This window comes from Xenopus tropicalis, chromosome 7 (genome assembly GCF_000004195.4).
Source record: "Xenopus tropicalis strain Nigerian chromosome 7, UCB_Xtro_10.0, whole genome shotgun sequence".
Taxonomy (NCBI): domain Eukaryota; kingdom Metazoa; phylum Chordata; class Amphibia; order Anura; family Pipidae; genus Xenopus; species Xenopus tropicalis.
In genome coordinates, this window is record NC_030683.2 from 47,465,847 (window position 1) to 47,531,221 (window position 65,375).

General features: G+C 39.6%; 2 protein-coding genes across 8 annotated transcripts; one reads left to right on the forward strand and one right to left on the reverse strand.

Moving 5' to 3' along the window:
- Positions 1–10,041: 10,041 nt before the first annotated feature.
- Positions 10,042–41,348, reverse strand: sgpl1 (sphingosine-1-phosphate lyase 1). The gene is made up of 14 exons (XM_002943494.5): positions 40,984–41,348; positions 37,807–38,005; positions 35,943–36,010; positions 30,896–31,043; positions 26,219–26,298; positions 24,915–25,043; positions 19,305–19,393; positions 18,577–18,685; positions 18,149–18,247; positions 17,387–17,533; positions 16,519–16,757; positions 16,176–16,322; positions 11,395–11,515; positions 10,042–10,806 (listed from the first exon to the last, which is right to left on the reverse strand). The coding sequence occupies exons 1-14, from the start codon at positions 40,993–40,995 to the stop codon at positions 10,672–10,674; spliced, it is 1,722 nt and encodes a 573-aa protein (XP_002943540.3). The 5' UTR covers positions 40,996–41,348; the 3' UTR covers positions 10,042–10,671.
- A 76-nt stretch (positions 41,349–41,424) lies between these two features.
- LOC733728 (uncharacterized) lies at positions 41,425–59,567 on the forward strand. Of its 7 annotated transcripts, XM_031905131.1 has the most exons (9): positions 41,454–41,536; positions 45,012–45,091; positions 52,680–52,733; positions 52,959–53,007; positions 53,152–53,199; positions 54,115–54,235; positions 57,330–57,479; positions 58,867–58,928; positions 59,112–59,567. In XM_031905131.1, the coding sequence occupies exons 3-9, from the start codon at positions 52,707–52,709 to the stop codon at positions 59,117–59,119; spliced, it is 465 nt and encodes a 154-aa protein (XP_031760991.1). In that variant the 5' UTR covers positions 41,454–41,536; positions 45,012–45,091; positions 52,680–52,706; the 3' UTR covers positions 59,120–59,567. The 7 variants fall into 7 exon arrangements, with proteins under 7 accessions (XP_031760993.1, XP_031760991.1, XP_031760992.1 ...); XM_031905132.1 differs by lacking the exons at positions 41,454–41,536; positions 45,012–45,091 and adding an exon at positions 46,593–46,614; XM_031905130.1 differs by lacking the exons at positions 41,454–41,536; positions 45,012–45,091 and adding an exon at positions 47,330–47,486.
- Positions 59,568–65,375: the final 5,808 nt, after the last annotated feature.

Genomic DNA, 65,375 nt, shown 5'->3' on the forward strand with positions numbered 1-65,375 from the left:
GCGATTTAAATCTGCCCATGTATGGGCACCTTTAACTTTGTGATCTCCAGTCAACACTGTGCAGGTATTTGAAGTGTTATTCAGAATGCTCTGGACCTGGGGTTTTCCATTTAAGGCATCTATATCTTAAGTCTAATAAGAAATAATTTAACTATTATATTAAACCAATAGGACGGTCTTGCCTCCAAAATTAATAAGAATTAATTATATCTTGGTTGGGATCAAGTACAAAGTACTGTTTTATTATTACTGTTCTATTATTACATTTAAAAAGTAAATCAATACTAAAAATTTTAATAATTTGATTAAAACTGGAGTCTATGGAAAATGCCTTCCTGTAATTCAGAGTTTTTGGATAATGTCTTTTTAGCTAAAGGATCCCATACCTTTACTACTGGGTAACCTTCAAGACCTTAAACTCATTCTACTTTTATCATGAGTTTTATCTGGGTGCATTGGTTAAAGTCAATTTTTAGTAACTCTGGCACTTTTTTGGGGTTTGTGTTTTTTGGGAAAGCCAAGAGGCTTGTTATATTACCATATACACTTTCAATACTACACTATGCACATTTTGTGTGCTTTTATTGTAGTTTCACTACTTTTATCATCAGTAGTCTTCACTTGCAATCATACATATTCAGATCTGGACTAGGATACAAAATAGGCCCTGGCATTTTAAGTACACAGAGGTCCAAGCAGTCCCACAACAGCCCAATAATGACTAATGAATGACTAATGAATAATGTTTATTGCAGCCCCTCTGGCATTTGCCAGAACCCACAGACCCCTGTAGATATTCATATATAGTAGAGCAGTTTGGTATCTATCATTTGGGCATGTATGGCAAGCTGAAAAATTCCATCAGCCATATAAAACTGTATGGAGTAACAGCAGAAAAGTGGCCATACAGTATCTGTCATTTTGATTGGTGTACCATACTGCATTTATCAATATTTTTTGGCACTAATTATTAGAATCATAAAGGATATTGGTAGTGTAAAAATTGGGCCTCATGCTTTAATTACAGAAAACAGCATAGACTTTGGAGCTTCTGCAACAGACTTTTTTTCCTTTGTTGTTTTAATTTTCCAAATTCATTATCCGTGATAAATGGGATCTGACTATAATATGAAGAAACCATAAGGGGATTTTAGACTTATCGGAAAATCCCTTTCTAGTAGGCCCGAACTGTCAGTGCAGAACGTATGGGGTTTAGTCATCCTTCACCTCTGGAGGCAGGACAGAAGAATAAGGCTCTTAACCCCTCCTCCCTGGTATATAAGCTGGCTCCGCCTCAACTGCCCAGTTCGTTGTAAAGCTCAGGTAGGTGGAGGCAGCAGAATAGAAGGAGAAGTCAGAGACAAAGTTGGAAAGGATAGCGAGAAAGAGTGAAACCCAACTGCATACTGAAAACAATCAACGCACCAGAGGTCACCCCTTTAGATTAGAGGAAAGGAGCTTCCATTTGAAGCAGCGTAGGTGGTTTTTCACGGTGAGGGCAGTGAGGTTGTTGAATGCCCTTCCTAGTGATGTGGTAATGGCAGATTCTGTTAATGCCTTTAAGAGGGGCCTGGATGAGTTCTTGATCAATCAGAATATCCAAGGCTATTGTGATACTAATATCTACAGTTAGTACTAGTGGTTGTATTTATAGTTTATGTATGTGAGTGTATAGATTGGTAGGTGTGGGTTAGGTGTGCTGGGTTTACTTGGATGGGTTGAACTTGATGGACACTGGTCTTTTTTCAACCCTATGTAACTATGTAACTATGTACTGCACTGACAGCTCGGGCCTACTAGAAAGGGATTTTCCAGTAAGTCTAAAATCCCCTTTTCTCTAGTCGGCCCTCCTGTCAGTGCAGAACGTATGGGGACGTCCAAAAGCTGTCCATCTGTAGGGTGGGAACAGAACGTACATAGTAAACGTCTGGTACTATGCGACAGCTGCTTGCAGAACCTTCCGACCAAAAATTGCTGGTGCGGAAGCAAAAATGTAACTTGAAAAACTTGGTGAATGTATGAACTGAGGACCAGGTGGCAGCTTTGCAGATCTGCTCTGGAGTGGCCAAGTTGTGGAGAGCCCAGGAAGTGCTCTGAGCCCGTGTGGAATGTGCTCGTACGGAAAAAGGCCTCTGTTTGTGCTTCTGGTCATAGGCTTCGTTGATTGCGGAGACAAGCCATCTGGCTACAGTCCTTTTCGATACAGGTAGGCCCTTCCTGGCCGTGGAAAAGGAGACTAGGAGAGAATCAGACCGCCTGTAGCTGGCAGACCTCTTCAGGTAAAGTCTGATGGCTCGAACGACGTCCAAGGTGTGGAGTGATTTTTCTTTGTCGTTCGTAGGTTTCGGGCAAAAGGAGGGGAGGATAACCTCCTGATTGATGTGGTAGTCTGAAACGAACTTTGGCAGGAATCCAGGGGGGGGGTTCGTAGGACCACCTTGTCCTGGTGCATAGTAAGCCATGGGCTTTTGGAGGAAAAGGCAGCGATTTCGGATACTCTCTTCGCTGAGGTGATGGCGATGAGGAATGCCACCTTGAAGGATAACCACCTGAGGCTGCATGAGTGGAGAGGCTCAAAGGGTGGTTTTTGCAGGGCCGAAAGGACCAAAGTGAGGTCCCATGGCGGTGCGGGGTTCCTGTAAGGGGGCCTGACTCGGAGTACGCCCTGGAAAAACTGTCTGACGGCTGGGTCCTCAGCCCATCTCACCTGGTGAAGAGCGGCAAGCGCAGAGCAGTGCCTCTTCAGAGTGTTAAGGCTGAGGCCCTTCGAGAACCCCTTGGATAGGAAATCGACTATTTCCTGGACCGCTGCCCTCATCCAATCGAGGCCTGCGGATTCACCCCAGTTGATAAAAGCTCTCCAAGTCTTGTAATAAGACCTTGCTGTGGAGGGTTTCCTGGCCTGTAGCAGCAGGCCTATCGCCTCCCGGGAGAATCCTCTCTGTTCCCACAGCCTGGTTTCAAGAGCCAGGCCGTTAAATGGAGCATCCCTAGGTTGGGGTGCCTGGCTGGGCCCTGCGTGAGTAGATCCGGTCGTAATGGTAGACGCCATGGTCTGGCGATTGACATGTCTAGGAGGTCCGTGTACCAAACCCTGTTCGACCAGTCCGGGGCGATAAGGATGGTGGTGGTTCCCTTGTACTTGATCTTCCGGATCACTCGTGGCAGGATTGACAGTGGTGGAATGGCATAAACTCTGTGAAAATTCCATGGAATTACCAGAGCGTCCATGAAGGCTGCTCCAGGATCTCTGCACCTGGCACAGTAGGTCAGTACCTTGTGGTTGTGTCTGGATGCCAACATGTCGATGTCTGGGGGGCCCCACCTAGCTACCAGTTGGTTGAATATGGCCGGGTTGAGGGACCACTCGGCTGGGTCGATGGACTGACGGCTGAGGTAGTCGGCCTCCCAGTTTTGGACGCCTGGGATGTATACCGCCGAGATTGCGGGTACATGCTGCTCCGCTCAAGCGATTATCCGCGACACCTCTGCTATTGCTCCGCTGCTCCGAGTTCCCCCCTGCTTGTTTATGTATGCGACGGCCGTCGCATTGTCGGATTGGATCTGAACTGGCTGGGAGTGCAGAAGATGGGTCCAAGCCTAGAGGGCTACGGTAATGGCGCGGATCTCGAGGATGTTGATTGGTAGCCTCGACTCTTCCGGAGACCAACGGCCCTGTATTGTGTTTTCTCTGAGGATTGCTCCCCAGCCGTACAGGCTGGCGTCTGTTGTCACTACCTGCCAGTGGGGGTGGGACCAACTGCAGCCCCGTTCCAAATAGTGCCGGACTGTCCACCAGAGTAGGCTCTCTCGTGTCTGTGGTGATATTGAGATGGGCTGTGAGAGCCGTTGATGATCCCCATTCCAAAGTCGGAGAAATTTGTTCTGTAGCGGCCGCAGATGGAACCTTGCGTAGGGTACCGCTTCCAGGGCGGCTACCATGAGGCCCAGTAGCCTGAGGCAGTCCTCGGCTGAGGTGGGTCCCGGATGTAGGAAGTGGTGAGTGGCGTTGATCAGCCTCCACACCTTCTGTTCTGGGAGAGAGACCATTTGAGTCTGTGAATTGAAGTTCAGGCCCAGGAATTGTATCTCCTGGGACGGGGTGAAGTTGCTCTTTTGCCGGTTGATGAGCCAGCCGTGCTGGGCGGGGACCTTCAGACAGGTTTTCGTGTCCCGCGTGGCCTGTGTGGTCGAGGGGCTAATATGAGTAGGTCGTCAAGGTACGGTATTATTTGTACGTGTAGTGTTCTGAGGTAGGCTATGACTGGGGCAAGGACTGGTGAATACCTTCTGGGAAGTTGTGTGGATCGGGATGTGAAGATATGCGTCCTGGAGGTCCACAGACCTCTGGTTCCATGGCCGCTATCACTGTCCTCAGGGATTCCATTCTGAATTTCTGTTTGTGAACTAGCGGGTTCAGCGATTTTAGGTTCAGAACGGGTCGGAAGGTCCCATCCTTCTTCCTGACCAAGAAGAGATTGGAGTAGTAACCTCTGAATCTCTGCGAGCTGGGTACTGGTGTAATGACCCTTGTGCGCAGGAGGGATGTGACCGCAAGCCCTAGAGCCTGGGCCTTGCGGGGGTCCCGCGGCCTGGAGGATGGTACGAATCTCGATCGGGGGAGATGAGGGGAGAATGGGATCCTGTAACCCCGTTGGATGATGTTGAGTACCCAAGGATCCGAGACGTGGGTGTCCCTAACGTGGCAAAATTGTAGAAGTTGTCCTCCAACTGCGAGGGAGTCATGCAGAATTTTGTTATGCGCAGCTGTTTTTTTGGCGCCTCTGGATTGTTGTCGCCATGCCGGCCTGCCGGTCTTCTAGCCGGAATCGGAGGCATTGGTGCGAAAGGAAGGTTGACGGGAGTGAAAGGACCTGTTCTGGGAGGGCCATGGCCTTCTGGTGAACTGTCGTCCAGGTTGGTCAAGTCTGGGCTTCTTACCCTGGGGTAGGAAGGTACTCTTGCCGCCGGTGACATCCGCAATTATTTGCTTGAGGTCTGGGCCGCAGAGTGATTCGCCTGTAAATTTGAGGGCAATCAGTCTGTACTTTGAGGCGTTATCTTCGGTCCAGTGGCGTAGCCAGAGTGCCCGTCGGGATACTACGGCGCTGGCTGCTGACTTAGCGGCCAGTCTGGCTATGTCCATGGCCGCATCCGATAAGAATGTCAGAGTGGTGCTGAGCCGGCCAAGCTCGGATGTGAGCTGTTGAGTTGAAGTAGGTGGGCTGCGGGCTAGTTCCTGCGCCCAGTGTCTGGCGGTACGGGCTAAGCCGATTGATGCGTATGGAGGCTGACTGGACAAAAGCCTTCTTTAGAGTGGACTCGAGTCTCTTATCCATCGGGTCCTTGAAAGCAGCTTCCTCTGCTGGTAGTGTGGTGTTTCTGGATAATCTTGCTACCGATGAATCGACCTTTGGGGCCTTGTCCCAGAGTTTGCGGTATTCATCAGGGACTGGATAGGTGTTATAAAAGCTTTGAGTGAGGGGTAGGCGTCTCTCGGGCTGATTCCATTCGGTCTCCACTATATGAGAGAGGGACTTGGAAATTGGGAAGGTACGAGCCTTTTTTTGCTGTACCCCTAGGACCCGGTCTGCCTTTGATACCATCACAGATTCGTCCTTGATCTCCAAGGTATGCATCATTTCCCTAAGTAGGCGTTTGGCCGCCTCAGGTTTTGCCGAGGTGTGATCGCCCTCACTCTCGTCTGAGGAGTTGGGGTGAGAGGAATTGGAATCCTCCTGATCTGACAGGTATAGTGAGTCCTGATCTGAATCAGGAATCTGGCCCTCCTCTGAGTCAGAGGAAAGTGGGGCAGTGTGGCGTGGGGTTCTGCATTTCTTTGGCTGAGAAGTATTCTCCTGGGAAGACTGGATAGTCTGTTTAACAAAATCCAGGAAGCTGCCAAGCTGTGGGGGAAATTGTGAAGTTGAAGGGAGAGCCTCTGTATGAGGTTCTGTGATATGCTGAAACTGGGCTCCCTCACTGGAAGGGGTGGCAGGGAGAGGTGCAGCAGGTACAATGGAGACAGGCTGAGGAGATAGCATAGGGGCCTCAGGGGACTGTGGTCTGCAATCAGAGCAGATATCCACTTCAAGCCTTCTGAGGCTGTGTTTGAACTTTTTACACTTGAGCTGCTTGTCAGCCTTTTTGTGCTGGTTGGTACAGTGGGCTGTAGATCATCCACTAATTGGTGTAGTGGCTGTGAGTCAGACATGGTTGAGCTTAAGGAGGGTGCTCCCGAGCACAATAGTCACAGTAAGTCTGAAGAGGGGTAATGTTCCCCTTGTAAAACGGTTCTTACCTGTGCTGCTCTTGTTTGTCAGATGCTTTGTGTTCTGCTGAATATATGAGCGCTATATTGTATGGGCAGGCAGAGTAAATGGCTGAGAGATTAGCTTATCAGCTTTATTTGCTGCTGTTTTACTGATCAGCGGGGAGCTGTGCAAGTGCCTGCACTTCTCTCCCTCGTGGCGCTGTGTAGTAGTGCAAGATGGCGGCTCCCGGACGCGTCACGTGGGCGCAACCAAGGTTTTTCCTGTCTGCGGCGGTTCCCGGTTTTAGTGTGCACTCGGCCTGCAAGAGGACGTGCCACGCTCGAATAGTGGAGAGGGCAGCGCTCCGTGGAGGAGGGAGCCCCTGTGCTTCTAGGGAGGTAGAGACCTGGCATCTAGCCTTTTGTGCGCTTGAGCAGCCCGCTCCCTTCCTGAAGAAGGGGGAGGGGCAGCAGGAGCCAGTATACGGGGCACAGTCTGCTGCTAGCCGTCAGGGGATCCCAATGATATCAGTAAGGGACTCGTCTCCAACTAGGCAGGGGAGACAGAGACCGCTGTAGTGGTACAGGCATCACGTCAGTAGGCTGAGCTGGGCTAAAAACCTACTATGTAGGCAACTGCACTTCTCCACTTGTGGCGACCCAGGCAGGCAAGGAGGGAGTGTGAGCCCAGTGCTGGGAGGCAGGCAGCATACCTCCAAAATAAATAAAAATTTTAAGTAAATAAGGAAAAAAATGTGCTGATGATAGGAACTGTCCTTCACCTCCAGCAGGACAAAAGAAACTGGGCAGTCGAGGCGGAGCCAGCCTATATACCAGGGAGGAGGGGTTAAGAGCCTTATTCTTCTGTCCTGCCTCCAGAGGTGAAGGATGACTAAACCCCATACGTTCTGCACTGACAGGAGGGCCGACTAGAGAAATTAAAAATATTCCACACATTTAAGAGCACTACACATTTGCAAACACCATGCAAACAAACATTTTGGAAAATAACATTTTATTGCAAAATCAGAGTACAATAAAATTATCAGGCAACGCAAGGCACTTGACATTTACTTGTGATATGGTCTTCGAATTCTTAAGTATTGCATTGCCTTTTAACAGAATTATGGCATCAAATAAAAAGTAAAAATTATCCCTGGCATGTATTATATTTACTGTAGAATGTTGATTTTTCTTTTCATAAAAACAAAAGACTGCACTGTCTAAAAATACATTTAAATGGTTTACTGGTAGCCATGTTTTCCAAGTGTGCCTAACATCAAAGGCAAAATACTTTCCTGTTACAGATTTACACCAAACGTCACATATAATAAAACAGAAAAAAAAAGTTTTATATAAAAGAGTCTGTATTCCTTCTACAACCAGCATACGTGGCAGTTACTGAGCACCTTCTGTTGCTATGGTGTAGTCCTGATTCCTGTGAATGTTTTGATTCATTGTTGAGTTGTTATCCATTGCAATAAATGCACCAGATGTTTTGGTTTAGTGGTTAGAGATTCTAACAATCAATTTTAGCATTGTTTGTCCCATTTAAACTAACAATGACTATAAGCTAATAAGACAAATGTACTACTTGAACAGAAACAGCCCAGTGCATAGTGCAGGTAGCTCTACATTTCGGGAACATATGCTAAATGTAATAGAAAAAGCAAGGAAAATAAAATAGTATCTCTGCACAAACTCACCCCTTCCAATGTGCCTCCACAATTTACATGGAAAAAAGCTGAAGATGGGTGCAGGCCATTAACATGTCCTTTTTTCCCATTAAATATAAAAACATGTGTGGCTACTTTGAAGCAAACCTGATGCATTTCTGGAAGAACCCTTAATAATTGGCAGCCTAGGATTAAGGGTTCTTCCCGAAATTCGTCAGGCTGTTTGCTTCACAGTAGCCACACAAGGAGTGTTTTTCTTTTTCTACAATATGCCAAATATAGCAAGGGGGCCACTTGGACAAATGGCATAATTAAGTGGCAAAAAATTGTAATGTAATTAGTCAGGGTAATTACTCTTCTAAGCACTTCTGCAATTGATTAATTTTTTTTCCAGTTTTCAGAGCTATTTCAAAACTAAACAGCAGGTGGAGCTGTTACAAAATTCATTATATTTGCTGGTAAAAATAGCTCTGAAACTGATAAAAATAACAAATGGAAAAAGTGCTTAAAAAGCAACCTGATCAATTTTACAAACACATTTTTTAAAAGGTTTACTTATCCTTAAATTTCAATTTAGACAAAAGACAAGTCGTCTTCTAGCAGAAATAGTTTCAGTTCATCCCATGGAAGTTATTTTCATACACTTGGGGGATATTTATCATGATGTGTAAAAAGTCAAGTGAAGCATTACTGGTGATGATTTCAACAGTTAGAAAACCAAAGCAAAGCATCCGATTGGCTGCTATAACCAACATCACTAGTTATGTTTTACTTCACTTTTTACACAGCATGATAAATATACCCCTGTATCTAAATAGAATAGTCAACTGTAGACTACTGGTTTTGGGAATGCTTCACTCAATTTAAAAAAAAAAATAATAATTACCACTACAGGCCACATAAATGATTTGCCTCCCAGCAAAACAGTTGAAAATGAATACAGACATACACTTTATGACCCAGCCACTTATGACTTAAAGGAGAAGGACAGGTAAAAACTATGTAAGCTTTATCAGAAAGGTCTATGTAAATACAGTCATTAGCACTCACAGAAACGCTGCACTGAGTCCTCTATCAAAAGATTTGTTGTCTGTTTTCCTGTGCCAGAGACACGCAGCACTCTCCTCTCTCCTGTTCCCTCCTCCCTCAAGAATGCTAAGAACTCCCTCCCCCCCTTAGGAAAGTGGGTCTGAGCCAATCAGCAAAAAGCTTTCTCATAGTCTAACTAACTGAGGATGTACAGGGGTCTTGGTGTAGGAGTGAGGCATTATGGTAACTTTCTTTACAGAGTGCAGTGGGTTTTTTTCCTATGAGGCTTCTGATCATTTGAATGGGAGAAATATGGGGAGACTTAAGGGCGCTATTGAGAGAACTGAAGGTATGCCTGCAGTTTAAGATGAACTCTTTATTAGCCTTTCCTTCTCCTTTAAAGCATAGTATTTGGACAGTGGCCCCACTTTTGAAATTACAGCAGGCAGTTGCACCATCTAGTGACTGTATCTGCAATTTGTAATTCTTTTAGTTCTCTAAAATTGGTTTTATAATTTATGGTTTTGTTTTCTTCTTGCCACAATAAAAAATTCCTCGGTATTTGTTTCAAAACATGTGAGAGTATTAAACAGCAATAAAAGGTTAGCTAAACAGATTAAAAACAACAATGTCCAATAAAACTGCAACATATTTCCAACAACACTTAGTTCTGATATTTGTTCCATGTATGAAATTAGATATTTACCTGTTAGGGTTCGTTCTCATGGGCGATTCTCCCTTTGTTTTCCTGAGGTGGAACACACTTGTTTTAAACCACAGGGAAGCACAGGGCAAAATGAAATTCATTCTTCCTAATGTGCTTGTCCTCACACAGGTGAGTGGCGGATGCAGGTGGAACACAGGATGTGGTATTCCACCTGCGTTAGGCATTTACATGTGTGAGAACAGGGCTTCTCTGGGGTGAAAAGCAGGTGTGTTCCACCACAGGAAAGGCAAAATAAACGTAAGGACGAGCCATACACTGGCTAAGACCATAACTATTCATTTATGCTGCCTTTTGAAGCAAATCAGTTGATGGGGTGGGGGTCTTGCCTTTGTTACCGATAAATTGTTTAATTATGGTTTAGCATAATTTTTGTTTAATTTGTATAAGAATGTTTACAGCAGAGAGAACAAGACATGTAATGGCAGTACCTGCTAAATTCAATGTGGCATGAACCAAACACTGCATTTTTTAAGCACAAAGGTATAACTGGGTACAACATAATGCTATAAAAGTGTAGTTTATTTTGCTTGATTTGGTATCTATACTAAAAAAAAAAAAAAAAAGGTAAAAAATATTTAATTCTCTGAGTGTTAAAGACAAACAAGTATAACAACCGCAGATCCCTGAAGTTGTGCCACTATTTACTAAACAGTCTTCCCTTTCTCTTACTTAAACCATAATGCGACTCTTCATAATAGTGGAAATAGCAGCAAAGAAAACAAAAGTAGCAGAACATCTATAGAATCTGTAATTTATAACCATTCAAATTAATTTCAAGATTGAGGTTCTAGGGTGCAAAGATAAAACCGTTACAAGAAAATGATAAGGTGTCTAGGACAGAAGTACCTGATTATGGGACAAACAACCTGTTTAACTCTAAGATGTATGCCTTAATTAGCCCCACAGAAATGGAACAACCTATGAGTCCTGTGCCGTAGTGGAGCTTTTTGATAGTACCACCCCAACTTAAATAATTACATTAATTATTATTCTGCTGAACCATTTATGTGTTTGGCACTGCATCGGTTTTCTGTGCTGTACAAGCAGTCCAGGAAAGCTTGAGAGATTTCTGTCACCATGGACCGGTCAGGAATAGTTTGGGCCATACCATAAATTGCACCCTGAGAAGGAAAAAAAATGTCAGATCTATAAAAACTAGAGTTTGTTTTACATACATGAAAAGGTATATTTGGTATGTATTTAATGAATAAAAGTAATAGAATAAACTGAACTGGCATTTGCTGTTCCTAAGAATAAACCCTTTCTGAAATTCAAATTTTCTCTGTTTTGTTGATCAGGAAGATGCTCCTTGTCTACTATTTTAGTAAAATACAGTACTCTGAAATGTTACCATCAGAATATTAAAAAAAAATCATATTATATATATATATATATATATATATATATATATAGAGCACAATAAGATTAAATCATTACACTGCTTACAAATCAACAAATTTTTGTGGGCAACTCAGAATACTGCTATAAAATAATCTGACAGATTAGGATTGATAAACATTATATCAAGTCACAGTTCCTCTCTATTTTGCTCACAAACTATTGACATATAACTAACTCTACACAGCTGTTCCTCACAACAGTTGAAAAACATAGTATTAAGCTTTATCAGCAAATATTCATAGCAAATGATGTGCTGAATAATTTGCCATCATAAGAGAAAAAGACTACACAGAAAAAAGTATTATTACCAGTCCAGTTGTTTTGGCTCCTGGGTCTTGCATGATAACTTCAACCGATTCTTTGACGTCTTTTACAAACTGTTGTGCAACTCCAGATTTCGTATGCAATAGTGTAAGGCATATATGAATACTGTTATAGTAAGAAAAAAGGTAAGTAGGTTAAACTTTTAATATGTCAGACACATATATTTTACAGATATAAATACTCCAGGAACAGCCTGTTCGAAATCCCTAAGATAAGAGGAATTACCAGCAGAATATATTTAACGGAATATATTTTTGGGGCAAAGGCACAGTTAAAACATGACAAACACTGCCCTTTATTAAGTGACAGATCAGCTCAAAAAGTCAATACAGCAGATGCTACACAGGGCTGCTTCTCCATAGGCAGAGAACCCCCCTTTGCGGCATCAACCGCCTACCTTGCCTGCACCCAGAATCATTGTGTCGGCTTGGATGCAGGCACACAGGGCAGATATTGGCTCTAAATGCAAACTCTCACACTGTTTTTAGGTCTTGGCTGATTCTCGGCCTGCATTTTTCCTTCAGGCAGAGATTCAGCCCTGTATGGCATCAACCTAAAGGTTTTTATTTATCCAGGTCATGATATACAGCATTTAATAGAGATAACTCAAAATCAACAAAGTTGCTTTAGATTTTTCTCTATACTAGATACTAACCTAAACTAGCTATTTATACATACAAGAACAGTGCTATCTTGGGGTTAACTTCAACATTACATCTTCATGTAGAAAGCATACTCCCTAAATCACTGGTAAAGTTACAGCTTTAAAGGAGATATATACCATACATTTTTACAATGCACTAAACCATGTCAAATAATGTAAAATAGAAGGAAGTGCTTTTATTTTAATACCTTTGGGTTCAAATATGTTCATAACTGCTTGAAAACTGTGTTCTACCCAGACCTTATGCCAGCTTCCGGTTTAGACTCTTCAGTATAGGGCTCAGAGCCCCAGCCCTCATAGACTTCTATGACACCCTCACCTACTTAAAGTGCAGCACAAGCAGAGAGACACAGAAGGAGGGAGGGGTTTTCCCTGGTGCTGCTGAGTAAAGCCTGTCAGTCAGTGCTGTGACCACTTCCTGTGGGAGACTGAAGGACACTCCCATGTCTCATTTGGCTCTAACTTCTGATCAGTGAGGTTATGTATGCAGCTCTCATATAATGGCAGTTTTAGGAGGTAAAATGCTTTCAAAACATCTTTCTTTCTGCATCATTTCACATTTTGAGGGAGGATGAATATTATAACTGAATATGAACTTTATATAAAATGTCTTCTTTAATGTCCAAGGTCCCTAGTGATAATCCAGTGTGCTTAGTCCATCATAAATAAGGAGTTAGGAAAAACAGACTATAATTAATTCAGAAGTACCAAAAGTTTATATCACTAAAACCAGAGAAATCTCAATTCGCACATAATAAAGGACTGCTTCATATTCTGATTTAGAAAGGAAAAATCACAATTTCTCTAGTAAGAAGGGGCTAGTAGTAGTTTATTCTTCTCTATAAAGAATATCAAGCAACCTTTTCAGTAATGTGATATGAACCTTTGTCATTTATAGGATTTATGTATGTACTGTTCATCATGGACTACTAGTTTTTCAATGCACTTGTACCGTGTGTGTACTGTCATTAGGAACCATGGACATTACAGGAAATGTTACAAATGGCTGATAAAATCCATGACCACTTGTTCCGTGTGCAGGTGTTATATTGGTTATTCAAGATGGCACTATTCTTCTAAACATTTGGGGTTCTGTAATAAAACGCACTAAGTTTTCCCAGAAGCAGTAACCCATAGCAACCAATCAGCAAGTAGCGTTTACTGGTCTCCTGTTTAAAAGCAAACATCTTATTGGTTGCTACAGGTCACTGCTCCTGTGCAAACTTCGTGCCTTTTTTATTGGGGGATAGTTTTTTAAAGTGATACTGCCATGAAAAAAACAACTTTTTAAAATATGAATCTACATACAAAGTTGCTTATAGGTCATTGTTGACCACTCTTTGCTGATAGGGCTGCTTTTTTTGAAAGTAATTGTTACTTGAAATTTCAAAACCTGACTGTTTTGCCAACCTGACTGTCCCTTCTCAGCCTGTCAGTTACAGCTTCTAATGCCAATAGACTCCTGCTGCACAAATAGAAGAAGGGAGGTTCCATTTAAATATTCGGAAAGGTTTTTTTACAGTGAGAGCTGTGAAGTTCTGGAATTCCCTCCCCGAATCAGTCGTGCTGGCTGATACATTATATAACTTTAAGAAGGGGCTGGATGGATTCTTAGCAAGTGAGGGAATACAGGGGTATGGGAGATAGCTCTTAGTACAAGTTGATCCAGGGACTGGTCCGATTGCCATCTTGGAGTCAGGAAGGAATTTTTTCCCCTCTGCGGCAAATTAGAGAGGCTTCAGATGGGGTTTTTTTGCCTTCCTCTGGATCAACTAGTAGTTAGGCAGGTTATATATAGGCATTATGGTTGAACTTGATGGACATATGTCTTTTTTCAACCCAACTTACTATGTTACTATGTTACTAAATATGGCAGCCCCCTCATAGATGAACATAGAGCACTCATGTCAAACACAAGGCCCGCGGGCCAAATCCGGCCCGCCAGGCCTTGCAATGTGGCCCGCACTGCGCTGTCATAGGAGGCTTGTGATCTTGCGCCAATCTATTACGCATGCGCAGTACCGCCGCTCCCTAAGTCTTCGCCAGTGGCTCCTTCTGTCTTATGCCGCGGCAACAGGCCCTTTTATAAGGTTGCGCCCGTGCGTATGACGTCACACGTCAGCGACGAGGCGCAACCTTATAGTAGTGCCTGTTGCCGCGGCATAAGACAGAAGGAGCCGCCGACATCACAGGTCTGTTGGGGGTACTTTCTGTGGGGGCTCTGTGTGTGCGGGCTGGCTACTGTCTATGGGGGGTACTGTGTATGAGGCAATTGGGGGCACTTTGTGTGGGGGCTACTGTCTATGGGGGGTACTGTGTATGAGGCAATTGGGGGCACTTTGTGTGGGGGCTACTGTCTATGGGGGGTACTGTGTATGAGGCAATTGGGGGCACTTTGTGTGGGGGCTACTGTCTATGGAGGGTACTGTTTATGGGGGCAATTGGGGGCACTGTTTATGGGGGCAATTGGGGGTACTTTCTATGTGGGCACTGTGTGTGGGGTCTACTGTCTATGGGGGATACTGTGTATGAGGCAATTGGGGGCACTTTGTGTGGGGGCTACTGTCTATGGGGGGTACTGTGTATGAGGCAATTGGGGGCACTTTGTGTGGGGGCTACTGTCTATGGGGGGTACTGTGTATGAGGCAATTGGGGGCACTTTGTGTGGGGGCTACTGTCTATGGAGGGTACTGTTTATGGGGGCAATTGGGGGCACTGTTTATGGGGGCAATTGGGGGTACTTTCTATGTGGGCACTGTGTGTGGGGTCTACTGTCTATGGGGGATACTGTGTATGAGGCAATTGGGGGCACTTTGTGTGGGGGCTACTGTCTATGGAGGGTACTGTTTATGGGGGCAATTGGGGGTACTTTCTATGGGGGCAATTGGGGGCACTGTGTGTGGGGGCTACTGTCTATGGAGGGGTACTCACTCATTTTAAATTCACATTTCTGGTTAACATTGTCAGTTTATGACTGTTCAGTAAACCATTCGGCCCGCGATTTAGGCTGGATTTTAGATTTTGGCCCCTTCTCTGATTGAGTTCGACACCCCTGACATAGAGGATCAGATAGGTAATGTCAAAGCATCAAACAAATACTTTTATGGCACCATTATAAATAGCACGCAAAGACATTGTTATGACAGATGTAAAAAATGTTTCATTTCTGGTGTCAGTATCTCTTTAAGTATCGGTTCATCTTCAGTAAAGACTCAGTAAAGACTATGCAGGGAAAATGGCTATATCTATTTTTCTTTTAATTATAATCTAAATAAAATCTAAACTGTAGATTTCTGGTAGCCAACAGCCCCTGAACCTGTTGGGATGGTACCCTCCTTCCACCCTTACAAAGGTGCTATCATTCTTAACCCAGTTGTGCACAGAAGGGGAGAAACTACATGAAGGGGAGATAACTAAATTGTAGGAACATATATAGGCTCAACAGCAGGAAGTTTCCTTGCAGAAATGAGTTTATTGTGCCATTTTCCACCAATAAACGCACTTCTGCAAGGAAAATTCCTGCTGTTGAGCCTCTCTCTGTTCCTACAATTCTGATATTCAGCATTTCCCCTTTCTTGGTGGTAAGGTAAAGGAACTATACTTTCGGCTCCCAAAGTGACCGTAAGTAAGGCTGGAGAAAATTCTGGTTCATTGGATGCTCCTGAGAGATGAAGGAGGCTGTCTGCAAGCAAGTGATTTTACATAATTAAATATGTTTTAGAACAAATGTAATGAAACAAATCTTTAAGCAAATTTGGACTGCATTATCAGTGGACTGCTGTTCAAATTTAGAAGACAAATGGATTACAAGACGCTTATATCTAACTGGGTTCCCATGTACCCAAAATGACAACCACAGAGACAAGTGCTGAAACATGTTTTGGGGATAACCCCTTTATCAAGTGTGGAGAGTTTTAGCACTGTAAAATGCCCAGGCTTACACTTTCATAAAATATATTGGCAAAAATTTTCTATAAATAAAATACAAAAATAGTTAAAGGAACTATAAACATTCTGAGAAGGTTATCATAGTGCAGGATGGTTGGTACCCTATGGTCAAATTAACAGGACACTTTGCAAATTTCCGAACAAAATCCATACCTGGATGGAAACTGGAGAGTGTTCAGGTTCCAACCCTTTGCAGTCAATGAATTCGACAGTCTGAAAATGTCAAATTTATTTGACCCGAGGGCAATGACAGAAACCTCAGGCTTCCCAAAAATAAAGATTTCTTTAATTTTCCGCAACCTTTGTAAACACAGGGAACAAAAAAGCCAGTTAAAATCCATTGCATTTTCACCTAAGAAAAATTACATCTCCAATCTTCCAATTACATTACTTCAGTTTTCCTTCATGACCTCAATTAAAAAAAAAATTACAATTACCAACCTTTCAATATGGAAAAAAAATGCATGTACCATGAAAGATTCAAAGAAAAACATACTCTGTTTCGATGAACCGTGCTGCTTTGATGATCTTTTTTGTAGCCTCTATATAGCCATCTTCTCCTATGTGCATCATTGTGGCCCAGCATGCAGCGATTATTCCTCCAGGGCGGGAACCGGCTATAGCAGGTGATGCATATATGCCCCCTTGCCAATCCGGAGCAACAAAGAACTGGTAATGCCGATATTTTTTGTCACTGTACATGATAACTGAAGAACCTTTTGGTGCGTAACCATACTGCAATTCAGAATAATATGTATTAGTTGCAAAAATTAACAGCGTAATCAATTTTTTGAATTTGTGGAATTTTAAATTATGTGATGCTCTAATGCCGATTTAGATACTAGTTTAACAATACTGCTTAATAGTTTACTGTAATTCAAACAGTAATAAAGTACACACAGGTTCTCAATTGAGATGAGCTCTATTGGATTGGATCCCTTATCCAATGGGGTAAAACCATCTACTATAGTCAAATTTTAAGCAAATAATTCAGAATGTTTTTTTAAATTACTTCCTTTTTCTTGCAGTGCTGGGGTCTCAAGTTCAATTCAAGCTCTGGCACTATACAGTATCTGCAAAGAGTCTGTATGTTCTCCTCGGGTGTGCATGGGAATTTAGCTTTTTGCAGGGACTAAATATCGGCAAAGTTAAATTATCATTGTGGCCCTGGAGATGGCCTTCCTGTAATTTGGAAGTTTCTGAACAATGGGTTTCCGGATAATGAATGCCATACCTATATAGGGCACACTGTTGTACTGTGTATAAGCAACACTGTTTTAGCTTGTTGTATATCTCTGATGCAATTTGCAAGCCATGCCCATTAGGCAATTTACATTTTACATTTTCATTTTCACAAGCTTTACCTTGTGAGTGTCCGCAGAGATGCTAGTGACTCCTTTTACTCTGAAGTCAAAAGGCTTTAATGGGAAACCAGCTTTCTTCATAAACACAATGAGAAAACCACCTAGACATGCATCCACATGAAATGGAAGTTGATATTTCAAAGCAAGCTGTTAATTGAAAATAAAGTGGACAGTGTTAACAGACCATACCTCAGTTATCGGCTATTTTTGAGGTGGGGGTTAGAAAAGGAAAGAAAACAGGATGGTTTTATAAAAATATTCTGTAACTTGTCTGCAAACAAACAGAACATTTATCTATTAACTGTGTTAATTGTTTTTGTTCTTTTAACCGTCTGTTTTGCAGAACATGAGGCTGCTCCTGGTTTCCTATTTTATGCCAATGGTGAGATTTAGATTTCAAGGCAACCAACACCATCTTATGATGAGAGAAATCTGTCCCTTTATTTAGCACCATCCGTTCTTCCTTCTATTTTAGTAAAATGCTCAGCAGTCCTACCATACATTATTGTAGGTACAGGGTTTCTTTCATTTATAACATGTTAGATTTGCACCAAGCATATTGCTATCAATTTGGGTTCACTGCATCACAATTATTTTTTTACCAGAACCAAACTGACCTCACTCAGACTATAGTTAATTGAGAATTCTGTTTTAAATTACATTAATTGTGGTGGGTGTGTCCAAATAAGCACCAACAGTTTCTTAAAGGTGGCCGCAAAAGATTGGCAACAGTGGCCTAATCATTAACTGAAATCTCCTTACCTCAGCAACTTCTTCTATTGGGTCAATAACACCATGAGGAAACTGAGGAGCTGAACATACGAGCATGGCTGTATTTTTAGAAATTGCCCTTTTCATTGCCTAAAAAGTAAGGGTTAAAAATGTGAAGAACTATAAACATGAAACAAAGTTGTATTATGCTTTGCATAATATACATATATAATGTGTGAGTGTAAACTATGTGTTTCATATATGTGTGAATTACCTCATGCATAGTGACCAAGCCTAAAGCTTGAAATTTTAGTGGTAAGCAAAACTTATCCTTTTTGTTTGCTATAAAATGATATTGCTTGTTGGGATGGCACCAGCACACCGCTTATTTTGCAGCCATTTTACCTGAGAAAAAGGGGGTGGTGTAATAATAATCACAACAAACTAAGCAGTGATGCAAGAAAAATAAAAATTGGTACCTTAACATCCACTTGCATTGTTGCTTTGTTTAGTGGAATATGCACAATCTTCATTCCAAAATAATGAGCAGCCTTTTCAAAAGCTGCATGGGCACTGACAGGAGCCACACTAAAATAAAAACAAAATAGTTTAAAAAACATGATTTGCCATAGGCAGATACAATGATCCAAATCACAGAAAGAACCTCATCCAGAAAACCCCAAACATTCCAGATAACAGATCCCATACATGTACATGGGCTTACATAAAAAATACAGCCAAAAAAGCAATTGATTCAGTTAATAGTAATAAATGGCAGGGTGTCATTTATAAACAATGGGCATATTTGCACCTTGGCAATAACCCATAGCAAACACTCTGATTGTTTTCATTGTTCAACTTGCAGCTCACTGGAAAAAAAGCTTATTACGGATTGGCTGCTGTTACAAATTTGACCAGTGTTTGAACCCCCAAGAGTGTTGCTGCAGGTTGTCAGGAGGTATATGCCAACAAGTGCCTAATAACTCTGCCATCCGACAGTAGCCTAATGCTGAAGTACACAGTAATAGCTCTGCACCATAATTTTGGCTACATAGCTTTTTGTTTTAGACAGAAAAAACATTTCTACCTAAATAAGATCCAGAGTAAATTATATCTGCATATCCTCTTTATCCATCTTCAATAAAAGACTAACTTAAATTTTACAATTCAGTAATTTTCTACAAAAGAAAAAGTAAAGTATACACACATTTCTGGGTGCTTAATTCCCTTCTCATAAGCCAAATCTCGGTACGCTTTACAAGCCATCAGAATGCTTTCTGTTCCACCTGAAGTCACCTTTATTAAAGAAAAACAAAAAAATGAGAGGATTAAAACAGGTTATCCCTTTACAAGAGCTTTGACTGCATATTTATGGAATATGTAGTCATTTTGTATATATTACTAAATGCAGAAGACTCGCTTAGCAGGGAAATGGGTTTTTTTTTGGTGTGGCAGTAGCCTAATATAGCCACACACAAGCTCATACTGCACTGTTTGAATGTGCAACTATGCATATACATGTAGTGCTATGTGTACCTACAGCTGTACACAGATGCACATGTATATGCATAGATGCACATTCAAATAGTGCAGTGTGAGCTTGTGTGTGGATATTAGGCCGAAGCGGCATAACTCAGCCCCTAATACTGGTCACGTGCAATTTCTGTCTGAAACTCATGATCCTCTGTGCACCCTTCTAAATGAACTTGTGCAAATAAATTAATCATACGATAAAGGCTAACAGTTGAACCAGTTCAGTGTGTTTCAGGTCATATGTCAACCTAATAGTACCTGGGTCACACTTCCCCTTTATGATGACCTAAGGACCGATTGTCCAGCTAATGGTGATCTCATGCAATTACTGTTGGCTAGTATGCTTCTTTAATGACTGAAAATATTCAGAGGCTGCCCTGGAAGATACAGTAGAACCATAATTTTATGTTTTGCTAGAATGGACGTTGCTTTATGTACGGCATGTTTTTTGTCACCACATTTTATACCATTTTCCCCCTAGAAAACGTAAAATTGGGCATCTACCGTATTAGCTTAAGTATTGCATTTAACAGGATACTGTGAGTAACAGCAAGGTTATCCAGTATACCAATCAACATTAATATAAATTGAGAGAACATTTATGTATATTTTGAAAAACCCTTAACAATTCTTTTAAAAGAAAAAAAAAACACAAGTTGGAAAGCCCATGAAAATTTTGTGGCTTTCTCAGCTGAGTTATTTACTGAAGTCATCGTCAGCTGATCACTAGAAGAAAGCTGAGCAACAAAATTAAAAAAAAAAAAAAGAAGTCATTCATTTGTTATGGGTGATGAGAACTAGCTGAGACAAAGGGTTTTCACAATCCCGACAACAGTTGCAAGCAGTGGGAGCTTGGGTGGGGCTGGCTCTGACTGGGGGAAGGAGCTGGAGATCACTAACAACTCTGTAAGCAAGCAATGAAATGCAGCACAATTCATCCATCTCAAAAAAACAAAGTGAATTTGTTAAAGTGAATGTATTAAAAGGATCAAAATTGCTATGCCATGAAAAATTGGATGGAATATTTATACAGTCTATTTTAAGGAGAGTGTATGCATTCTTAAGATAAATTAATTACAGCATGTTGTAAATATTCTTCAATTTATAAATATTTCTCCCTATGTAGGTGTTTTTCCCTATTACACTCTTATAGGGTTATGGTGTAAAAAGTATAGCAGTTAATCTGCAAAAGTATCAGTAAATATATAATTTACTGGTCATCTTATTGGTTATTAGCTGCTGCACCTGGGCAAACTTGGTGCCCATCTATACATATGAGGGGGGTTTGGATACTTCCCAGAGGTAATGCATTGTGCAATGTGACCCCACATGTAGGCTCAATGTTTAGTGATCAGATGAGTCACAACCATGGGCCAGTTCATCAATGATGGTGGTCACTGTTCAACCAGATTTTTTTAATTTAAAGTTATGAATGGTTATCCCATTACACCAAATTTTGGTAGGTCCAAATAAGCAAGCAGGACCCCAAAACAGTGCTGGTGATTGAAAAGTTTGGTCAAAAATAGAGGTCCAGTAACCTAGTCAGTTATATTATTGTTCCCAAGCTGTATTTGCATATTTTCCAAAAATACAAAATGTAACTACAGATAATGAACAATGAACTGCACACGGCCTCGCACTGGTAAAATCAAATAAATACTTAACATTAAAGCCCAGCATTTATGGGTGGACTTCAACAAACAAAATGCTTCCTCTGATTCAGTCCACCTGAACTAGAGGAAGCAGAGTTGGGAGGACCCAGTGCATATTTATGCACTGCTGTGCTTAAAGGACATGTAAAACCCCAAAATAAACTTTTTGCTTAATAAAAAAAAAAACATAATTCTAAGCAACTTTCTAAAATCAATTTATTAAAAATTATTAGAGCTTTAAAAGTTATTGGTAAATGTAACTGCTATAGAAAGCAGCCTTTGCTGAACTCCTGGTTGTAACTTTTTAAACAATGTTGCAAGAGCCAGGCTCCTCCAGCAAGACAGGTCTGTAAAATCTTCTGGCGTTTGTTACATTGTTTAAAACGCCAAAGCCACCAGGGCAAAGAATAGAAAGGACTGGCAGCCACTGCTTTTAATAGCAGTTATTTACCCAAATAACTAAAAAACCATTACAAATATGTAATGAATGTATATTGCAAAGTTGCTTAGAAATAGGCAAAAAAATTCTTTTTGGGGTTGAGATATCCTTCAAAGAGAGTACATTTTGTAATTCGAGCAGTTACTTTTATAAACAGAGTGAAGTTTAATGACACATTAGATTATTTAGAATGAGTCTGTTTGAGAGATGAGATGTTTTGGTGAACAGTTTCAGAATTTTAAAAAACAAGAACTAAAGCCACAAAAGGAAGTCTGTAAAAGCACCAGAAACTGAACAAAGGTCTCAAGGAAAGCCAAAGTCTGACTTCATTCATCATTCCTGCATGATGTGCAATTAACTGATTTCTAAAGCACTGATCTGTAATGCCTTATGATTCATTTATTTGGGTTAAAAGTTACTTCAGTTTATCTGGACACTTTGCATCTCTCACTAAGGCAATGACCTTATATACAACAAACATGTGACAAGGAGCACATGAAAGACACAGCAAAGCTGTGGGTCTAGTTCCTATTGTGCAATACAATGAAGAGGTTGTACACAGGGAAAATGTTTTATGTCAAATAGAACAAAGCTACTTTCATATATATTAAAAAAAAAAGGGGGGTTTGTTTTTCACTCCAGATGAAGGTTTCTGTGTGATAGCAAAATGTTGAGTAATAAACCTTTCTATTTTTGCATTTACGTTTTGTTCACAATTTTTTGTACTAGCACCCAATATATTATAGCAGTGATATCCGGCAAAAGACAGAATGGTAAAGCGACAATAATATACAATAGTAAGAGACCCCTGTATGTGCATATTGTTTATATTTTCTAGTTTAACCACTTAAACTATACTCGTCTTAAAGGGAAAGTTCACCTTCACTTTTGGCATATTTTAGATCAGGGATCCCCAAACCCTTTTTTACCTGTTTTACCCGTGAGCCACTGGTAAGCATGAAGGACAAACATGAAAAATGGTCATAAAAGGTGCCAAATAAGGGCTGTGATTTGCGATTTGGTAGCTCCTGTGCGGACTGGCAGCCTAAATGAGGCTCAGTTTGGCAGTACAACTGGTTTTTATGCAAGCAAAACTTGCCTCCAATCCAGGAATTAATAAATAAGCACCTGCTTTGAGGTCACTGGGAGCAACAGCCAAAAGGGCTGGTGAGCAACATGTTTCTCACAAACCACTGGTTGGCAATCAATGTTTTAGATGGACCTACTCTAAACAGCCTTTCATTTTGTCTTCCTTTCTATTTTGTTTTTGAATTACCAGTCTTCCTCTTGTGTCTTTTTCCAATCTGCAGTTAATAATACTGTCTGGCTGTCTGGGTCAGTGACCTTAACAACAAAACAAACATGACTGGCTGTGAGGTTTCACTTTTATTGCTAGTTCCTATTTTTATTGCTCATTTGAAATTTCAGGTCTTTTTCTCCTACCTTATCTACCTTGATTTCAGGAAAATTAACCCTTGCAAAAAAACATTAAATTCTAAAGGTGGCCATACACGAGCAGATCCGCTCGCTTGGCGATGTCGCCAAGCGAGCGGATCTTCCCCCGATATCCCCACCTACGGGTGGGCGATATCGGGGACCATTTAGGTAAAAAAAATAATAATCCGATCGTTTGGCCCTGGGGCCAGACGATCGGATTATGTGGGCGGCAATGGGGCAGTCGGATCGGGGACCGCATCAACGAGCCGATGCGGTCCCCGATCCGACCAGATTTTCTAACCTGGCCGATCGAGATCTGGCCAATTTCAGGCCAGATATCGGTCGGCCAGGCCGATCTGCTCTCCCCATACACGGGCCGATTAGCTGCCGAATCGGTCCAAGGGACCGATATCGGCAGCTATAGTCGGCCCGTGTATGGCCACCTTAAGCCTCAGGGTGACAGAACAAAACATGCAATTTACAATTAAAATGATTTATATTTAGAAACTAACTGTAAATTGTCTTAGGATACATATTTCTAAATCATATATATTCCGAGGTGAAATACTCCTTTAAAGGACAAGGAAAGGCAAATTCACTTGGGGGTGCCAAAATGTTAGACACCCCCAAGTGAGTTTAATCCCTTACCTTGTACCCCGGGGCTGGTGCCCCTGTTAGGAGAAAACAGCACCAGCCCGGGGTACCTGGAGCGAAGCGCTTCCTCCTTCCTGCTTTGTTTTCTAAGGACTAAACGATGCGCGCATGCGCAGTAGAGTGAAAAGCCGACTTCTCTGTGCGCATGCGCGCGCACCCGAACCAGGAAGAAGGAGGCGTTGCAGCTACCCCGGGCTGGTACTGTTCTCTCCGTACAGGGGCACCAGCCCAGGGTAGAAGGTAAGCGATTAAAGTCACTTGGGAGGGCCTAACATTTTGGCACACCCAAGTGACTTTGCCTTTCTTTCTCCTTTAAAAGGTGAATAAGGAGGTGCTCTTGCACTACCAGACCTTAGTTATACTTCCACATCAATTAGTTTGTTCTTACTGGTGAATTAATCCTGATTTAGACAACCAAGCTACTACTTTAGAAGCAGTCACAATGGGATCCAGATAATAGACAACCACATGTTCCAAAGGGCTCTGGATATGCCACTGTGAGCCCCCTCAGTGTGGTCAGCATAAACTCCTTTATGGATAAACAACAACCTACCTCAATTTCAGCAAATACCTGAGATAAGCTGTTGGACAAAATATGCTATCTATATATGCTCTTAAGATAGAGAATGTAAGCAATTCCTGGCTCTCAGAGAAGAATTCTATCTCCCCCTAATATGGTATTTTCAATCTTAATTAGTAATGCAATTTTAAAATCTCATGCCATGCCAGTTAGAAGAACTCTGAAATTAGGTCCTTCTTTCATGTGTTCTGGGACTGCCCAGAAATTTAAAAGTTCTAAGGAGAAGTGCTAGAATAGGGGAGTGAATGCTAGGAAGGGCTAGTTCATCAGTCAAGTATTTTAACTCTGCTTGATATAGTAACAGGCATAACTCTTACCACACATACTGTACAAAATTGTGTTATCTGCAACTACTAAGCTAAGAAAGTAAAACTGATTCACTGGAAAAAAACGGACTATTCTTTGACTAGTTATGAAGATATATACAATAGAAATATATATTTATATTTATATTATTATTATAAAAATATGTTAATTGTTTATAAAGATTAAGTCTGCTGTGAATAATCCACAAAAACTTACTGTTCCACAAGCATCTGGACCGCCAGTGAAGAGTGTGCAAGTCATCCTCACCACTTCTGCTTCCATTTTGCGAACACCAGGAAAAATGTCAGAATGCAAAGGATTGGTCCATGCAAATTCTCCATAAACCTACACACATAATAGCAGCAATATCAAATAGACATAATAATGTAAAGTATCACTTTTATTTAATCTTGGTGCTAGATATTAAATATTGTTTGAACACTGCATTGTTTGTATTAACTCTATTAAATTAGAATGCTGTGGGTATTCCAGACATAACCGCTATGAGGCACAGAGTTAAAGGGCAAATTGTTATCACTTATCCCAAAATCAAAATTTTTTCTAAGGCCTATGGCGTACACTGACAAAATTAGGGATGCACTGAATCCAGGATTTGGTTCAGGATTCGCCCTTTTTCAGCAGGATTGGCAGTTCTGGCCTAACCAAATCTGAATCCATAAAATCATGTCACAAACACAAAAGTTGAATTTTGTTTTTGCTGCACGCACCGTTCTTTTTGGCCAAGCCAGCCAAACAATCAAATTATTACGGCGGGATTTCAGGCCAGATATCGGTCGAGCAGGCCCGTCGGTAGTTCCCATACATGGGCCGATTAGCTGCCAAACCGGTCTAAGGGACAGATATCAGCAGCTAGAATTGTCCCAAGTATGGGGACCTTTAGGATTTGGTTAAGTATTCGGACAAATCTTTCACTAATGATTTTGCATTTTCCCGAATCCTAAAATAGTGGATTTATTGCATCCTTAGCCGAAATGTGCAGTGACAACAGTCACATGGGATTCCTTTAGACTATAATGAGAAGTAAGCAAAATGATTTCTGCAAGTTTCCTAAAAAAGGTAATACAGGTATAGGACCTGACTGTTATCCAGAATGCTTGGGATATGGGTTTTTTTTTCCCCAAATACTGTAATTTAGATCTGCATACCTTAAGTCTGATAAAAATAAAAAAAAAAATTAATGTAACCATTAATTAAACCAAACGATAGATCTCTGCTATCTTGGGTGACTAATCTCTCCAAAACAAAGGGAAAGGCCAATGAAAAGGCCTGTGCATCGATTCGGTTTTCTGAAGTCGCGTGGCATGCAGGAAGAAAGGTGTGACCTCGGAAAACCTGAAGAAATGTATTAGTCTTTCCTACCAGTGATTCCCTTTGTTGAAGATGGAAAGGCATTTCATATTAGTGATCCGCGGTAGCAAAGAACTATTGTGGGTGACTAATCTCTTTGTGGGACATTAGCCTAAACAAGACGCCATTTATTCCTATCTATGTATATTTACCTTTACAAGAAGCTGTGTCAGTCTTTCATCCCCACTATAAACTGTTCCAGAGACCTTTCCAGTTTCCCAAGAAACATTTCCTAAAAAAAAAGTGGTCACATACTGTATTTTAGCAAACTCAAGACTTGGCCTGTTAATGAAGGAAAACTAAGGCAGAATACAAAAGCATTAAGGCTGAAATGATATTTAAATATTTTTGTGTATTGTAAATGTAATTGTTATTTTGCAATAACATTCATACTGCAAAGCTTCTGCTTTGCTTTGTAAGCATTTTATCACTGCTAACAATGCTTAACAATGGAAGTTTCATGAGAGACCACAGGCATCTGTATATAATGATCTATAGTTTTTGCCAGTTTTTTAACATTGCTGTATGTGAAATTGTTTTAGCTCTTTCTTACAAATACATAAAAACAGATAAGGCAGGTTTCCTTCTTACACCTGATAACCTGTCACAGAAGAAAAAATGTTCATAAAAAATCTAATGAATAAATCAGGAGTGGCCATTAAACTAGTATAAAGCACACTATTTAGGGCTCTCAAGGCAACTTCTGCGATTTCACTTAAATTGCGCCACCGCGTTTGCCATCCCACCGCCGATTTACATTTTTGCCGATGGGATTGCATTTCGGGGAGATTAGTCTCCCGCAAACAGGGAGACTAATCTCCCCGTGTACTAGAGCCCTTACAAATTATCCTTTATTATCACTGCTCATTAATGCCACCATAAGCCCCCATTTTGAAATTGAGATGTACCATTTGCTTAAAAACTATGTGAAGATTGAAAAAAAAAAAGTTAATCTTAATTGAGCTATTACTCATATCAGATTATATGGCAGCCCATATGAAAGCATCACACATTTGATTAGTCAGAGTGCATATTTGCTGAAGGCCCCTAAGGGCTCTGGCACACGAGGAGATTTGTCACCTGCGTTTTTTTCCCCCGGCGCTTTGGCGACAAGTCGCCACGACAATACACGCAAAGAGATTTCATGCGAATTGAGCTCCAGGCAATCTGCTACCCATGGTACCACTCAACAGTTACCCCTCCCACATGTTTACTCAAGTCGCTCAGAAAAGGGTCTGTGTGCGATTTGAAACAGCAGGCGACTTGAAGTAGCCTCGTATGTTTTGACACTGGCGATTTCCATTGGTTTAGCATTGGTGTCTTGTCGTTCGTCTTGTCACCAAATCATTCTTTTAAAAATCGCCAGCGACAAATCTCCTCGTGTGCCAGAGCCCCAATAGCTCACTTACATACATATTCTGATGGTGAGAACACATAGGAAAAGATGCTGGCAGGCACTCCGGATTCCCAAAAATTATCAATGGCAGCCAGATAATAAGTAAAAAATGTATAAAGTTTATTTAATCCATATATAAAAACAGAGTAGGCAGTATACACCCCCTTTCAACATGAACGCAGGAGTTTTTTCCTTGAAAACGTTTCACCACTCATCCAAGTGGCTTCAAATGAAACGTCATTTGAACCAAAGATGAGTGGTGAAATATTTTCAAGAAAAAAAAAACTCAGAAAAGTCCAGTTGTTTTAGACTTAATTCTACTAGATCCCGAGTTCATGTTGAAATGTGATGTATACTGTCCCTTTAATTCTACACCCTGGTTTCATTCAACTTACTGAAGTGTAGTCCCTCCTATTGCCCTTAAGCACTGAGGAAGGTTGAACACAATTTAAATACAAGAGAACACAAGCCAGCTGTATTAGTATCAACTATGTCTAAACAACCTAAAAACATTTCAGTATTATAGTCTCAAACAAATAATGACATTTGCCTTACTGGTTTAAGAATATCCTCCTACATTGTGTGCAGGTATGGGATCACTTATCCGGAAACCCATTACCCAGAAAGTTCCAAATTAAGGAAAGACCATCTCCCATAGACTCCATTATAAGCAAATAATTCTAATTTTTAAAAATGATTTCCTTTCTCTCTGTAATAATAAAAAAACAGTACCTTCTACTTGATCCCAACTAAGATATAATTAAATCCTTATTGGAGGCGAAACAATCCTATTGGGTTTATTCAATATTTAAATGATATTTAGCAGACTTAAGTAATCGAGATCCAAATTATGGAAAGATCCCTTATCCAGAAAACCCCAGGTCCTGAGCATTCTGGATAACAGGTCCCATACCTGCATTGTAATAAGTAACCTTTAGGCTTTGGATTTAACCATATCTTATCTAACTGAGTCAAAAACACCATTATTAGAATTAGAAGCATTTTGCACTCCACACCTTAACTCAGTGCTGTCCAACTTCTACGGTGCCGAGGGCCGGAATTTCTCTAGCATACATGGTGGAAGGCCGCTAATGGAAGCCAGTTTTGGCCACTCCCCTTTTTAAACCACACCCACTTCAAACCACACCCATTTTATCACAATGGTGGTCCTCACTGCGGGGATATCAACAGTTATTCATATGTGAAAGAATTATATTATGTCATATTAAGACACACCCTTAAATCCATATGCCTCCTCCTCCCCTGTGGATAGCACAGCAACCCCCAGCAACATAACTACACACCTTAGGGACCATTTAATGGCTGTTTCCAACTACTAACAAACTCCCAGAACAAACCCCTGCCAGGTTCACCTCACAGGCAGCATAGGGCAGGCAAAGTATGGCACACACAGGCAGCACTCTACCTACCCTATGCTGCCTGTGTGTGCCATACTCTACCTGCCCTATGTTGACTGTGTGTTCCATACCTTCCCTGCCCTATACTGCCTTTGTGCCATACTTTGCCTCCCCTATGCTGCCTGTGTGTGCCATACTCTATCTGCCCTATGCTGCCTGTGTGTGCCATACTCTGCCTACCCTATGCTGCCTGTGTGTTCCATACTTTCCCTGCCCTATCCTGCCTATGTGCCATACTTTGCCTCCCCTATGCTGTCTGTGTGTGCCATATACACAGGCAGCATAGTCCAGGCACTACATACAAAGTCTGAGGTGTGAACAGTTGAACAATGTGGGTGATTACAGCCTGAGCCTGAGCCTGAGCCTGAGGTGTGAACACTGCAGGGGGTGAACAATTCAGAAACTAAAAGGTGTGAAAAACACAGGGCATTACATGTTTAAACAATACAGGGGGATTACAGCCTGAATCTAAGGTGAGAACCATGCAGGGGGCCAGTTAATCACAGTACTGATACCATTTAAAGCTTACACAAAGGTAAGCCATCAAAGCAGCCAGACAGGTGGGGGGCCACACAGAGGGGGGTCGCGGGCCGCATTGGACAGCACTGCCTTAGCTCATGTATCCTCGCTCTGCATTTGACTGCCAATAAACAGTACTGAGCTATCCAAGCAAACAATTTTATGAGCAATCTATTGTTTCAGAAGTCTGGAAGTGAATAGAATCACCTTGTATTCAAAAAGCACGTATGTAAGCATTTTATTGCATATATTTAAAAACAGGGTTAATCTTTGAGACTACTATGGCAACTGATACAAAGGGCCAACTAGGTCAAAAATGGGTGCAAAACAGACTTTCTGTTAATTGTGAAATCGTTTTAAAGTACTATGTACACTGAGTATATGGTCCTTTAATTTCAGGCAAATTTGCATAACACCTGCTATTGTTATTCTAACCTTGCCCAAAGTATTTCTGAACACACAGGCTCCCAAAAGCTGTAATTCCAGTTGGATAGGCTTTCGTGTTGACGACAGAAACAAATTACATATACCAAAGCAATTAAATGACAAAGAAAGAAGTCACTTTAATCGCTCACCCGATACCATATGACGGCGCCCCTACCAGCCCAATTGTTTTCTTAGGGTGACCACCCACCTTCTGTTTTCTTCCCAAACATATCTTGCTCCCAGTTAGACTTGGTGCATGTGCAAAGTTCAGAGTCACAAATGCACCAGGTATGCCTGGAAAGAAGAGGGAAGCTGGCCGCCCAGGCAAACTACCCCAGGCCAGGTGATCGATTCGAGTCAGTGATTGGTGTCCAACAAAATAGCACCAACAAGTCTTTAGTTTTAACGGGGAAAGTTACCTAAAATGTAGTTGTTATTACACGAAAAAAACATTGCAGTTGAGTCTGGTTTTGGTCTACTTCTTTCCAACCTTAAAAAAGTATTTGAAAACCTATTGCTGGGTAGGAGTTGTTATTGCTATGAATAATGACAAAATAATAAGTTACTGTATCAAAAAAACTAAAACCTAAAACTGTCACATAATGTTTAAGATGTTGCAGGAGACAAAATGGCATGTAGACACAAAGAGAGAGAATAAACATAAAATAAAATATTAATACAATACTTCTCATCCCTGAAGTTAGAATTACAAACTGGATCACAATGATGTATGACTGCTAACCAGTAAGAAATTGTACTACCCATGAATTAACAATACCAGAGGTAAAAAATAGTGATGCTTATTCTCTCTCCATATGCACCTCCCGGATTTGTGCTGGGCCCTTGTATAATATCTATCTTGAATGACACTTCTGACTATTAAACGGGTGCTAGGATAAGTGTCATTCAAGATAGACAGTATACAAGGGTCCAGCACAAATCAGGGAGGTGCATTTCTGACTATTAAACAGGTGCTAGGATAAAAGTCTCCCAAAAGTCTGCCTCTAAGAGGAGAAAATAATTTCCTTCAAAACATATCTAATTGAATAAGAGAATTAAGACTACTTTACCAATTGATGCATACTCCTTCTTTAGCTTTTCCATAACTTGTTCTTGCTTTAGCCCAGTTTGAGGCAATGCATGAACATAGCTCAAGCCATTCTTCAGCACCATTCTCTCTGACATTTCATTTAGAGCTTTATCCAGCTTACTTTGTATCTAAAAGAGTAAGATCAACAGTGATGTTCATTAAGGCGTTAAAGAAAACTAAACCTAATTGATTAATTTGTCTATCCTATTGCACTATGAAAATTGGGCACATCAATTTCAGCTGACAGGTTTTGTTTAATTCTTTTCCATATAAATCATCAACATTTGATTTATGTGATCTTTTTGTAATTGAATCTAAAATTGTACATACTGAAATCAAAAATAAAGTAAATGTAGATACTGTAGCCATGAGGTGTTTAGCTGAATGCGTGTAATAACGAGGAAAAGGGCACCTATATGCACATAGCACTTTGTAAATCTGCAGAAAACTTTCTTGGCTTTTTTTCTAAACAGCAGATAACAGAACATTGCAGACACAGCTCCACTGTGCATTTCATTCCATTTGGCAAAGCAGTTACAGAAGCACTAAGATTATTATCATTTATTTATATAGCATTGCAGTGCTTTACAGAGATCAAACATCATTCCCATCTGTCTCTGCCCCATTGGAGCTTACGATCTAAGGTAGGGATGCACTGAATCCAGTATTTTCGGATTCCACCAAACCATGAATCCTTAGTAAAGGATTCGGGTGAATACCGAACCGAATACTAATTACCATATGTAAATTAGTATACGGAAGGGTTACAATTTTCAATCTCCCTGTTTACATGACAAAAAGTTACTAGAGTTTAAGGATTCAGATTTGGTTTGGCTAGGAGCATGGATTTGACCAAATTCAAATCCTGTTGAAAAAGGCAGAATCTTGGCCAAATCATGAATTCGGTAGTCTAATCTAAGGTCCCTATCACATTCACACACACACTATGGTCAATTTTATTAGGAGCCAATTCACCTGACTCGGATTACATACAGAGTAATAGAGAAAACCCAGAAGAAACCCATGCAAGCAAGGGGAGAACCCAACAAGTGGTAATTAGGGTTATGGACCCACTTTTGAAGTGATCTGTTAGGTCTTAAGGTCCCCATAAACTATAAGATCCGCTCGCTTGGCGATGTCGCCAAAAGCGAGCGGATCTTCACCCGATATCCCCACCTACGGGTGGGCAATATCGGGTAGCAAGTAGCTTAAAAAAATAAATAATCCGACCATTTGGCCCTGGGGCCAAACGATCGAATTACATTTGCGGCCATGGGGCAGTCGGCCAGGTTAGAAAATCCAGTCGGATCGGGGACCGCATCGGTTCGTTGATGCGGTCCCCGATCCGACTGGATTTTCTAACCTGGCCGATCGAGATCTGGCCAATTTCAGGCCAGATATCGGTCGGCCAGGCCGCTCGGTTCTGCCAATACACGGGCCGATTAGCTGCCAAATCGGTCCAAGGGACAGATATCGGCAGCTATAATCGGCCCGTGTATGGGGACCTTTATGCATGTGACTAGACTGCACAGTACAGTCCGCCCAAGGGTCAGTCACTTGGATGTGCTAAAAATCAGTCCATATGTGGCTAATTTTACAGACTGTAAAACAAAAGCAGCACCGCAATCTAACTGATAAATGAAAGAACATGCATTTATCTTATCCTGGAGATTATCTGTCCATAACAAATAGAGCAAGTGCAGAGTCTAAACCTCAAAACAGGCAATCAGTGAGATAAAATAAATAATGACAAAATCAGTTGCGATTTTTTTTTTTTTTTTTTTTTAATTCCTATCTGGCAAAGAATAATACTGTTGAAGTGATAGGGTAAAGGTCACACTAGTGTTGAATAACAATACTCTGGGTCATTTATTCAGGTATGCTTTCAACTAATAATTAGAAAATAAGGCAAACTGCATGATACTTTTGACAGCATGAGCAAGAAATTACAATGCCAAGGTTGTTTCTTTATATCTAGGATAAGGCAGAGTGCACACAGAGTGTTAGCTCCACTGCTCTCAGCCTGCATTCCCCAAGACACATTGTGCAGTAAGCAAAACGTGCGCATATAGTTACATAGTTAAGTTGGGATAAAAAAAGGCCAAAGTCCATCAAGTTCAAGGCTTTCTTGCAAACCTCAGTACGCACACATAGACCCATACCAACCTATGTATACACTTGCATACATAAACCATATATACCAACATCAATACTAACTGTAGATTTTAGTATCACAATAGCCTTGGATATTATGCTTGTTCAAGAAATTATCCAAGGCATTCTTATTTTTAAGCAATCTCAGCAAGTTTCATAGGTATTCCTCTTTGGTTTATAAAAATGTTTACAAAGTACAACCTAATTGGGGTTAATTTAACCAAATATTATTATTATTAACCAAAAGTATTTCTCTATGAATTTGGGATGTCCACACACTAATCTATACATTCATAATTGTCTACAATAGCTGCTTCACCTATTTCTGTCGTCTGTCTCCCTTTTTGAAGTTCTGTTTATAAAACGGTTAGGGATAGCTGAAGATTCTAAAAAGGAGTTGAAATTTGAAATTCTTTTCTATTATGTTTGTTAAGTAAAATAAACTTCACTTATACTCTATAAGTAATATAAATCTCTCAGGAGACAAGCTCCAATTACGACCAGGACTGTTACTACATGGCCCGCGGATGCCTCTATACAATTGCAAGACTGTTTTGAAAGAACAAATTGGGAGATCTTTAAACAACAGGATCTGGAGTCCTATACCTCAACAGTTCTGGATTACATTAGGTTCTGTACAGATAATGTCACCAAGGATAGAACGATGAGGATTTATCCAAATAGGAAACCCTGGATGACGAGGGAAGTGCAGAAACTACTAAAAGACAGGAATATTGCTTTCAGAAGTGGGGACAGAGCGCTCTATAGCGCGTCGAGAGCCAACCTGAAGAGAGGCATCCGGGAGGCAAAGGCAGCCTATAGAAAGAGGATAGAGGAGCATCTGAGGAGCAATGACACCAGACAGGTGTGGAGAGGCGTTCAGCATCTCACCGGCTATAAATCCAGCAATACTGGGATCACTGAGGGAGACGCTTCTTTAGCAGAAGAGTTAAACATTTTTTTTGCCCGTTTTGAGGTGCCACAAACAGCTGGAATATTGCAGTCACCCAGGTACAATGAAGAGGTGTTTACGGTGGGAGAGGTGGATATGTGGCAGGTATTGAGGAAGGTAAATCCAAGGAAGGCCGCTGGACCCGATGGCGTGGCTGGAAGGGTGTTGAAGGTATGTCCAGAGCAACTGGCCGGAGTACTTACAGAGATCTTCAATCAGTCCCTCTCCCAGGCTTTTGTTCCATCTTGTCTCAAGGCCTCCATCTTTGTTCCGGTGCCAAAAAAATCTGGTACAAAGAGCTTGAATGATTTTCGTCCAGTGGCACTTACATCTGTTATCATGAAGTGTTTTGAGAAGCTGATGCAGAATCATATCATTGCGTGCAACGGGGGAGTTTTGCAAGGCTGCTTTTTGTGGATTTTAGCTCGGCGTTCAATACAATACTTCCACAACGATTAGTGTCCAAATTGGCAGTTTTGGGTCTTCCATCTCTTACGTGTAGCTGGATCTTGGACTTTTTGTCCGGTCGCTCTCAGAGGGTTAGACTGGGCTCACACATCTCAAACGCTCTATGCTTAAGTACATGCTCACCCCAGGGTTGTGTATTAAGTCCGCTATTATATACCTTATACACATATGATTGTGTTCCTACACACTCTGGAAATAAAATCATTAAGTTTGCGGATGATACTACGGTGATCGGACTTATCTCTGGAAAAGAGAGTGAGATGGACTACAGGGATGAAGTGGAACGGCTGTCAGAGTGGTGTAAAGACAATAACCTGCTCCTGAACATTGAAAAAACCAAGGAACTGGTCATTGATTTTAGGGAAAAAAAAAACCAACGTTGAACCACTCATCATTGATAAAATGCAGGTGGAGAGGGTTTCAGTGTTTAAATTCCTAGGAATGGAGTTGGAGGATGATCTGACATGGAGTGTAAACACTAAGGGTCTGTTAAAGAAAGCGCAGCAAAGACTGTACTTTCTGAGAGTTCTGAGGAAAAACCATCTACCTAAAAATCTTCTTCTTGCCTTTTATCACTGTTCCATCGAGAGCATACTTACGTATGGACTATGTGTGTGGTTCGGTGCCTGTACCTCCAAAGAGGTTAAGGCACTTCAGAGGGTTGTTAGATCTGCAGAGAAGATAATTGATTGTCCGCTCCCAACCCTGGAACACATTTATATCTCCCGTTGCCGGAAAAAAGCTCTGGGCATTGCACACGACCCGACTCACCCTGGCCACTTTCTCTTCCAGCTCTTGCCATCAGGGAAGAGATATAGAGCATTGAAAGCCAGAACTAATGGTCTGAGAGACAGCTTTTGTCCAAGAGCAATTATGGCTTTAAATATGTAACAGTAGACTGATATTATCTTTTACTATGCCACTGCTTTGAGTTGTTGCTTGCTTCTTTTAAATCTCGTTGTTTACTATGTGACAATGACAATAAAGATATATTCTAAATCTGGTTTCCTTCAGTCCTGGAATTACACAATAACATCAAACAGGCAGGTGCCATTATGTGGGCACTGTTATTAAGGCAAGCTTTGTATCACCCCAAAATATTGTGTATGTGCCAGAATGGGGGCCAGATGCCCAGGCCCATGCACTGGCTACACAATTAGATGGTGAGGAGGGAGGGGGAAGTGAGAGCTGAATTGAAAGTTAAAGTACTTGTCTGCCCCGCCTCTATGCCTTAGGCAGGCAGGCAATATATGATTGACAGCTGGGATTTTTAAATGCCTTTATAATAGGCTTGGATGTGTTAATATAGAAATTAATTTGGGTTTCTTGTTTAATTTGAAAAGGACTTTTATTATACAGCTTTTTATGCCTGGGTGACAGGTCCACTTTAAATTAAAAAAATAACATTTTCTTAAATACCGATATACAGAAAAGGTTTGTTTGCAAAGCATACCTGTGTACCAACGATTGGCAACCTTCTAACTATTCTAAAAAACAGTTTTTTACATCTGGAAAAGAGACCTGCAAAAAAGACAATATCAGTTATGTGCAAGAAAAGGCACTATAGAATTGAAAATTATCTGTAAACTAGGTAGCCAACTTTCTAATCTGTTTACAGGTTATCAGAAAAACCTCTGCACTTAATATATCCATTTTAACTTAAATGATACTGTCATGATTTTTATGGTATACATTTTATTTCTAAATTACACTGTTTACATAGCAATAACCATAACATAATATCAATAACATAATTCACTCTATCATTTAAAATGTTCTTCTTGGACCAACAAATGTATTTTTTGTATTTTTAATATTGGTGTGTAGGCACCATCTGCCGAGTGTTTCAGAGTCTGAGCTTTCAGAAAGAGCAAGCGCTACACATTAAAAATGCTTCCAGTTCCAAGCCAGACTTGTATTTCTTACTATTGAGTGCTATTCTGAAATCTACTGGGAGCTGCTATCTTGCTACCATCCCACTGTTCTGCTGATTGGCTGCTGGGAGGGGGGTGATATCACTCCAACTTGCAGCTCAGCAGTAAAGTGTGACTGAAATTTAGCAGAGCACAGGTCACATTGTGGCACCCTGGGAAATGAAAAATATGGCTAGCCCCATGTAAAATTTCAAAATTAAAAAAATCTATTTTTGTTTTAGAAAAACAGAATTTAATGCAGGATTCTGCTAGATCAGTTAATAGAACTTGTGTGTTTTAAAAAACAATTGGGTTCTTAAAGGAGAAGAAAAGGCTAAAGGTCCCCATACATGCCGAGATCCGCTCCCTTGGCGAGATCGCCAAGCGAGCGGATCTGCACCCAATATCCCCACCTACGGGTGGGCAATATCGGAGAGCGCGTAATTAAGAAAAAAAAATTTGATCGTTTGGCCCTGGGTTCAAGCGAGTCTCTTCTCTTCCTTTTTCTGTCTTCATGCACTTGCACGAAGACAAAAAAAGACAGGTTAAAACCCCCAAACGGTTGCCCTAAAAGTGATTGCTTAAAATGGAGGGCATTTATTGTTAGCTTAATGCACAGAATGTCATGTATGTATGTATGTATGTATGTATGTATGTATGTATTAATCATCCGTGGCCGGCACTCCCTTCAATACTTTGTCAAAAATTTATTGAAAACACATTGTTTAAAACCGACGTTTCGGTCCTCATTAGGACCTTTCTCAAGGATCCTTGAGAAAGGTCCTAATGAGGACCGAAACGTCGGTTTTAAACAATGTGTTTTCAATAAATTTTTGACAAAGTATTGAAGGGAGTGCCGGCCACGGATGATTAATACATACATACATACATACATACATACATACATGACATTCTGTGCATTAAGCTAACAATAAATGCCCTCCATTTTAAGCAATCACTTTTAGGGCAACCGTTTGGGGGTTTTAACCATGAAAGCAAGTAAGTTTTAGGTAAAACTCAGTCCCTTTGTTTAATGTATATTGAATTCTTAATGAATCAGAGTGACGTGAGTGTAGGACTGACCAGAGGGCGTATGACTTTGATGTTGTTGGTCAGCTTGAAGCATATTGCAATATATGGACAAACAATCCCTGTATTGCTTAAAGGGGAGGGCATTGCTTGGTACCTTAATGCACAGAAGGTCTTAGTGTCATATATATATATATATATATATATATATATATATGTATTCAAAGCTCAATGCTGAATGCTGTCTTGAGCTTTGAATACACATATATATGTGTATTCAAAGCTCAAGACAGCATTCAGCCAACTTTGATGTAGAATATATATCTAATCCCCCCCCCTACAGTATTATGGTAACAAATTTTTAACAAAACTTACTTTCAGACTGGAAAAGGATTCGGTAAAACGATATCGACATCAGAGTACATCCAACGGTTAAAGCAATAAGATGCCATGGTTCAGTGTCTTTACATTTCTCATTTATAAGGTTTCTTAATCGAAACACGTTAGTCAGAGTAAGATTTCTGAACTGAGATGCATAAGTCAGACCAATTTCTTTATAGACTCCCAAAGACTCCTGCAAGCATCAAATACAAAAGTTTCACAAAAAATATGTGGACATATAAATATAATGAACATACTATTAAGAGACAAAAGGGCTCATATGCCAAGAGGAAGGCAGTGTGCATAGTGCCACACAGTATTAGGCAAAACTGTATTCCTGAGGGGCAGGGGGAGGCATGTAGGTGTCAGATGCATAAGCTAGGAAGCAACTGCCTGCACAGACCACAACTGGCCCAGTACTTCAAGCAGTAAGTACAAGGATGGCCTGCACTTGTACCTTGGCGCGAGGTTCAGAGCACAGCCAGAACCTGGAAGAGGTGCTTGCTTCTGCACATGGGCATCATAAATGACCCCTTTCAAAAGTGTAGCAGTGTAGCCATGAGCCATATCAGCGCAGGTTAATGGCAGAAACATGTATTTTGCACTGCTCTTTACACAGCCAATCACTGTGTGAAAAGCCAAGAAGCAGCAAAGGAACCGTAAGTCTTAAAATTATTAAAAGTAGTAAACTAGCTAAACTTGTCTTTATCCTTTTAATGGCATACCTTTTAATGTCATATGTTGTCGGCAAACAAAGTTACAGCCTGCCGAAGATGTAGCAAGTACATTTCTGGGTACAAGGTTACAATATGCCTAGCAACGTACTTTTTCCATAGCAAAAAACCTGCCAAAATGCCATCAGGTAAAGGGCTAAACAACTGCTTGGTATAATACTCCACATTTCCCCAGGGAATAAAATGCAGAGTTACACATTTGGACACAACATGTGAATGGAAAAGTGCCAAGGTTAAAGTGCAAAAATTGTGCATGTTTCTGCCGGTTTTCTGCACTTTACCTCTGCAGGTGAGTAAGGCTATTGCCACACCAGGCTGATTCTAGGCCTGCATTTATCAGCACCGTCTTAGCCTACCATATGGGCGGTAGGCTAGCATACAGGCAGATTGTCAGTCTGCGCTTATACGCAAGCCGCCTTGTGGGGCCTTACAAAGGCCCGCTCTGTAGTTACCCTTTGACATATGGCACTAGGTCCATTTACATTTGTGTATTACACTATAAAGATCAAAGTTCAAAAGATTGCACTGGCATCCCATTATTATCAGCCTGCGCTTATAATAAATGGTGCTGACAAATGAACTTGAGACCGTTTCCTTATCTTCTATTTATCTGCTATTATCTCTCAAAAACCATATAAGTGAAATCAAACTACAAACAATACATTTTAATTGCTGAAATGTTAATAAAGAGTTTCTTATTTCAAGCAATAAAAGCAAGAAAAAATAGTAATAGCGCAAACAAAACATTTATTATAAAATAATTTAGAAGTCTGGTAAGCAGACAAAGAATCTTTTCCCTATAGCCAAGAAAACATCACTCAGCTAGGCCAGAGTGAAGGATTTCATCAGTGTTTATGCAGGAATTCTCTTAAGTTAACTGTATATTTGCAATTTGTTAATAAATAAATGGGGTTCTGTCTGTTGAAGAGCAAAAGGGACTGTTTCTGTCCAACTTAGGGCCAGATGATTCCTGCCAAGGCCCTAACACTATCATGGGCTCCAAGGGCTTCTTTCTTTGTTATCATAATTTTATTATAAGCTGCAGCCTCTACTCAAACACAGTGTTTATTAGATAACTAGCATGTTACAAAATTAGGAAAGAACTAGTGAAAGTAGTCTACAAATGACTATTTCTGTTTTTTGCAGTTTTTGACCTATTTCACCTCTATTTATCTTTAAAGTTCTATTAAGGTGGCTATACACAAAACAATTCTGATCGTCCTTTTCCCCCCCACTGACGTTCAGGGCTGAACTGTCAGATGTGGAGATAGAAACAAAAGGAATTCTACCTGCACCTGCTGATTCAGCCCTGAAAGCAGATTTTGTTCAGGCGCATTTAACCTGGGATTTTGTACTTAACTGGAGATGGACAGCTTTTAAATATCATTCATGGATTTCCATGCACCTAAGAGTAAAGCTCATATAAAATGACTATATATACAGTATAAACTATAATATTAACTACAACTTTTTTCACATGTGCTAAGTGAACAGATGCAAACTTTACATGTTTACATGGTCACACGAAAGATCCCAAATTGCCATGTGTGTGGCCACCTTAAGAGTGAAGCTCATATAAAATGATTATATATACAGTATAACTATAATATGAACTACAACTTTTTTCACATGTGCTGAGCGAACAGATGCAAACTTTACATGTAGATAAGATGTTTTCATTTAATTGTTTCAACTGGTTATTAAAAAACAACAGAACACACTGTCTAGCACAGAGATCCCCAACCTTTTTTACCCGTGAGCAACATTCAAATGTAAAAAGAGTTGGGGAGCAACACAAGCATGAAAAAGGTACCTGAACAAGCCAAATAAGGGCTATGATTGGCTAATGTGGACTGGCAGCCTATAGAAGGCTCTGTTTGGCTTTACACTGGGTTTTATGCAACCAAAACTTGCATTCAAGCCAGGAATTCAAAAATAAGCACCTGCTTTGAGGCCACTGGGAGCAACATCCAAGGGGTTGGGGAGCAACATGTTGCTCACAAGCTACTGGTTGGGGATCACTGGTCTAGCACATGGCCTCTGCAGTAAAATTGCCATGTGCCCAGGCTTGTCCACAAAGATGTGTGGCCCCTGGCCTTTCCCTATGGAGGTGTGTGGCTTCCCCAATGGTGGTGTGTGGCCCTTGGCTTTTCACCACAAAGTTGACAGACACAGTCCCCTAATTACATGTATTTAAGAATATATGTTCAAATACATCTAACAAGTCAATAAGTCGCATATCAGCAGACTTTTTTTGTAAGTGGCAGTATATACATACAACCTCCACCACCAATTTGCCAAGCACAGTCCCTTACACCCTGGTAACTGCAATATAAAGTTTATCTCCAAGCAATATTTCAAGCAAGTAAATTAGACCAAACAAAAACCTGCCTAGATGACGAAATGACTCAGAATAAAGAACAACACTGTCACTTACCTGCACCGCCATCTCTTAGCCGTACAGCTCGGTTACACGGGAAGTGAGTGGCAGGACGGGACCCACTAGTGGCACTTTGCCTGTAGGCAGGACGGGACCCACTAGTGGCACTTTGCCTGTAGGCAGGACAGACACTGGGTGAGCTCAGCACTTCCCTAAACAAACCCTTACGAACCCTGGCGATAAGCCTGTCCCTGCCCTTGATTTAAAGCTGTGCCGCTCATTGCCAGCCACTTACTAGTCCCTCCTAGAACCCACAATCTCCTCTCCCCCTCCTCCCACAACGGAAGTGGCGTGTGACCATCTTCTCCTCCTTCTGCCTGTCACTCTGTTGTTCCCCTTGGAAACGACGCCAACGTCGTTTCCGTAGCAACGGCGCACAGAACAACCCTAACAAGAGATGCACAATATCTGAGCTACGGTGACTGGGAAGGCGATAACGTTTGGTAATAAACAGTGACGCCTAGTGCAGAAAAAGCAGAGGTGCGGGCAGGAAGATACAGATTAGAGATAAAGGGGTTTAGACATCTGTTGCAGTTTAACAAGAGCTTGGGTACCCCTACCTAGATGTTGTCTAGGTAGGGGTACTCTATTATAGGTATTGGTCAAATGGCATTATAAAGCTAATACGGACAGATAAGTGCTAGGCCAATATACTTCAATAGGAGATGCTCTGAATTCAACTTTATTGGGCAGAATACTGTATCCCCCACAAAAAAGTTTGACATTTACCATACCAACTTCAAAGCTTAATTTGCAGAGGTTAATTTAAGGGGAAAACAGTGAATTACATTAACTGTAAACAAAATATTTTTGCATTTACTTGTCCAGAGCTTTAAAGTCAAAATGTGTTTTCTCAGACCAGGCTCCAACATTGTGTTCATTTAGTAAGCATTCAAAACTTTGACTTAAAGGAACAGTAACACCAAAAAAATTAAAGAGTTTTAAAGTGATACTGACACCAGAAATTAAACCTTTTTTACATCTTTCATAACATTGTCTTTGCATGAGCTTTATAATTTTGCCATAAACGTATTTCCTGAGGCTTTTACATTTCCTATCTGATCCCCCCATGTTCCTCTATGAGGGGGCGGCCATATTTGTGCAGCAATAGGCCGTTAGCATTAGAAGTTATAACTGACAGGCTGAGAAGGGACAGTCAGGCTGGCAAAACAGTCAGGTTTAGGAATTTCAAGTAACAATTACTCACAAAAGCAGCCCTATCAGTAAAAAATGATCAACATGACCTATAGGCAACTTTTTATGTAGATTCATATTTTAAAAAGTAGTTTTTTCGTGTCAGTATCACTTTAAAGTAAATGAAATATAATGTACTGTTGCCCTGCACTGGAAAAAGTTGTGTGTTTGCTACAGTAACTCTACTATAGGTTATATATAATAAGCTGCTGTGTAGCCCCGGGGGCAGCCATTCAAGCTGGAAAGAAGGAGAAAAGGCACAGGTTACATAGTAGATAACGAATAAGCTCTGTAGAGTACAATCGTGTTTTATCTGTTATCTGCTAAGTGCCTGTGCCTTTTCTCCTTTGAATGGCTGCCCTCGGGGCTACACAGCTGCATTCTTTATATAAACCATAGTAGTGTTTCAGAGGCAAACACACCAGTTGTATCAGTGCAGGGCAGCAGTAAATTATATTGGAATTTCTTTTATACACTGAATTTTTTGGTGTTACTGTTCCTTTAAAAATTCCAAATTTTGCTCTTCTGCATATGCAAAGCCCAGGGCCACAGCACATATCCCAAGGACAGGATGGTGGCACTAGCATAGCAGTGCTCAGTGAAGATAGGGTCTGAGGTAAATGATTATATTCACTTGGGGTGGTACCAGACTGGCACCGCCCAGTAATTATCCCTTTCCATGTCTATTAGGACTTGTACTCAGGAGCATTTGTTCGTGCACTTCCCTGTGTGTTTCTCTGCATTCCACCTCAGTGAAGTCAGCCTTTAAACAACAGGGGGTGTTGGTGAGCTTTGTTTAAAACTTTGGTCCTCCTGGGGGGAAGGCCCTGCTGAGTTAGTAAATGGGCTCTGTGATTACTGATTGCAGCTTTGGAACCAGGCAGCTAATTCCACTGGCCAAGGGTGACAAAGAGCCATGTCTGGATCAGCACATTTTAGCCCACCTTCTCATATCCAGGCTGAGACTGAAATTGAGACAAATTCATTAGACTAAAATATATAGCACACAGCATAATAGCTCTTATTTTGTAACCATCATTTAAATAATGGTTTCTGCAGACTAAGAATAGCCTATTTCTTCTCACTCCATCCTGTGTTTTGTGTATAGCAGTGCATGGTCTTCAAACTAGAAAGTACAGGTATGGGACCTTTTATCCAGAATGCTTGGGATCGTGGTTTAATAGATAAGGGGTCTTTCTGTAATTTAAATTTAACAATTATTTAAGTCTACCAATAAATCAATTAAAAATTAAATAAACCTTATAGGATTGTTCTGCTACCAATAAGGATTAATTATGTTGGTTTGAAAAACCCAACATACTGTTCTTCAATTTCAACATATTCTTCCGCTTCTTCTTTTTCTTCTTATTCCCCATTTTCTAAACGCTACTCCTCCTACAGTTTTAGGGGTACAACACCCAAACTCCCCACACTTCTTTGCCCTATAGCGGAGCAGGTTGCTTGTGTTTTTCTAAGCGATCCGGCTCCCCGTCTTTTTGTGGCGCCGCTCCGAACACTCCAATATTTCCAATGTCTTTGACAGGGATGATTTTCAAACTCCTGCCACTTCTACAGCTTTGAGGCTACACTCACCAAACTTGAATCAAATAGTCATGGGGTTAGCCTGAATGAAAACATGATACTTGTTGGATGCCCAAAAGTGGGTGGAGCTACAAACAGCAAATCAACCTATTTACTTTCAGTTGAGGAAATTCAACCTGCTGCCTTTCTTACAGTAATAACACCAGGATCCCCAAACTTTTCACAGTTGTTCACTAGGGGACTGCAGTTTTAGGTTTGAAAAAGTGGGCGGAGCAACCAATAGCCAATCAGATTTCACCTATTCAATTATATTGGTTTAATGTCAGGATTCTCAAACTTTGCATAGTTTGTCACTGGGTGACTATGTCCAAAGTTTAGAAAAAAGTGGGTGAAGCCACAGACAGCCAATCAGATTTACGTAATTGATTTTAATGGCGAAATTAAAAGAGCTGCCACCAGTGCCCCCAAACCTTTTACAATTGGCCACTAGGGGATTAAGGTTAAAGGTTAGAAAAAGTCACCAACAGCCAATGAGATTTTACCAATTGAATTTCATTGGTTTATATTTATACTGCTGCCTTTCTCGCACTATTTATGCCAGGGTTTCCAAACTTTGCACAGTCAGTCACTGGGTGACTACATATTCAAAAAATGGGCACAACCAGCAACCACAATTCACCTATTGACTTTTATTGGTTTAAATTGAAACTGCTGCCATTCTTTAACTATTAATCCTAGGGTCCCTAAACTTTGCAGAGTTAGTCACTGGGTAACTGCAGTTCCAGGTTAGTCAGTCACTCGTTGACTTTCAGTGGGGAGATTTAAATTGCTGCCATTCAGACACTACTTAAACCGGGGTCCGCAGACTTTGCACAGTGTTTTTTACAATATAACTGTGGTCCAAGGTTAGAAAAACTGGGTGGAGCCAACAACAGCCAATCAGATTTCATTCAGTGACTTCACGTTTTTCAAACCAGCATGAAGTTTGTTCTCAAACTTCCCTTTCTAGTTACTGTATATCTTAGTTGGGATCAAGTGCAAGGTACTGTTTTATTATTACAGAGAAAAGAGGACCCATTTTGAAAAATTTGAATTGTTTGATAAAAATGGAATCTACGAGAGGTCGCCTTTCCTTAATTCAGAGCTTTTAGGTAATGGGTTTATGCATAACAGATCCTGTACCTGTACATTCTGACCTGGTGAAATGCGGAATCATCAGTTCTTTTATTTTAAAAATATTATTTCACCTATAAAAAATTTCATTTTAAAGTTTCTTTTCTTTTGTAAAGGAAAATGTGTTACATTGAGATGTGAAGGAACATGGCGTCAGTCTTAACAGAAGTGGGATAATTACATTAAGAAAATAAATGTAAGTATGTGGTTAGATACAGAATCTGTATTTTTAGTATGATGTTCCTAATGTCCAATATGTTTACATTTAGCAAAGTAAAATGAGGATGCATTGTATTAATTTTGCATGATAATTTGGCCACTGGAAATATTTTTCGACTAGCATCCATAGATGTTATTTAATTCAAAGCAGTATGGCAGCTCCCATACATCACAAGCAATCTAGCCTCAAAACTAAAGGGATATACACAGGTATAGGATGTATAATCAGGAATACTTGGGACCTTTTTAACAGACAAGGAAAGCCTGTGAAAAAGTATTTCTCAATGTAATGGTGTCTTTAAGCACTAAGAAAAACACTGCCTGCTGCTTCCTGGCTGCTCGCTCTTCAGGAAGCAAATTCAAAAGTTGGTTGACATTTCCAGTTTTTTTACTTAACAGCTGCCCTATGCCCTTAGGGTTGCCACCTCACCCCTTTATTACTAGCCACATATTGAATCAAAATCCTGCATGGCTAGTTAACAATTAATAGAGATGCATGCTGCAGACTGAACAGATTTATGTGCAGCCATGCAGTATGCATCTAAATGAATTGCTAACTAGCCAGCCATGCAGGATGTTGATTCAATATATGGCCAGTATTAAATGGTTGAGGTGGCAACCCAATATGCCCGGGCCAGACTTCTTGCTCTATATTGTAATGTACATGCTCCCAATCCTCCTCAATTCCCTCCTGCTCTGATGATGTGCATGGAGATTTCCACACTTTTTGTGCATGAACAATCGTTTTTGACTATGGGAAACTTGTGGCTCCTTTACAAACATGGCGGCAGTGTATAGATTCCAACGAAGAGAAACAGGATGGGTAAAAATGGCTTACCCTATTAATTGAATTTTGGTGTTATTTTTTAAAATGCAATTAGGTTTGTTTTTGTTAGTTCACACACAACATAGTGTGGTAGTTTACTTTTTAAATTGAAATCTATTGGTACTCTCTCTGATAGGCATAAGCCATAAATCAAGGGAATCACTGCACTGCCACGGGGTTCAGTGGCTAATGCTCATATGTGACTAAAGAGTCTATTGAAGCAGCACATGCTGTCTTTTCGTGTGAGCCAATGACAGTACATTGGTGCCCTTTCTCTGTGTCTAGCTCCTGTTACAGTTTATTTGTAAAGTCACTGACCTAGGTTGAGCAAGTAGTGGGAGGCAGGTACACGAAGGACAAACTGAAAGTGCAGTTTTAAAATGCATATAATAAATTAAAGAAACTGTGCTTAAAAATAAGGAATACACATTCTAAAAACTTTTATTAAATATAAACCTAATAAGAGATAAATCCAGAAAGTAAACTATATGAAAAAACACAATGAAACACAACTGTGTTAAAATGCAGATGATGCAAATTAATATCTTGGGTACAGATAATTAGCACTTGCATTTAAGTGTGCTCAGTGTTTTATGGCCCTAGGTAAGTCACTTTGGCCCCACACAGCTTTCTGGATTTATGCTGCTGCAGCAGTCCTGGGGGTCACAAAACAGGTCTAAATTTTACTAAGAATAATTAACCCATACCAACCAATCAGCCAAGGCATTTTCTTTTCTTAGTTTTTCAGCAAACAACTGGTTGCTATTGGTTACTACTCCTGAGGAAAGTTAAACCAGTTTTATAAGTGTCCATTATAACTTGCACACTTGGATGGACAGAGATTAATGTGCTTCGGGGGATTATACAGAGTGGTGTTAAGACAAATTTTGCTTTAAACTGAAGTAAAATTTTTATTTTTGTCAGAAAATCATAAAGCAACAAATCCACAATTGTCTGAAAGCCAAAATGTATTTTTATACCACCCTACACCAAAATAATGCCATCTTTCTAAATTTGATGTTATTATCTTCAGCTGTAAGTTGTACTTTAGTTTTGTATGAGAAATTTTTTTAATTCTCTAATTCACTAGTGGCATTCCAGAAAAAACAATTTGACTCTAAAGCATACAAAACTGCCATATTCATGTTCTTTTAACTCCATTTTAACTCTAATAATATTTCTTACTCTAATTTAAGTTTACTAGACTTTTTTAAATTCCCGGTTGCTAACCTCCTTCGTTTGTGGTAAAATTAATTACTCATGTGAGGCAAGTAGCAAATGCATTCCTCTCCAATAAGGATTAACTGCTAATTTTAGCTTAACCTTCTTTTGCATCATGAGAACTATTAGCTTGTTAATGTTAAAAAAGGCCCTAGCATTAAGTGGGTTAATCACTATTGCCTATAAATGTCTCTGAAGGATCTCTAGGTGGTTCTTTGCAAAAAAAAACAAAAAGCATGGTCTTACAGCTAGCTCTTCCTATACTTCAGTGAGTTGGTGTGTATCTGGCTCTATTGTATAGTGTGTGCCATTATTTGGCTCTTTGGTAAGTAAATGAAGATATCATTTTTATAACAGTTGCTGTTGTATTTAATTATGTTTACAATTTTTTGTAAATTATGAAAAAGGTGTATAATTCTTAAATAGTACTCCAAAGTCTCAAAACTGGCACCCAGTACAACAATTTAATGCCAAATACTTTACCTGAAAATCTGGAGTCTTTTATGAATTTAATATAATGTCCTATTAATCTCAAAATTATACTTTAACTTTGTGAATAGCCCCTAAAATCAGATTATTCTAAATTTATGAAGGGTCATATAATACCAAATTGAGTAAAAAGCAATGATGCTTGAAATATAGCAACATTTTAAGTAAATGAAGAAAAATTCGAAAAAGGGGATTCCTTATAAATCTAAACTACTATTAGTCTTGCATATAAGTATCTTCCAAGTGTTTCCACTTCATACTAATCAATACTTATGCATGCTGAAAACGCACTGCTTGCCCAGCCATGCTCCGCATATTGTTTAAGCAAGTGTGTGGTTTTGAAAGATAGACTGTTGACCCCTTTCTAACATGGATACTTATAAAATACACTTGCAGTACAGATGGTGAGTTCTAGTTTCAGCTGTGTTCCACAGAATTGTATATAAAAAGGATAAAGACATATGAAATGCAATGCAGCAATAATTAGATATAACAAATATATTCATTAGTGGAATAGAACATTTGTGGTTACATTGCTAAAGTTTAATAAATGTATTTTGCTGGATGTGTTGCACGCTCTGCAGCCCCTATATGGAGCGTATTATTTTTATGACTTCCATTTAGATTTCAGTCTTCTTAAATCATGGATAAGATCTCTATCTGCACGGCATATTTTCTGTAATCTACTAGTGTAGGAGGAAGCTTTTTTTAGATTATTTTGGAGTACAGGTATGGGACCTGGGGTTTTCTGGATAATGGATCTTTCTGTAATTTGGATCTCCATAACGTTGCATCGGTATTAAGATACTGATTAAACCCAATAGGCTTGTTTTGTCTCCAGTAAGGATTAATAATATCTTAGTTGGGATCAAGTACAATGTTCTGTTTTATTACAAAGAAAAAGGAAATCATTTTTAAAAATTAGAATTATTTGCTTATAATGGAGTCTATGGGAAATGGCCATTCCGTAATTCGGAATTTTCTGAATAAGGGGTTTCCGGATAAGGTATCCCATACCTCAGGAGACCACCATTGCACCATAGAAATAACCCATAAACTTGCTATGATTGGTCAAATTTGGAAAGCCTTTAATAGGTTCCATACCTGTAATTACTTTGTGCTTAGCTTGCCTGGCTAGATTAGTGAAAGATAAAGCATAAAATATTTTGGGCTTTGTCTTCACTTTCATCCTTTACTTTATCTTCACTTTTCAAGTTCAGGTACAATTTTTTTTTTATCTGCAGGTTTATAGTGACGCCACTTCATTTTTTTATTGTATCAATCACAGGCATGCTACTGATATTGCTTGAGAATGCTATCAAACTGTAACCTGAGCATGCTCTTGGTTTGTGTTCCAGCGTTCAGTAACCTAATTGTTTGTAATGTGAACCTTTTTGCACTCCATATTGAAAGCTGCGAAACTAGTTATGGAGACAAAACATTGAGTGACATTTTTAAGCAGCAACCTGCTTCTTTATGCTCTCATCTTACAGTTTTGTGCAAATGGTAACCTGATTATTCTTGAGACTGCTCAAATGTGAAAACCATCCTGTGGATGTAAAATTGTGCTTTTAATTCTATAACTGCCAAATTTTGGAATCTATTAAAGGACTAGTGAAACCAAAGGTCATTTGAATTGACATTAGTTAAAAAATAGTGCATCTGTTACCTAGAAAACCTGTTAATGGGTAAAAATATTGTGTTTTAGAACTATCATCATCTAGAACTATCATCATAGCTGTATGTAAATCTATAGGACACAATGAATATTGGACACCAGAGGTTTTGATGTATGCAATAGCAGACACTTTTTAAAGGTGTGTGGCACTGATTAATATTAATCTGCAAATGTGCCCCCTCCTTTTTCCAAAATGGTTGCACCCTGGGCAGCTGCCTTCCCTTAGTTCCGGCCCTGTTTTTCTCTTCTGGTCTGAATTAAAAAAGGTAAAGGGGAAAACTGTTAAGGGCTAAATAGGTCAAAATGTCAGGGAACCAATCAGAAAGACCTTGCTGTCTAAATTTATTTTAATGTATGCAAACAATAATTCACATTGTCACATTTGTCTAAAGATGATAAATATGATTTTGCGGTGTTTGCACTTAACTATTGTACTGCATGTTTAACCCTTTTACTGCCAGCCATTTTGGTCAAAGCGGAACTTGTATTGCCAGACAGTTTTTGAACATTTTGCACTGTTTCACTTTAGGGGCCTTTCCTTGGGGGGACTTTTAGTTTACCAAGGAAAACAATATATCGTTTTTTTCAGAACAACCTAAGCTTTCAAAATATGGTAGAATTTTTGTGTAATTCCAATTCTGTAACAAGATATAGGCTTCTAAATGTCTAAAAATGCAAAAAAAATCAAATTTTCCATAATATAATCACACATACTAGAAACAAAAATTATTTTATGCACGAATATACAACTGATTTGGAAAGTCCCATGTCTCCTGAACGTGCCAATACCAAATATATATAGTTTTATGGAGATTTCTCACTTGTATAGGTCAAAAACTCCCAGCAGTACACTACCAAATTCCCAAAGCACTGCTCCAAAAAAACTGCATACTTTGGATTTCAAGGCCAAAATTCCACTAACAGAAGGTTTATCCCAGAAAATTGTACATTTTTGGAAAGAACGGATTCTGGGGAATACAGAATAGGCACAACTGTCTGTCTACTCCAAACTATCAAGTTGCAATGCTTTCCTAAAGTTATTGGTTTTTATCAAAATTTGTGATTTTTTTTAAAAATCGCTTCAAAGCTTCCAGTCTATAGTATCTTATCTCCTACAGGTCATAAAGTAACCAAATAAAACACCCTAAATATGAATGCCTGGGGTCCACTGAACAGTTTGATGCCCAATATGTATAGGTTTACCTAAGTATGTGGCATGTAGGGGCCCCAATGTGAACATACCCCATATGAACTGTCATTTCTGTCATTTCAGCTTCTGCAAAATCAACACATTTACATCATTATATGTGGGATAAAGCTAGTAAAAAGTATGCTCACCCCAGAAAGTCATATATTTTTGGAAAGTACACATTCCCCCGAATCTAAAATGGGTACCCATGTCTTTCTACTCCAAAGTACCAAGCCGCACAGCTTTTCTAAAGTTAGCAATTTTGATGACATTTCCAAAAATCCCCTCAAAGCTTCCATTTTGAAGCATCTTATCTCCCACATAGCATTAGGTACCAAGATAAAACACCCTGAATTTGAACGCCAGGGGTCCACTGAACAGTTTGATGCCCAATATGTATAGGTTTACCTAAGTATGTGGCATGTAGGGGCCCCAATGTGAACATACCCCCATATGATCTATCATTTCAGCTCCTGCAAAATCAACACATTTACATCCTTTATGTGGGATAATGCTACAAAAAAAGTACATTCACCCCAGAAAGCCATATATTTTTGGAAAATACACATCCCCCCGAATCTATAATGGGTAAATATTTCTTATTGCTACAAAGTACCAAGCTGTAAAGCTTTCCTAAGTTTGCAGATTTATATGACATTTCGAAAATCGCCTAAAAATGTTGCAATTTGCCGCATTTATCTCACACAATTTCTTGCGTACAAAGGCAAGTCACCCCAAATAGGAACACCAGAGGCCTACTGAACAGTTTGATGCCCAATATGCATAGATATACCAAAGTCTGCGGTATGTACTGAACCCAAAATGAAAATAGCGCATAAGGATTTCTCGCCTGCCAGCTCAGCTTTTACACACAGAGCCCCCTGTCAGTGTATTATGTGCAGTAACCCCCCCCCCTAACTATACAGTGACCCCCAGAAAACCATATATTTTTGGAAAGTACACATTCTGATGAATTCAAAATAGGTAAAGTTATTTTTGTACACCAAAGTTACACCTGGCAAAGCTACGCTAAAAACAGATCAGGAACACTTATATAGGGATAAAATGTGATAAAACCACAAAAATTGTGCAAATCAGTGAAACAACAAAATAAGTTACATGACAGTGTAATTAGTGGCCAGAATATCTGATCCAATAGTTACGCTGTCAAAATAAACAGTTTTTAGGTAAAAGAAAATAAAAACAAAGTGGTAAAATGAAAAAAAAAAAAAAAAAAAGCAAAACAAAAAAAAACCAAAGTGTTTGTGTATACATGTGTGTACATGTGTAAAAGTTGTGTGATAGTGTGTAAGTGTGTATATGAGTGTAAATAAGTGTATAAAAGTGTGAAAAATGAAAAAAATAAAAATAAAAAAATGCTAAAATGTGTGCTGTAAGTGTGTGTAAATGTATGTAAGTGTGTATAAATGTATGTAAATGTGTGTAAAAGTGTGTAAATGCAAGAAAAAAAAAAACTCCTTACCTGTTCCTGGGCCGGCGCTGGGGGAGAGGGAGGAAGCAGGAAGCAGCAGACGCGATGCGATCGCGTCTGCTGCTTCCTGGAGGGTCCTGCGAGCGATCGGCTCGCAGGACCCTGATGACAGCCCCCCTGGCACATTGCCCAAGGGGGCTGTCATTGTTAGAAGCCCTCTGCAGCGGCGGCACATGCCGCCGCTGCAGAGAGCAGCGCTTAAACGCCAACGACGTATGAGACACGTCGTTGGCGTTTAAGCCCTTTTACTGCCAGCACGTATGCCATACGTGCTTGGCAGTAAAAGAGTTAAATTGAAAAAAAAAACATATATTCTGCACTTTTTTGTTTTCACAGTGGAATGTTGTAATATCAATAAAAAAAGGTGTTTGCTTTTTACCCTCATTGAAGTTATTGGCATGCAGTTAGTGTAGGTCGCTTTTATATTAAAACATGTGGTATATAATTAAGCATGACATCTGAAAGGCACTTGAAATCATGTATGTTGCTGAGCACTGAACTAGACCATGCAAACTCTTGAGGCTGCAGGGGCATGTCCTCTTTGGGTTCCTGAATAGATATCCCTTACTAGATCTTTTGGGTACACCTGTAACACACAAAGATGCTGTTTATGCGTCTTTACACATACCATTGAAATGTTGGTTAATCATGCTCTGTTCCTCTCTTGCAGGTTCCATTTGTGCGATGTTAAACATGTATGGAGTGCTTACATTTCTGCTGGCAGGTATGGTTTGAGGAGAGGGAGGTTTAGTCTGCATGCCCTTAGAATAATGATCAGTTATGCGTTGTGTGATCAATAAGAATAGCCAAAGGACTCCCTATATATAAACCATGTTCACTGTGTATTTCTTTTGAAGTAGAACTGACTCTTAATAGTTTAGTTTTCTTTCAATTCCCTTTTCTTTTAACTCTGAGTAGGTCTTCTGAGTGCCTCTTTGCTTTTATTTAGACTTCCCCTATCCCCTTGGGTTACAAAGATTGCAGTTCAAGGCCAAAAGGTTATTAAAATCTATATAACTCTACTGAAAACCAATTTGAATTTTTTTATTGATTCTATGAATTGTGGGTTATAACTGTATCATCTCCGGCCTACCTGGCATTTTCTAATTTATGTATTGAAGAGATGTTTTCCCCCCAATAAGGTATTCCAGTCTGTTTGAGTGAAAACTTTACTGCTGGAATGCAGAACTGTAAGTAACAGTCTGTAAAAACACGTTTGCTGGATTTCACTAAGGGGAGGTTCACTGGGGGTTTATGGATTTGAACTCACTTTGGTATCTTTCCTTGCATGAAAAGAACTCAGGTTATGTATTTAAGTTAAAGGCTTAGTTCATGTCTTCTGAGTGAACTACAAAGCAACACTTGTGCATCACTTTTCTGTCTGAATCCACTCACCCATATAAAATGGATTTCTGCAAAACTGTGCTTTCTAGAGGGACAGTGATACAATAATGCACCCTTCTACTGTGTGTAATTTAGTCATTAAAATATCATGGCGGCAAATTTTGTATGTGGTGCCATATTACCAGAGTCTGATAGTGCCCTGGCTGGAACTGAACCAAGGACCATCACAACAGAAAGCATCTGTACCTTACATGTTAATGTCTGTTCTCCCTAGAACTGCTGACAGTTCTGTACTTGCCTTGCACCTGCATTTTGTAGATGTTGAATCAAGAAAAAAAGATTACCGGATCATTTGAAAGATTAGGGCTACTTTAGTTAATGCAAGTTGTTGGTTTACACAAATTGCATATGGTTTGCCATGGTTTGTCAGTGTTATCTGTTTAGGTTTTCTTAATGGATTTTGTAGGTTGCAGATATTTTTATATACTCTAGTAAGTAAACTCAAAAACTAAAATACAGTCAGGACCCTAATGTAAAATATAAGTCTTCTGCAGTCTCCTAAGCACCATGAATCTGTCCATGTTCACTGCTCCTGCTTGAAACTGTAGGAAAAATGCATGTAAAAATATACATGTAAAGGGAAGCGAGTGAGTGTGGTTTTGACATGTTTACTTAACACAAAGCATCTTTTGCACCCACTTGTCACATGGACAATGCATTCAGTGTGCAGTTCAATCATAATTTTTCTTGCCTCATTGCAGCATCATTTGTGCCAGAGTCCTTCACCCAGAGCATGTTTGCTGAATGTCCAGATAAATACACCAGTTTCTGTTATCATGGCACATGCCGGTTCCTTATATCTCAGTGGGAGGCTTCTTGCATGTAAGTAATGAAGTAGCAAACCAACATATGACTTAAAGGAACAGTAACACCAAAAAATGAAAGTGTATAAAAGTAACTAAAATATAATGTGCTGCAGCCCTGCACTGGTAAAAGTTGTGTGTTTACTTCAGAAAGTCTACTATAATTTATATAAATAAGCTGCTATGTAGCCATGGAGGCAGCCATTCAAAGGAGAAAAGGCACAGGCACATAGCAGATAACAGATAAAACCCTATTGTATTCTATAGAATGTATCTGTTATCTGCTATGTAACCTGTGCCTTTTCTCCTTTTTTCCAGCTTGAATGGCTGCCCCCATGGCTACTCAGCAGCTTATTATATAAATTATAGTAGTGTTACTGTAGCAAACACACCAGTTTTACCAGTGCAGGGCAACAGTGCATTATATTTTTATTACTTTAAAGCTCTTTCATTTTTTGGTGTTACTGTTCCTTTAAGGGCTTATTTATCAAACCGGAAAAAGGTGATCAAATACACCACATACCATGATCATCAAACATCGCCATATAAAAAAGGCATGTTTACCAAGCTGTTTATTCTCCTTTTTTTCATGTAAAAATCAGCTAGTTGGAAATGCTTAATAAAAAATATATACTATAAGCAATAGAGTAAAATACCTGTGCTAGAAGTGCACAACTTTATAAATTCACCATCTATTTTACTCTCTTCCTGGCAAATATCATTTTACACAACATCATAAATAATGCCCATAGATTTTATTCTAAGAACATGCATGCATCTGACAGAGCTGATATAGTATGCTCTTTGCACAAAGTAACTACAGTGGATATAAAAAGTCTACACACCCCTGGTAAAATGTCAGGTTCCTGTGCTGTACAAACATGAGACAAATATAAATCATTTCAGAACTTTTTCCAATGTGACCTATAAACTGTACCACTCAATCAAAAAACAAACTGAAATCTTTTAGGTGGAGGGAAGAAAAAAAAAACTAATGTGGTTGCATAAGTGTGCACACCCTTAAACTAATACTTTGTTGAAGCACCTTTTGATTTTATTACAGCACTCAGTCTTTTTGGGTATGAGTATCGGCATGGCACATTTTGACTTTGCAAGATTTGCCCATTCTTTTTTGCAGAAACACTCCAAATCTGTCAGATTGCGAGGGCAATGCCTGTGCACAGCCCTCTTCAGATCAACCCACAGATTTTCAATTGGGTTCAGGTCTGGGCTCTGGCTGGGCCATTCCAAAACTTTAATCTTCTTCCGGTGAAGCCATTCCTTTGTTGATTTGGATCTATGCTTTGGGTCGTTGTCATGCTGAAAGACGAAGTTCCTCCTCATGTTCAGCTTTCTAGCAGAAGCCTGAAGGTTTTGTGCCAATATTGACTGGTATTTGGAACTGTTCATAATTCCCTCTATCTTAACTAAGGCCCCAGTTCCAGCTGAAGAAAAACAACCCCAAAGCATGATGCTGCCACCACCATGCTTCACTGTCGGTATGGTGTTCTTTTGGTGATGTGCAGTATTGTTTTTGCGCCAAACATATTTGAAAAAGTTCAACCTTGGTTTCATCAGACCATAACACCTTTTCCCACGTGCTTTTGGGAGACTTCAGATGTGTTTTTGCAAAATGTAACCTAGCTTGGATGTTTTTCTTCGTAAGAAAAGGCTTTCATCTTGCCACTCTACCCCATAGCCCAGACATAAGAAGAATACGGGAGATTGTTGTCACATGTACCACACAGCCAGTACTTGCCAGATATTCCTGCAGCTCCTTTAATGTTGCTGTAGGCCTCTTGGTAGCCTCCCTGACCAGTTTTCTTCTTGTCTTTTCATCAATTTTGGAGGGATGTCCAGTTCTTGGTAATGTCACTGTTGTGCCATATTTTCTCCACTCGATGATAACAGTCTTCACTGTGGTCCATGGTATAGCTAATGCCTTGAAAATTCTTTTGTACCCTTCTCCTGACTGATATCTTTTAACAATGAGATCCCACTGATGCTTTGGAAGCTCTCTGTGGACCATGGCTTTTGCTGTGCGATGTGACTAAAACAGATGTCAAAAAAGACCAACTAGAGCAGCTGAACTTTATTTGGGATTATCAGAGGCACTTTAAATGATGGACGGTGTATGCTAACTCCTGTTTAACATGATTTTGAATGTGATTGCTTATTCTGAACACAGCTACATCCCCAGTTAGAAGAGGGTGTGCACACTTATGCAACCACATTATTTTAGTTTTTTTGGTTTTATTCCCTCCACCTAAAATATTTCAGTTTGTTTTTCAATTGAGTGGTACAGTTTATAGGTCACATTAAAGGTGGAAAAAGTTCTGAAATGTTTATCTTTGTCTCATTTTTGTACAGCACAGTAACCTGACATTTTACCAGGGGTGTGTGGACTTTTTATATCCACTGTAGTTTATAGCCAGATCCTTAAAATTTGCCTTTAAAATATTGGCCCCCTTTTGAAAGGTAATTGCAATAGGGAAAGATTTTCAAAATCTATTTGGTGAGCAGCAGTGCCTACTCTTCTCAGGCATTTCGGTAAATTGAAAAGCATCCCATGACACACCTGCCTTATAAGGGAGTACATTATTCCAGTGCTTAAGTGTCATACTAACACATTTCCTATCACTAATCAGACTTGCCAGTATCCCTCTAAAAGGTGGCCAGTTTTTCCCATGGTCTCCCATGGGACCATGGTTGGCTGTGCCCTTCAGTAACTCTGGGCTGGATATATATTTTAAAAAACTAAATAATGCAGACGTTTGCTAAAAATTATGCTGAAACCAATCCTGTTATTGTTAAAAGCACTAATAATGCTTTGAGATGTCCATACACTGGCCAGTCTTGCATGCCAATTCCTGCACAGCTGATGGTAAGGTGTTTACTATCCTGGTATGAGAAATAACCATTTCATCCAACATCTGATTAGGCTTGGTTAAATATTGATCAGGCTTGCAGACAATTGTTGGTGACATTCCCATTCCCTTGATCAATAATTGGTAGATCACCTTTGGCTGCAATTAACAGTTGAGAGAGACTGGTTTAGCAAGCAATGAGTTATGAAAACAGAATAAAATGTGTGACCATACTTTCTCTTTCAGGTGCTTCAACGGTTATATTGGAAGCCGTTGTCAGTATGTAGACCTGATGAAGGTTATGGCATTAGACCCTCGCTCATTCGCTGTAGCAGCCATATCTGTCACTTTATTGGTTGCACTGTCATTGATAGGAAGCATGTGCCTTGGTATCTAGTGAGTATTTTATATTTATTTGTGTTATAGATCTGTTGGTGTGCATAACACAAGTTGAATTCTTTATTCCCTTGTAGCCATACAATATGCATAAATAGCTTTTTATCTTTTTCCCAATATAATGTACCAAACTTCCAGTGGGAAATAATGCCTTATTGAAGGTATAAAGTATCGGCCAAGGAAAGCTTTATTTATTAGAGGGTCCCAATGTTGGTAAACTCTTTACAGCGTATGTACTCCTTTTTAGGAAAATAAATACACCAACCTGTGAGAAAATAGGGCAGACACTTATGCATGACTTATGCATGCACAGGAGAGTAAAACTGAGCATACACAATTCCAATTCTGCACTATAAATGCCTTGGAAATGTAAGTAAGATGGTGGAGCTTTGCTACTTATTTGAGTGTCAATGAGTCTTTTATCTGAAAATTAGCACTGTCACGAGTAAAAACTTTCCTTGTCCTTTTAACAATGGTTTATCCTACAGTTGGTTCACCTTTTAAAGCGGGCCAACCTAGTTTTCAATTTAGTCTCCTGTCTGAGTTGGCAGTTTATTGGCAAACATATGGGGCTAAAGATGATGGTTTCTCAGGCTATTTGTAACATAATCACATTTGACTATGGGAGACTGGAATCAGATGAGAAACTGAAGCAGCCATTTGCTCTCGGGACTTCATGGGACCATCATGAAATCCAATCATTTTTCTGGGAACAAAATATTGCTTTAGTCTAATTTGGCCCACCACTTTGTTGACCAAATCCTGCAGATATGTATGTTTGACCAATCCAGACAAGCAGATGTACTCGTGTATGGCTGGCTTACAACAAAAATAAGATTTTGGTGCCTTAGAATACCAAGGCAGATGTTTTTTTTGATACTTGTTAGTGGTTATCAGCGCTGCCTCAGGGGTCCTTGCTGCCCTGAGGCAGCCAAGTTGATGTCGCTCCCCTCCACTCCCCCTGTGCTTTGTTTTTTCATGTCTGAGAGGGTCGCTACACTGCTAGTGCAGAGAGCCTTAATAGCACACTTTGCAGTAGAAGAGCCAAAATTTAAGATTTTTGGCTTTTTAGGTTAACCAGGAGCAGCTTTTTGACACCCATTGTAGCTTGCCGGGCTCTGCACCCCTGGTGGTTGTCATACAAATGTTTCCATAAAGCAGAAGTGGTTAGCAGCACAAACAAGTCAGCAAGATGGCCCTCAACAATTAGGGAGCAGTGAGACGCTATGGTGTCTTAAGGACCCATATTTTTTGTAGACTTGTCCAGTGCTGCATAATATGTTGATGCTTTATAAAAACATAATTCTTAAAGCAATAATTCAGATTGGACTGTTAGAGTAGTGGTTTATAACTATTACACACTTAATGATTTCTTAACTCCCCACAGCTTGTGTAGAGTAAAGAGTGAAATGAGCCGGATTTCTCTTCTGAAAAACATGGAGAGTCAAGGTTTGTTGTTGAACCAATTATTTTAGAACCTACTACTAGCTTTATATGGGTGGTGTATGTTTGTACAAAAAACATGGACTGGCTGTTTGGGCACCAGATAATTCTACATACCCCAATCCTATATATGTAAAGTGTATTTATTCTATCATATAATAAAGAAACCATTTCTCTTTTTTTTTTTAGATGTTTAGAGACGCACGCTTCCCTGAAGTATTTGCGAAAAGCAGAAAAAAGATTCTTAATTTTATTAGAATATTGTTTAAACAATTTTATGTAGATTTTATTGCTGCACTTATGTTTTAATTTAAAGTATGGTGTGTACTTGGCAAGGACTGATCAGGTACAGTAATGACTTGATCTAGGGTAATGCCTTTTTACAGTACGTGATCACCAAGGCAGCTTGAATAAGATCTTTGTGTAAAAGCTTCTATCTAACAAAGCAAAGTACAGGAAGTTATTGATGGGGAAAAAGATATTATGAAGCCATTAATGTAAACTCGCAAAGAACTTAATGTTAAAATTTCCTTTGAATTAACATTTTCTCCTGTACCAAAATAATTTGATTACAAAAAAAGCCATATTATAACTTGTCTTGTATGTTTAATTGTTTTAATTTATTAAAGAAATATTTTATCCAAAGCTTGCTTTCAAAATAGTTGTTTTTAATAGCTGCAAACATGTTGGCACTAAAAACACACAAACATAATATTTAGGTTTTGCATTCATGGTCATTTATAGTTCAGTCATATCCACTGCATTTTTTACTTAATAAAATCCAGATGGGTATGGTAGGTAGAAACCAACAAATGAAGTCTGGGTAACTGAATGAGCTGAATTCCCACTTATACTGGGCCAGTGACTTCTGCATGCTTCATTTGTTTTATATAGTAAATCATTACACAGCCACTGTATGACATGTTCGATTACGTGCAGGAGCAAGTTTCTCAGTACAGTAAATACTGTAACTAGGCATTAACATTTCATATGTACTCATTTTTTTTTTTTATATTATGTTGCTGCACGCTTTAACCGTGTAATCCTTAAAATGGGCTTGTGAAGACATACTTTTCCAGATTCTGGGAACTGACACTTTATCTATTGCTCTGAAGGCCATGGTCTGCTTCCTCTGTAGCTGTAAGAAGGCCCTTTCTGCAGCTGCACCTACTCAGCGTAAGCGGCTAGGGAGTAGGGGACATGGGCAGGAGAGCGGGTGGAGGGAAGGCCAGGTAGGTGCGTGCTGGGCCCCTCTGAAGTTTTCTTTTTTTTTTTTTTTTGTAGGGGGGCGGGCAAGTGTGCCATTGTTAAGCCCCTGAAAGCATTCAGTTTAATGTGCCCTAGGGCCTTTTAGCTGCGGATTGTGGGTTTCTTACAAGAATTTTTATCAACATTCTCATTTTTGTGATTTTAGTTTTTGAAATCCCAACTAAATTAATTTCCACTAAAACTGAATGTCTAGTCATTTGATAGGTCCGAATTAAAAAAACAAATTAAAACATGGAAGAAAATGAAAAGCATGAATTTTTCGTGGTTATTTTGGATTTTTTTTGTTTTTCTATGAATCTTCATGGACTCTCAAACGGAGAAGAAAAACACGAAAGCCTCTAAAAGCACGAATTAAATAAAAAATTTTACAATTTGCCTAGGACAGCTGCCATTGACTCCTACATGACCTTGACAACATCTAGCTGGCAACTACAAAAACACCAATACAAACTTTGCTATGCTTAATAAATCCCCCAAAAATGTGTTTTGGTTTTTTTTAACATGAAAAAATAGGAGTTTGTAGAGAAAAAAAAATGAATTGGGGAGGAAAAAAATAAACGAAAATTAGTAAATGCCCGCCCTAGTGTCTTTGAGCCGCCGATTTCGTCCGGGACCCTTCAGATGGGTTTGACATGCCCTCCGTTGTGTGAAGAGTAAATGTGCTGGAATTGCTTTTGTTGAGGACTCTGTTTCTAGGGCATACTTTTAGATTTTATTAGCTACCATATATGCACATATGACCTGCACTCCTTTCTGAACCAAGTCTTCGCTGTAGTGGTTGCATCCATGCATATTGAACCAAGACATTTTATTTATCAAGTTCCATCACAATTAGCTATACTTGGTAAGAAATGTGTTGGCATGCTCTGTATGTGATTTCAATTTTGTGCATTACAAAACATGTGCAATATTTATATCTGTCCTAAAATAATCCATATTGTGAAACAGCTGGAGATGCTCTACTCTGATAAGATTTTTGTCAGTGCTTTAAAGCAACAGTTCGGGTTGACTTTGTATATTTCAGAGCACCTTACTGCATTACCTTCAGACAGGTCCTCCTGTCCCAGTCATGTTCCACTTCTGACTTTTACTGCCATAAGGCACTGAAAATGACCACACTGGCAGATACTTTCATCCAAGGAAGGATTATTTTAATGGTCAAGGCTGTATGTTAGAGATAAGCAAACTATAAATGATGTTCTTAAATGGTTCCACACCTCAGTGTTAGAGTTTTTGCAGCTTCTGCTTATCCTTGATATTGCTATAGAAAATAGCCAACAATAAAATGCCATCAGTGTATTTAGAGAGGGTGGCAATGTTGATGTTGAATCCGTTATACATTTACCGCTGTTGGTTTTGTAAGATACAGTAAGTGACCACCTAAACAGAGAAAACTGATGTGGTCAAAATGTCCTTCCCCTTTAGTCCCATTATATTTAACCCATGCAAATACTTGTGACTTCTAGGAAGCTTTTGTTGATTTCTACAGTACAGTGATGCGTACATAAGTAGCGCTTTATAAATAAAGATATACATACATACATCTAACACCAGCCTATAAAATCTTCCATGGAGTTAAGACCTAATAATTCAATGCCATATAGCCAAACCTTTATCTGGTTTTGCGTTGCCTGTTTCTTTTGCTATAGGGCCCGTTAGTGCAAGATATTGGAACATGATTTCCACATCAGACTTGAACTTGTTACTTTCTTATCAGTAGGTAATGTGTTCAATCTGAAGCCCTCATGACATTATTGTTGTTTGGTCATAAGTCATCAAATGAGAAGTGGTCATTTAGAAAATTGTATTATCCAACCATACAGCAACAGTTGCTTGAAAGTCTGTAACTATAGAATTTTGAAGTTCTATCAAGACATTTAACTGACTTAAATTCAAGACTGATGAAATAAAATGTTTTTTTGTAAAGCAATAACTAGCTTCATACTATGACAAACATATAAAGTGAAACCTGTGATTTGGCAACTAAACATTGAGCAAATTTTGTGCCGTGTCAGCTTGGCTATCCAATATCCCTGCTTGTAAACAATAAATCATTGCAGTAAATGTATATCTCTACAAATATAAAATTCTTTGGCCTATTTCATATGTGCTTGCGTCAAAGCAGGTTTAAGTTTAACCTTATGATAAAAATAAATGGAGCACAATAACCTTACATAGCAACCATTTAATAACTCACTGGCAGGATACATTTTGATTTAAAAAAGTTAATTTTTAAAGATTTCCTATTAACATTAGTGGTTTGAATATATGCTGCTCAGTCATAGAGCATGACCAATGATTTCCCATACGTGCCCAAACCAGAAAATAAAATGATTATACTGTATATAATAGATCCCCAAGATTTTTTTGGTGTAAAATTGACTATATATAAAGGTTCTGTTAATACCAGTTTAAATGCAGTTATAGTGTTAGACTATTTTACCTCTGTACATTGCAATACAGAAGTCCTGTTCTGTTTGAGCCTAGAGTTAGTTTTTAGGCAATTTCTTTGTTGGGGTCAAAATAACAATAGAGGGATATATGGAGAGATCCTAACATTAAACTCCTTATCTATTTTATGATTTGTGAAACATGCAATTGAACCTTACCACATCAGATAAGCAGTAAGAGACCAATATCTGTCCCTTTACTCCACTGTCAAGTAGGAAGTGAGAGGTAATTTTAAAGGAAATCTTTCACAATGAATACTTATCCAACACATAGTTTATATCATATTATGTGGCCTATTAAAAATTCTTACTAAACTGGAAGAACCTTCATTTTCAGTTGTCGCCCACTTTATACTGACTTGGGTCTGTAAATGTAACAAACACTTGTGTTGACCTTTATGTACAATATATGTACATATTAACCATAGAGCTTCTTCTTGCCCAGATCACATTCTATTCACTTGTATGGAGGTACAGAGGTTGCTTGGCACCCAATACTAGTGCTAAAAAAAATTTCTGGTCCCTATGGCCAAAATAAGTATTGTTGGTTGGCAATACAATTCATGCTATACAAATAAGGGAGGAAGAGAATGGAGCTTGCATAGTTCTGGTGCTGCTTCTTTTTAAAATATAAAGGAAGTGAAGTCCCTATAGTTAAGATATATATATATAATCTTAGTAAGGTCTTAGTAAGGACTGGAACGTCAAATTCTTCTGCAATTTGCTCACAATAAAGAAAGTTGAACTTTAAATTGTGCCAGAATGAAAGCATTTTTTATATATTTTATTTGACTTAGCACCCCACTACGTGGACTGATTAGCATTGGAGTGCAGACACTTAAAAGATTTATATAGATTCATGTTGAAGTTGGTATACTGCTCCTATAAAAAAAAGATTTTGCTCTCATGTAAGACACTGACCTAGTGCTGGATCTGCCAAAGGAGAAGAAAGAGGGGGCTGTTCCACTTGTCACTAATTGTGAGTAATTGTGAGTATGCAGCTTTTTGCATAATGCCTAAATCACATCAGCCACACCAACTCTCGTGCCATATGCCTCCTACCTGTGCCTGCACCCAAATAAATGAAATAAGCTTGGAAGCAGGCACATGTAGCTGATTTCCGCCAAAGAAATTAAGTCTCGCATTTTTTGGCGAATATCAGCTACATGTGCCTGCACCCAAGCGTATTTCATTCATTCGGGTGCAGGCACAGGTAGGAGGCATATGTCACCTTTAATTGCTGTATTTTCAGAGTTACAGCAGCCCAGTAAGTAAAGACCCTACTTTTAGTGCTCTGTGGAGAATTGGGAGCTTTTTTCAGACTGCGTTAATGCTGATAAAATCTGTGATTTTGACCAAACACTGCTAAGACGTTGGGTCTTGAGTATGAAACTTCTGTGCTAGTTATAAAATTCCACCAGTGTCAGTATCACTTTAAATGATATGTGTTTAGTAGAAATATTGCATACAAGATTTTCCGAATGCACAAATGAAGATTAAAGTGAAGGTCACCCTAAAGATAAAGTTTAGTTTGATGTGGTAACTTGATGCTGGTCTAGAAAAAGAGTCTAACCTCAAACTATGTCTGCTTGCCACTAACAGCTTATTATATTCAGAGAGGAAGGATAAAAATGAAAATAATTGGAATAACACGAAAACAAAAGAAATGTTTATTTCCAAAGTAGCTTATATAAATTCTGCCAATACACTACTATGGTTAAATTAAGGATGAACTATTCCCTTAAATGAAATTGACTGATTTGTAGTTGCATATACGTTGCCTCTTTCTTATAGTACAAAGGTTGCCTGATGTCCTACCTGCTGGTGAAATGCCAGCACCAACCCAGATATTTGTTGTTCTAGTAAGCAAGAAACAAAAATACAGTACTGTCAAGTGGCAATGGAAGAGTGAAATATTCCAACAGTTTACTAGGTGAGTGAGGGCATATACAGTACCTCCTGTTGATATATTGCATTGTATAGTACATTGGCAGCTGATCACAATCACTTCTTGGTACAAAGGTAAGTAAATAGAAAAACTGAAACCTTTGTAATTTTAAGCTGTGATTTAAATGCACTTCAGAAATAAACATACAATACAGCATTAACTTTGAATGGTTGCCATGTATTTAAAAAAAACATACAGTCTGAAAAATGTCTTCACAACTGAAACATGTTTATAATTCAAACTGCAAAAAGAAAGACTAAAGTGGGTTGGTTAGGAACCAATTCTACTGTAGCCCACAGCATAACTAGATACTAATGGACCCCACAGCAAATTCATTTTAATTGACCCCCTAAAGTTTACCAGTTTTACTAATATAAATATAGTTACATAGGGTTGAAAAAAGACCATCAAGTTCAACCCATCCAAGTAAACCCAGTACACACAACCCACACCTACCAATCTATACACTCACATACATAAACTATATATATAACCAGTAATACTAACTGTGGATATTAGTATCACAATAGCCTTGGATATTCTGATTGTTCAAGAACTCATCCAGGCCCCTCTTAAAGGCATTAACAGAATCTGCCATTACCACATCTCTACGAAGGGCATTCCACAACCTCACTGCCTTCACCATGAAAAACCACCTACGCTGCTTCAAATGGAAGCTCTGTTCCTCTACGTTGATTGTTTTTATGGGAAAAAAAGAACATTCCCCCATCTGCCTATAATCCCCTCTAATGTACTTGTACAGAGTAATCATGCCCCCTCGCAAGC

What these genes read in the sequence shown, in the direction of transcription:
- sgpl1 (XM_002943494.5), bottom strand. An exon ending in TCTCTGCGGACACTCACAAG is followed by an intron (nt 16,758 to 17,386) that starts GTAAAGCTTGTG and finishes TCTGAATTGCAG; the next exon opens with TATGGTTACGCACCAAAAGG. An exon ending in ACTCTCCAGTTTCCATCCAG is followed by an intron (nt 11,516 to 16,175) that starts GTATGGATTTTG and finishes TTACTATAACAG; the next exon opens with TATTCATATATGCCTTACAC.
- LOC733728 (XM_031905131.1), top strand. Translation starts at nt 52,707, where the DNA reads ATGGAGTGCTTACATTTCTGCTGGCAG. An exon ending in CAGTGGGAGGCTTCTTGCAT is followed by an intron (nt 54,236 to 57,329) that starts GTAAGTAATGAA and finishes TTTCTCTTTCAG; the next exon opens with GTGCTTCAACGGTTATATTG. An exon ending in AGCATGTGCCTTGGTATCTA is followed by an intron (nt 57,480 to 58,866) that starts GTGAGTATTTTA and finishes AACTCCCCACAG; the next exon opens with CTTGTGTAGAGTAAAGAGTG.